The sequence below is a fragment of the Thunnus albacares genome, chromosome 1 (genome assembly GCF_914725855.1).
Source record: "Thunnus albacares chromosome 1, fThuAlb1.1, whole genome shotgun sequence".
Taxonomy (NCBI): Eukaryota; Metazoa; Chordata; class Actinopteri; order Scombriformes; family Scombridae; genus Thunnus; species Thunnus albacares.
The window spans coordinates 6861997-6934018 of NC_058106.1; the positions used below are offsets into that span (position 1 = coordinate 6861997).

General features: G+C 38.9%; 1 protein-coding gene across 1 annotated transcript; it reads right to left on the reverse strand.

Moving 5' to 3' along the window:
* Window positions 1-50054: 50054 nt before the first annotated feature.
* On the reverse strand, window positions 50055-51762 carry LOC122988212 (protein transport protein Sec24-like At3g07100). The gene is made up of 3 exons (XM_044360422.1): window positions 51566-51762; window positions 50519-50814; window positions 50055-50424 (listed from the first exon to the last, which is right to left on the reverse strand). Exons 1-3 carry the CDS (start codon window positions 51610-51612, stop codon window positions 50150-50152), a joined length of 618 nt encoding a protein of 205 aa, XP_044216357.1. The 5' UTR covers window positions 51613-51762; the 3' UTR covers window positions 50055-50149.
* Window positions 51763-72022: the final 20260 nt, after the last annotated feature.

The following is a 72022-nucleotide window of genomic DNA, read 5'->3' on the forward strand; positions in this document are numbered from 1 at the left end:
GAGCTACTGTGACTAAATGCATTGAAAAACACTTTGAGGATGAAGGATCAGCTAAAAGTCAAGCTAATGTTAGCTCTGACCACTGACTGCTGGACAACTCTAAAGAAACAAAAACTACATCACACCTTTTCTTAAAAATTAACTGGTTAGTTATCGGTTAATGGATCTCAGTCTGTTGAGAGCAAAATTAACCAAAATTGACATCCCTCTGTCTGTAACTGTACCAAAAACACATTGCATCATGCTCATAGAGATTAAATGTATGTAACAGAGTCAGGTCCACCTTCAAGTCCTTGGCCTTACTGTATATGACTAAAAATAACATTATGTGAAATCATCAAACAGATGCTGCAGTCCCATGATAATGTGACAGTATATATAGTATATAGAGGCCTTGAAAACTATTAAAACTTTGCTTTAAACAGCTGCATCTTGTTGAAACACAGTTCAAAACATTATTTTAGCTGCAACAGTACAGCTGCAAAATAACATTTGCCTGCTCAGCTGTTTCCCCCAAATGTTTTGGTACATATGTCTAAAAATGTATGACTGTAACATATAAATCCAGTACAAATGACAATGAATTTCACTTCTTCACAATCCCACAGATCCAAGACGGTGGCGGTGAAGCCAGTCAGGTGTTGTGATATCACACGCATATTTGACAAAGTCAGAGACACAGAGACACATCACTCTGCACTGTATGTGTGTTGTTAATATTCAGTGGAGGGACTCCTCTTTACCTGCCACTCACCCGCTAAACTTAAACCCCTTCATTTCCATGGTAACATACTCAAAAACATCCCTGTGGCCTTTGGGGAAAATATGGACCCAGGAATGGACCCTTCACATAAACTCATTCAGCCTCTGACTCATACACACACACACACACTGACACACACACACTCACACACACACACACATTCACTCAAACACACCCTGGGGACCCCAAGATGTACTTTTCGTGAGGGTATGTGTTATTGCAGAGCCTGCATTTGTGTGTTTTAGTGTGTGTGTGTTTGTGTGTGTGTGCTTGTGTGTACAATTCCTGCATTATTCATTAATCTCTTTGTTTTTACAGATCCTCCCATCAGACCACCAGTCTACCTGCATTAAGATAAGAGTAAGTCAGGCTCGCATACACATACATACACGACTCAGCAGGTATACATCTGGATCCCGATTTTATTAGACAATCCCTAATACTTGTGCATCGGTAAAGGCTCAGTAATTAATTTGCCTCAGGTGCGAGCACTGTATGCCTGTGGGAGGTACGTGTGCTGCCTGCTTGTCGTTCACTTCACTATCAGGTACATACATAGGAAGGTGTTTATTACTGATAAAACATGAGCGTTCCAAGTCACAATGGTGAAGCTTGTATGCCGTTCCCCTTTGTGCGCCACAGGTTAATGATTTAGTTTTGAGCTACTTTAATTTGAAGCGTCACACTGACAAAAGATGTCTGTGACAACAACATTTTATGCAAATCAGGTATAATATTTGTTAGTTGCAGCACAAGGCTATAACAGGCCATCCAAAGCAGACACGAGCCATTACCAGTAAATTAGGTTACCAATTAACCTCGGATGCTTCCATCCATCACTTTGCATTAGTGCATTCAATACCTGAGACTGCATTGGAAATAAGTTTGCATTTATAATCCTCAAGGTTTAGTGTCAGAAGGAACAAGTGGGATAGTTGTCCTGGACCTAAAACCTACAGGGCCGAAGCAGAGTGCATTATCAATCACAGAGCAATTATATTTATAAGTCATAAGTAGAGCCCAAATGTTACATTTCGCTATGGCTCCTGGGAAAACTAATATCTCAGTGACAGATGGTTCACCTCCACCTTTTGTGTACTTTGGCATGTACACATGTGCCCAAGTTCTTGTGAGAAATGGCTTCACATGAATAACATACAATCTAACAGCAACGGTCACAGCTGAGTGTTGTAGCCAATGCATCATATATGAGGCAGCTCAAAATGGTCACAAGATGCTGGCTTGTGAAAAAAAAAAAAGAAATCAATCAATCGGTCGAGGGAAAAAAAAACACAGTGTCGAAGTCAGTAGTATGCTCAGCCTTAGCTCTACCACTGTGCCCACTTTTGGAGTTTTTATTCCAAAAACTAAAAAGATTTTTGTGAGCAGTAAACTTAAAATGCTAGTTTTAATAAGTTCCTTGGCAAACTTATGATACTTTTCCGCCAATTAAATTAGAAGCAAGTGATTCTTCCTTTTATGCCAGTCATTTGCACAACACTTCTTTAACAGTCTAAGGCTGCATCACACAGTGTGTTGAGAATTTCACTTCACTGGCCTAATTTTCCCCAAGGAGGTCAAAATTATTTTGTTTTTTTATCTTATGTTATTATCATCTTTTAAGATTTGTGACTTCTTAATTCACAGGATGGTGCATTATCTCAAACTATTGTTTTCTGCTAGCACATGCTTCAAACAGTTCCATCTGTTAATTCTTCATTAAACATAACTGGGTGTAGACAGGAGCTCTCTCTGCAGGTTCAGTAATTACAGAAAAGGTGAAACCAGAAGATAAATAGATAGTGGCTACATTGAATTGCCTCATTTACATGTAAAACCTGCATAACTTACACCTGAGTTAAAGCAGCACGACTGTATTCTATTGCAATTCAATACAGAAATAGTCGGGTTATGCTGAGGTCATGTCCTCTGTATTTTGCCTGGGAAGTTTGGAGTTTTAGAGACCTGAGTTTGCAATCTACAATGAAAGCCACACTTTAGTGGTAAATTCATGTATTAGCAAAATGTCAACTTTTAAGGATCCCAGAAAAGCAGCCTATTTTGCCTGATGAAATTGCATTTTCAAGATAATCCAGAGGGTTTTGATAAAGTTTTATGAGCTTATAGGGGAGTATGTGAATAACCATCAACTTTGGTGATGCAAGGTTTTCACTGGACAGTGATGATATCATTTTTAGATTCAGTATCTTTAGTTTTACTGTCTTTCGAACTTATTAGGGTTAGGGTTTATTTCCAGTCAGAGAGTTCTTAAAAAATGGCATTCAGACCATCATACATGTAGGAGAACTTTGGGATAAATGTCTTAAAATAAATCAGATCAGTCACTAAGAATATTGTTGAACAATTCAAAAGAATAATTAAAACCTGAGGGAAACAATCTCTATTAGACTGTTTTCAGTATCTTGTCAAAACTGCAGCTACAGTTTGTGTGTGTTGCCAGGGAAATATTTCCCTGCAGAAAGTCTTGGCTACGGCCCTGCACATAATCCACTTAAAATTGTGGTAGCTTATGCATTTAAAGCTACTTATGGTGAAACTGAAATGTAACATTCTTAATCACAAGGGAAATCTCCCCTATAAGCGCTGGGTTAAAAGTGGATAAAACAGCACTGAATATCAAAGTTCTTATCTGCAAAATGTATCAATGTCCAATAACTAATTTCTTACCAAAGTAGGGAATTAATGATATAATCCAAATACATTATTCTGATTGTACTGGTAAACTACAGAGAGTGCCTGAATGATCTGCTCTCCTTGTCATACACTGTTTGCCCATCATCTGGTCTCCACAAGGAATAAATTAAAAAGTGTATGTTGTAATTCAAATGATCACATGTACCCACTAGAGGAATACATAGCAGAGTATGAGCTATGCACGCAGAAAAACCCCATGGTCTTGTTAAAACTATATGCCAGGTTTATCTTTTTATGACAGAGTAGGGCTGGAATCAAATCAATACACTATATTGATCCAAATTATTTTCTAATCTGAGTGTGTACACTGGCTAACACAGAGTCAGACCTGTTGGTCAACTAGTTCTCAGACCTAAAGCTACTTTGACCTTAAAATGATCTTAAAGAATTTAATCTTTGATTCAAATATGAATTGACATGGACATAATAAATAAATAAATTTGAATTGGCTGGAATCTGCAGCATGAATATAATTTGAAATAATCCATCCTTTCATCCTACCAGTTTAATTTGTTGCTTGTGTGTTTCTCCAATTTTTAATCAATCAGTTTTCTCTTAATTTCAATTTCATTATCAGTTATTGGTTTACCTGTAAGCAATGATGAACATAATACCCTTTCAAAACACTGGGTCCTGTACCTTACGCAAATCCCTATAACAGGCCAATTTATACAAGTAGCTATATAACACCAACAGTTTTAAAAAAAAAAAAAAAAAAAAAAAAAAGATTTATCCTTTATTGACCCTTTATGTAGCCCCTCAGTTCAACTCTGTGTGAAATAGGCCGTGCTAGCTCCTGTTTCCATAAGGCCACCCTTCCAAGGAACCCACCCTGTTCTGATTGGCCAGCTTCAAGAAGTTTCCTCTGGTTCTAAAGGCTATGTAAAAAAAGTGGTAGTATGACTTCACTTCTTTTTCTCATTCTTTACTCAAAATGTCAACTTCTGAAATACATCTGTACATGTTTGAGCCCAAATCCAATCTGAAATATGTGAGTGGACAATGCAAACAACCCATGGAGCAACCTTTGCAACAACCTTAGCAGCAAAGACTACAGAACGGATGGCCATGGGGAAGAAGAGGTAACTTTCCTAATGGAGCATTCAGAGCAGGCTGAAGCCCTGGGTTTTGACTTTTGTCAAGTTTTGGAAATCCCCTTTAAAAAAAGTGAAAATGTGAGGATCTTTTCTGAAATATCCCCCAACTCAATGTGAATTTTCCAAGCACAGATATATTATGATTATGATTATGATTATGATTATGATTATTAATATATGAAGTGATGTGAGTACTTTTTAATGTTTTTTTTTCCATGTGAGAAATAAGGACTCATATGCATATGCTAATCCATATGCACATGGATTAGTTTAAATTTATTGGACTTTTCACAATCTTCCACAGTTACAGTCCTCACACAGTCATCCACAAGGTGCACCTCTGAGTGCTTTTCAGCATGTTGCAAACATAGTTTCTCTGCAGACAAAACATCTGAAATTTCCTCTTTTGACATCAAGTCAGGCGTTCATCTTCCATTAATTTGTATTCAATTCCAACCCTCTGACAGCTTCTGTAATGGGCACCTCAAACCACACCTGCTGCAGCCTCCTCTCCATCCTAACAGATGTAAATACCATTATGTGGTCACATAGCAATTTTGCAGTTTGTCCCATTGCTGACGTATAAACCGGCTATGTGACAGTAGCACTGTGGATGCTCAGAGTACTTCTCCTCTTAAATACCTCATATTGCAATTAAATGTTGTAAAAGTAATGTGTAAAACTACACTATATTTTTTCATAATTTAAAAAAAAAAAATTGATGGTTACATTCAAATAAACCTCAGTATGGATAAATACAAAATAATTAGTTTCATCTTTGAGACATCCTTATTCTGATCAGTCCATCATCAGTTATTGATAGAGGTGTTCAACTCTGATGAAGGCTGCATGAGTGAAGCATGTTGGCCCCTGGCTAAAGGTGCTGTTAATGCATCATTCCAATCACAGTGAGCACATTGCGTTAGGATTCTGATTTAAAATGCAATTTGTGTTTGTGTTTCTGTCAGATAAGAATCATACTGCCACCCTAGGGTCAGGATTTCATACTATGATTATATACTGTATGATGGATAGCCTACTGCTGTATGCAGATTCCAGTAAGATGACAGAAGACAGAGAGGAAGAGAGAACGATAAATAACCTATTTTCTGAAGCGGAGACAGGAGACAAATGATAATAAATTGTGTGTTGATTAATTGATTGTAATTTTATGATGGGGTTTTGCTCAATGATTTATCATTCTTCAAGATTGTCACCATGTTCTTTGGCAAACAGATGCTGAAATATTTCATGCTGATGAAGCTCATTTGAATTTGAGAAAGAGAGAGGGAGAGAAGCCAAGGGTTATCCGACATCCGCAGTGTCTCTGATTTTTAAATAAACACAGATCAACAGATCAGCCAGATGAAACAAATGTGAAAAAGATTCAGTCACTGTGTGTGTATGTGTGTTTGTGTGTGTGCATGTGCGCAGAATGTGTGACTGTGTGTGTGTGTGTGTGTGTGTGTGTGTGTGTGCATTTTTGTTTCCACTTATCGTGCTTACTTGCGAACCAACTCTAAGCGCCTTCTGCTGAATCCCCATTTTCCTTTAATCTTCACTCGCAGTTTATGCTGAGATGAAGCATAATGCACATCAATCAGAAACACACACACACACCAATGCATATATCAAAGATAAAATTAATGATATCAAACAGAGTTATAAATATGTAGATTATGTTCTTACCCATTGCAGTCTGGAAACAAACACACGCCATGTTTGCAATCACAACAAAACACATTTTGACAACACCACAAACTTTGAGACAGAAATTGAAATCACAATGTTTTCAGCGCTACTTGAACTAGAGCAGGTTTCCTGGTTGAGGTCCAGTTAAGTCCATTCATGCAGGATTAAAAGTCTCTGTGATTTGCTTCCAGACTATTGCTTGTAAAACATCCTGTACTTAATGTAGATGGAAAATATTAGTCTCTGAGCTTGCAAAAAACAGTTTTGCTGTGAATTATCCTTAATCACATTATTGTTTTTATTATTTTTCAGCATTATGGATGCTACTGTATTGTTCTGAGTAGAGAAGGTCAAACGTTTACTTAGAAATCACATCATACGATATGAAAGCTTGGAGATATCCCTCATATGCATTGCATGGCGATACTGGAGCCTTTTGACTGGAGTGTATTTATAAAGTCTAACTCTCTCTCCTTCACTCCCTCTCTCTCTCTCTTTCTCTCTCTCTCTCTCTCACACACACACACACACACACACACACACACACACACACACACACACACATACATAATGCCTACTGCTCACAAGGACACAGCTCAGAGCAGCATCCATTGTAATATCCCAGAGAGCTCTCACCTTAAAATGGGCTTCATAATTTAAGTTTGTGGGTTCTTTAAACTGAGCTGGACCTTAAAAAAATTGGTGGGGGAACAGAGCTCATAAAATCTACCAGCTTCAACACAACAGAGGATATTAAAACAGTTATTGCAGTATCTCTTGTCTGTTGTATTCTTCCATATTTAAGGGCATCCTTGGACAAGTAGAGGGCTGCTGATGTGACAACAATGACAACAGTGGAAACACTGAAAATGATGAAGAAATGTGTTGGAGAAAGAGGAGTTACAATGCGTGTGCATGAGATTGAGAGAGAGCTTTATATGGCCATCCCATTGTGACTTGGAGTATTTTATGTTTGTGCACACAGTAAAAGTGTCTGCTGTAAAAGGTCACATGTTTACCCTGAAATTCTGCCAACGGCATTTGAGATAATTGACAAGCAGTTGAGCAAGGACCGTAACATTCTTGAACAACTTTCCTGGAGTGCATAGACGTCGACATTTAAACAAAAGTTCAAGGCAAAACTTTCAGGTAAACGTATTATCTTTTAATTAATTAAATTGAAATTTAGGTAATATTCTACTACAGACTGCCTCAGGGTAGCAAGCAAGCATGTGTTTCTGGGACAAAGTCCATTGCCGCGATGATGATTTTTTTATTAACATGAGCAAACTAAATGCTTGTAGCAAATGTGCTGCAATTATGGAATAATGCTCAAATATATAATGCATTTTAATAGAACATTTTCCAACCAGTAGATGTGTTTAAATCGGCATCAAAAACATGTGGTTATAGCAGGAATGTTGATAAATCAGTCTGTATGAATCTATACATTAATACAGATGATTCTGTATATCTGTTTTTCCACAGCTACATAATACTGTATAAAAATCTTCTTCAGTTCATTAAATCTCTGCAGCCATCTGAAGGCAGCAGGGCAGACATGTTGATAAATTAATATGGTGTCTGATGTATCAACAGAAACTAAAAGTAGACAGTTCTTAATGGTCAGTTCCAGTTATTCTTTTGTTTGAGTCAAGTCACTTTGTTAGTCAGTTTGTTGAAACAAGGCAGAATAAGACAAGACACAAATTCAGTAGAATTCTTCATACTAGTTAATTTATACTAGAAACAAGTAGTGCTGTCACAACCAGCTGACAGATGAACTCACTTGTTTTAAGCACTCAAAGACTTTGTAACTCAGTACACTCACACATACAGTACACTAATACAATGATGGATGTTTGAAGATGTCGGTTACATACACACACAAGGCAAATGTTTTTGTCTTGTATGTGTATGTGCGTGTGTATGTATGTCTTCCCCCAGGCTGACTGACAAGCTGATCCAAACTGAGAGGGCGTTCCATAAGCAGATGGTATTGGTAGCTCAGGCTTTGGCCTTCTGTGACTAAGTTTTGCCCGTACCTGGACCAATTAGTCTGTGCCACAAAATATTATCATGCCGTACAAATCTGCTCACAAATAACCCCAAATTCCGGTAAAAGTGACACATAAAGCTGCAGAGAGAGGTAGACACACACACACACACACACACACACAGGTGGCTTAGGGTCTGAGACAAGGGGACTTATAGATGGGGTAAACATGGGTGTGGAAAATATATAATGCCGCCCTTCCCCAGTTTGTTACCAACTTAATGTCAAATATCTCTTAATGCAGACAATTTTAGGCCTTTCAAAATATGTTCATTTAAATCGGCATCATTACTTTTCTTTCAACATGTTTTTCTTGTTGAATAAACATAATATCTAAGAGACGGGAATGAAGATGGCATTTAACCTTTATTGGTGCTTAATATAAACAAAAGAGAGGCTGTTCTCAAAATATGTAAAAATATTATTTCAACTGTTTCTGGTTTCAATATAAATATCTATACTGAATAATAAATACAGTATTTACACTTAAATATACACTAGTAAACTCTGACAACAGATTTCCTTTGAGATACTGTAAAGGAAGAGGATTGTTGAAGCAGTTTTTTCTCTGAGTTATGGATTATGCCGATATCGTTTATAGATATTGCTTCCGCCACACTTGGACCCTTATGTTCTGTTTACCATTCGGCTCTTAAGTTCATTAGTCAAGATAATTACAGTACTCACCACTACATATTATCTGATAAGGTTGATTGGTCCATATGCATAATAACCACTGGTATGTTTGCTGTTTATCCACATAGCTGTTACCATCTTATATCTTGTGTTTGATCTGGCTGGCTCGGAGTTTTCATGCTTCAGTGATTGCCTGATGCCTCATACTAAAACTGATCCAGGAAAGACTTGAGGCTTTCATGAGCAGCATATCAGTCTAACGTAATAATTAACAAACCCACCTATATATGTAACTTAGGGTGCTTTCACACATAACTTGTTTGGCTTGATTAAGACAAACTCTGGTGCATTTGCCCATTTAGTATGGTTTGTTTTGGATGGTGTGAAAGCTGTCGATCACACTCTGATGCAAACTGAACAACCACAGTCGTCTCGGTTTGGTTCCAAGCAGACTCTGGTACGTTTGGTTTGTGTTGTGTAAGCAAACGGATCAACCACATTTTATGATAATAAATATGTGATATTAGCAGGATTTCAAAAGCTAAACTACTATTAAATCCATCTGCTGATAGTGAACTGTTCAGGAAGTGATCTGAATAAGTGATGAGATTTTCCCTGACAAATCAGACAGTCAAAACCAGTTTAAACTGTGGTACATCGTGCTTGTATCCTACTCCTACTTTGGCAGTCCATTAAGCCTGTTAAAAAGTGTAACCCCACAGTAATCCTCCCTGTACTATTGCTGTACAAGATGCCTCTTTTTTGTCTCTACCTGTTAGTCATTATTTATAGCACGTGGGTTGATTTGCAGTCTAATAATACTAATGATGCTCAAAATCTGTTATTTTTGCATGAGCTCTTGAGGCAACAATACATAATTTTTTCCCTTGGTCCCAACTAAATTAACCAAACTACAGGTGTGAAAGCAGTTTTAGAGACCAGTCTTGATAATCACTGCAACTATTTAGCTGAAACCTTTTTTTTTTCATTCACACCTTTATTATTCTGTTTCTGTCAGTTTTTGTGTGTACTTTCCAGTGTAACTTTAGACAAAACAGTACTTGTTGCCTTTGAGCAAGGCATTTACATTACTCTTGCACTGTATGTACTGTATTATTTATGATGAATTTGTGTTTGTTCAAGCTGTTTTGTTTAATTCAGCAACATTTCCCACAGTGCCTTGTGGCTATCCCCAGAGAACAAGTCTAGAATTGCATTCAGTGAGAGGAAAAGTGGTTTGCTTCCCTCACCCGTATGTTCAAAACCCAATATGTCTTGTTCCTGAAATGTATCTTGGTCTATTAAGGAGAAATAGCTATCTTTGCCTTTTGTAGTTCTCCCTGTATAATTGAATATTGGTGCAGTAGTGACAAAGACCTTCTTTGGCACTGGACACAAATGCGATACAATGAGTGTGGGACAGATGGTAAGGTTAAAGAGGCTTTAATGAAGAGGAGTGGATGGGCTGGAGCTAAACAGGAGAAGGTCAGGCAGGCAGCAGGGGAGGACAGACTGGGAACCAGGACAGTGCTGAGTGTGTTGGACCTGCCAATGACTTAGCAGTTGTTGAAAAAATGAGGGAAAAGTGTTAATCAGTGCTAACGTTATCAAGTCAGGTTAACTAGCTTCCAGTTTTCAAGTGGAATACAAACATAACAGCACTATGAGCCCCCTCAAACATTCGATTAACGATTCAATCATTAAAGGTATACTATGCAGGATTACTTATGACCCACTAGAAGTGTGTGGCAGTGTATTTATCTACAGAGACTCTGCCCTCTGCCTGTATTTTCTTATTTTCTTATTATTTTGCTGTGTTCAGGAAGCTTCTGGGTGTCAACCTATGGGGAGTGGGTGTGTAGCCCCTTGCCAATAACAGCACGCAGGGTGTGAGGTCAGGACTCATAGCGTAGCGACCAGGTTACATCTCTGTCTCTGTCTCTCTCCTCCGCTCCACTCTGCCCTCTGTCTCTGTGTCATGGATGTATAAATAGAACAGGTTTGACTGTTTGACCGAGGGCGGGGCTGAGCTACACATACGCAGAGCAGAGAGGCCACAGTGGACAGGATGAAGTTCTGCATTCACACAAAATCTGAAAATGCGACACCTTCCTGCGGGGTTGTGCGGAGGTGTAGGCATGTTTATTTGTGCTTTAGAATGTAAACAATCAGAAAATAACATTTTGTTTATCTGATTCAAGGCTTTGCTCTCGCACTCTTTATTCACTCTCTAGCTCGCTCGACCACTGTTGCTCTCTCTCTCTCGCTCTGCTCTCAGCTCACTCTGGTGTTGACAAACACCAACCAATAAATCCTGCATAGTATGCCTTTAACAATGACCAATGCAATGTGGGCTTGTTGAAAAAGTGGTAGAAATGTCTTGTATTAATGTCCATAGGCAATACAGAACTATGACAGTGCATCTGCTAGAAATGATGACCAAAACAATGCTAATTCTACTGAAACTGTATCATCCTCTTTTGCATTATGGAGTAATCTGCATAATACTGTAGCTGTAGTATCCGCACAGCTTCCTTTCCTTGCACAAAAATTGACAAGAATTCAGCCTTTAGTTTGACTTTAACTATTTTGACAGACTGTCGCAAATGATTTAAATGGCTGTTTCTGAATGCCTATTAGGATATGCTTTTACAGTAAAAAAGAGGAATGATGTCTGTAAGTTACACAAAGGTAGACCAGTTTAGACCAACAATACAACAACCCATTCAATGAGCTTTTCTTTCTTTTCCTTTGGCTTAAGTGTCCACAAACAGGACTTTCTCTGGTATTAACAAACCTTTTATACTTTTTCTGACTAAATGCTGAGCTGGTGTAACTCAATTACAGGAAACAAAATGCATCTGTGTGTGTGTGGAAAATTTTGAAGATACACTTAAAATAAATAATGGGAAGACCTACGTGTGCATCAAGGTTATTTGGACTATAATTATCACCTAGAGGGAGAGAGATCACATATGTGTGCTGCAGATGATATTAAAATCACTGACCAGCACATTCAAATATTAAATTAATCTGATCTTTGAGAAATAAATCTAATCCAAATGGGGCTCAAGGCAGGATACTGATATGGCCAGAGGAACAGAGGCAGGCAACAGAAGAAACAAGCAGACAGTATTATAAATCAGAATTTCAGGCTGTCAGACTCACAGGTTAGAACAAGACAACTTGTAAAACTAACAATGGGTGGTCAGAGAAGCTATAACACTCTGAAGCTCTGAGAGGCAGCTGGGAAGTAATCAGAGAGATGCAGATGCAGCTGGGGTTGAGGCAATGCTGGGTTGACTCGGGAACTGTCAAGTGATGCAGACAGCATGACATGACCATCGCAGCTTTTGCTCTTTGATTCTAAGGAGTGACAATAAAACCTGATGTCTTTGTTATCTGCTCTGTAAATACTGCCCATGTTTGACCAAAAAAATCTGCATATATAAAAAAACAAAAAACAAAAAATGCAGTGACTAGTAACTGTTGGAGTGCATATGTTTTTAAACATAAAATCAAATTACCTATTTTTGAATGTTTGGGGTTTTTTTAGGCTTCAGAGGACTAGACACACTCTGTACAGACCAGGCCAGACTTTGTTTAAATGTCAGCTCTGTTTTTGTTTTTTTTAATTTAGTTAGGGTGTTGCTGTGTTTCTGTGTGTGTGTGTGTGAGCGAGAGAGACAGTGAGGTCATGAATCTAAATCTTTATGGCGCTGCTGTGTCTCAAGTATTTATTTTTAGATTTCTTTCCTCTTGTTTTGTTCTGACATGATTTATTAAGGAACAGGAACTGTCAGTCTCTCATCTCATCTTCTTTGTCTACAGTGCTGTTTCTATTTTTTCTTTCGTAACATTAAAAGGACATTTCCACAGTACTACAGTTGAACTTTTTTTTCCTCCTCATGTTTTATTGTCCAAGTGATCTTGTAACAGACTGCCAAAGGAGGTATGTTTATTATATGTGGTTGCTTGTTTTAGATCTTCCTCAGATCCCCACATACTGTATGAAAAATAATTCTTGATTTCTGAATTACATTTTGCCAACAGTATGTCACTGTGAGATATCAAGCTTTATGTTAATGTCATTTTAGCATTTCACCGAGGTGAACAATGCGAACAACTAAATAACTAAATAGATTGTTTGTTGGTGCATTCTTAAACAACTCATTTAACAGTTTTTACAGCTCTGTAACCCCAACTGTATGATTTACATTTAAGTAAACACCTACCCACAACTGTACAGTCCTCACTCCTCAACCTGATGCTGGCTCATTAAATCATATATAAATAGTATTTACTTACAACACAAACACACTTTGTCCCTGGATGATATACTGATCAGATGGAGGTTCAAAATATAAAATAGAATAATTCAATCACTTAGAATAACATTGTCCATTTATATTGTTCTGTAAAAAAAGAACATGATTTACAAAAAGAAAACAAAGACTATGATGTTACACACCTGCAATGCTAAAGTTAAGGTTTGGTTAGGTTTAGGCACAAAAACGACTTGGTAAAACTGCTCTGTCACAGTCCAGACATAATGTTTCAGAAAGCAATCGACATTGCACGTTCACATAAACTATCACAGCAGCAGTTAAGAACAATGCTTTGCCCCACTGCTAGCACAGCCACCCAGTCTGCTCATGCAGTTAGCAGAAAACTGTTCAAATCAGACCAAACGCGCCATGGGCACAAAACAACAAGCAGGACTGATGGTAAATGTGCCACATGGGGCAAGGAATGTGGAGCATGCTGGAGAGAGAATCATCCATGCTAACCACGTTTAACATGTACGGCAGGTATCAGTTCAAGATGCTCCCCTTAGGAATAATTTCTGCACAGGATGAGTTTCAGAGGAGAATGGATGAGACCTGTGAGGGGCTCGTGGAAGAATAATTTTCTGCGTAAATAGTCATGGCAGTGTCACCACAGGGACAGGCAGTGTCATCACAGGGACAGTGTACAGGCTGGTTAATCATTAAAGCTCATGGAAAGGTCAGCGCTCATATTGTTTGATTATTTGCCAATGAGCTCTTACGATATCTGAATTATTTGCCTGTAACTTTTGATTAGTAAAGGCCATAGGCCCTATTTTTCTTTTTAGTTTTAGGGAAGTGTAAGACACCATTGACTCTAAACTGAATCATATTTGGATCATTGCCAAAATGTCAAGGTCACTAATGACGTCATTGTAGGAGGAGCTTTACTTGAAGTGAGACTTATTCATATGGAACAGTATTGACTATATAGTTACAGCTGACTGCTATAGCAGGTACTTTGAGGTAGAGAAAATCACCAGCCTCACATCCTTAACAGTCATCCAAAAGCTGTAGGACATGTTTGGCAATGGGCTGGCTGAAAAGACACCCTCATGGACAAAGCACACGCACAGAGGACAGACCCCTACCTCAGCTTACTGGAATACAGAAACACACAAGTGGATGGTTTCGAGTTGCCAGTGCAACTGTTGATGAGCAAGCATCTGCGCTCAATCCTCCCAATCACTGAAAAGCAGCTGCAACCAGAACTTGCCAGTAGTAGTATAACTAGGTAAATTTGATGATCCCGAATAGAGTGAGACACACAAAGACGCATAAGTTTGAATACGGCTTTATTTTCCGCCCTGGGTCCTGTCACATGCAAATACAATGAACAACAAGCAAACTGAGCTGGGATCTTTTATACCTTGCCATGTCTTCAACATACGTTTTCCATTATCAGTGGACTTCTCCTTAGTATGTTGAATTACAATATGGACCTGTCAATATGTCAGACTTCTTGGCTCCTTTCCTATCAAGCTACTGAATTTACACATAAGGGCCCCACACTCGATGTTATTGCACATTTGTCTTTATGACACATGAACATGGTGACTCAACTAAAGGTTTCTTACATTCCTTAAGATGCATGCAACAACAAGAAAATACCTAATATCAGGTAGCACAGTCCACAACAGGAGAGAACTGTGCCAAAAACAGCAAAAACAATACTATGACAGGGAATGCCAAAACACTGCCTGCACTACCTGTGGGAGCCACTGTTCGCTTCCAGCTTCCAACCGGGACATGGAAACTTGCAACGATTGTCGAACCAGCAGGTACCCAGAGATCATACAACGTCCTCATAGACCTACAAACTTGTGAAGGTGGTGCAGGTCAGGAAGACCCAACAAATGGCCACAAGCTGGAGCCTGAGGACACTGAGCCTAAGGCTTTGCAATAGAGCACTGCAGATCAGACAGGTCCCAAAGAGCCATTAAACTGTACCACCACAAGATCAGGCCACATAGTAATCCAATAGCTATATTAGACCTGTGAGGTTTGAAATGAAAAGACACACAAAAAATGTTGATGTGAAAACATCATGCAACACTGACGGTATGCCATGTGATCTTGCTCAAGTTGTGAAATGTCGTCTTAAACTGTGAAATGTTCGTTCTGTCTCATAGGGACCAAGAAATGCTCTAGTTGAGTTCCGTCAGAGCAATGTAGATGTTATACTTCATATTGTTAAGGTTATAATGCGAAAGTGTTAACTTGACACTAACATAACAGCCCTCATATTTCCCTCAGTGATACAGTGCCTATGCACATTTGGTAGATATAGTTGCCTTGCGAATTGAATTTTCTTTGAAATGTCTGAAATCCATATTGTATGTAATTTGAGTTGGCGGCTATACCGATATTTTTTTGTTTTTAAAAGAAAGGGAATGTAATATCTTGAGTATGGTTTGGATTAGCAGATTGACCATTGTTGATGATATATCAAGTTGTGCCGTAGAGTGAGGCAGTGTAAGAAAATCAAGATGGCCGCGCGCAACAAAATAGGTCCGCATCATCCGTTTATTTAGACAAAGTACTGTCAATAGAACAGAAATATTACATCACCCACTTTGTCACAGTTTGTCAGACATGTTCATGAATTATGGGTTTTTTTGTTTGTTTTTTAGCAATCTTTGTAATGCCAATCATACTGCAGGGACATGAATTACTTTTGTGAGATAGATCAACATCTCTAATGTTTGATGATGATGATGATGATGATGATGACTGAAATATCACTGCCTATGACAGTTTACAGGTACATGAGATGAATGATAATATAGCCACAGCCTGGTAATCGTCATACACAATGACAGATGAAATTGCACTGCTTCTTTTGCTGTTCATTTCATGGAAAGACTGGTGGACCAGGCAAAAGTATTGGTATACAAACATGTGATTACAAGTGTGCACAAATAGTGGGTTTTATACGAATATTTGTTTCATACAAATATTTTAAAAATTATTTGTTTTCGGGATAAAAAAAAAAACGTCAAATACCAACATGCAGGTGGTTATATCACTATCTCAGTCTCTCTCCACTGCTCCGCTGTTACATCTATCAGCAGGTCTCAACAAGGGGAGTCACATCCACCTGCTACATTACACACATTTCCTAATTTGGGCATCATTCCTGGAGTTGGGGGTGTTCCCCAGAGATAGAGCTGACCTACTGACACAAGTGAAGTGATCCCAAGGGACTCTCCATAACCTCTTGCTCCCCTTCTTTCCACAAAGTTAGGTTGTAAAAAATAGGCAATAAATGAAAAGTACAAAGCAATTATCACTTCTGAAGTTCTTCCCTACACAGACGTAACATGCTGTGCTGTCTCTGTGTTATGGGTGTATAAATAGGTAGAGGTCTGTCTGCAATAAGGCGATGAGTAAAGTTTTAGCTCAGTAGTCAGTGCAGTCATTTATGATCTGGGAGGTAGGTAAGTAGTTTATTCATGAACACTTATTCTAACACTTTAATTTTCTAAAATTAGAGGTGTAATAAAAACAAAAACAGGATTTTTAAGCCTCTTTCCACTTTTATTCAAATACAAATACAAATAATTTTGCTGTCTCAACAAATTCAGATACCAATACAAATACTGGGCCCTCTGCACATCCCTAGTGTCTACATCCATTTATGGCTAACTGTGGGGGTGGAAATCAAGTTTGTAGCCTAGATGGGGGCATAGTTCCACAATGAGTGAGATTTATAAAACAGTTGGTAAATACTTAGTCTGCGTAAAGCAATAACGAATATGTGTTCTGAGTGTTTCACAAAACAGAAAAATGTGTTATTAACCATCCAGCCAAATTTGAATGATTAAAAAAATCAGCGAGGATATAAAATTAGGTTTCAAAATTGTGGAAAAACAAGCAGTATCTTGAGCTCTGAAACACTGGGGACGTGTCTGCCGAAGGAGCTGAAACCACACCCCAGATGAGCAGTCTCTGAGCCTCTGAACTTAGCAAAGCTCATGCTGAACTCCCTTAACAAAATATACAATTTAAAATAGGCAACGTTAGGAGCCACTGTTTAATTCAGCACATATTTTGTAGGTAAATGTTGACTTACTTCAGTAAAAATGTAACTTTTTTCAATTTTTCAAGTTTGGTGTGAATGTTACTCACTTTGCTGAAAAGCGCTGACGAGGGGCTGGATGTAGCAGCCATGGGAGTACGTCTGCAGTGATGCCGAAGGCACCGGAGTAGTGTCTGCAATGCAGCTCAAGGCAGTGAGGGTGAGACTGGACAGAGCGTGGGCACAGGTGCGGCTCCCACAGCAGTGCTGGACCAGCAGTTGGACATGGATATATCCTCTGGATGGAAAGGAGCTTTATCACCAACTCTACCCATCAATGGATGCTTCAGCTGGGTTTGAAATAACTTCTTGAGCGCTATCTTTGACAGAAAACGGCCCCAGTCATCAGTAACAGCTAATACCATGACACTGGCAGCTATTAACCCAGCTCCACCGGCCAGGAGAGAGCATAAACACATGGGGGAAGAGAGGAGGGCTAAGGGCTAAGCTAAGGCTAACTCCTCATTGGCTATTCCCACCCAGCATTTTCCTTGTCATTGTATGGTCTCTGGCGAACAACATGGATAAACTACGACTACGGATTCCAACTCATAAAAGGATTATGGACTGCAATGTCATGATTTTTATGGAAACATGGCTTAACAGCAGTGTCCTCAATATCGCTATTGAGCTACTGGCTTGTCAAGGCAGATACAACAGCTAATGTCTCTTTTATCTGCCCAGAGAATTTACATCTACTGTTGTGACTGCAGTATACATCAGGATGCTAATGCTAAGCTTGCAATGAAAGAATTGCTTGCTGCCATTAGCAAACAACAGACTACACACCCAGCTGATGCTAAGGCACACTAGTTCTTACATAGTGTTAGGGGAGGAGTCATGCTAGTAACCCCTTTATGTCATTGAGCCACCATTTCAGATCCAAAACATCATGAACACAGAAATGGTGAAAAACGGTCTAACTCCACAATGCACTACTACATAATTCACAGTCTTTTCACATGTTTTCAGCAATTATTTTCTAACATGTATAACGTGTTTCAAAATAAATCCCTGATTTTCCTTTACACGGACTAAGTTATGTCATGTTTGAAAGCAGATTTTTTAAGAAGAGGTCTTTTTTCTTTCTGTAGAGGGTGATGTCACTAAACAATATGCAAAAGCCAAAGAAGCTTCACTTATAAATCTACATTAAACATAGTTAACCCACAGTCCATGATTAGCCTTACTGTTTAAAGCAAGCATTAGCTCCAAGATATTTAACGCAATGTGATGAAATCCATAATGAAACAGTGAAATAATGAATACTGATCAGTATTCATAATACTGACCATCAAACATAAATATAACCTGTGTATACTGTGCACTAATGAACTGATTAATGACAACCAATTAAGGACAAATTGTTCAACCATAGTTCCATGCTAACATGCAAACCAACAACAACTGCTGAGTAAATTACCTCCATGATGATAACAAACAATTTACAAAATGTTCATTCATGCATGAATAAAGAAAGAAAGATGTAGAGGGAAAGAATGTTGCGTAAATGACCCTTTGACCTCGGTGTAGAGGGGGCAAAAAAAGAGAGAAATTCTTGTAAGGGATCACTGAAGAACATTTGAATTCACTGTAGAATTTAATTAGTCAATTCAAACAGTGTGTGTTCGTGCCTAGTAAGTCTCTAATTTCAATAAAAGGCACAATCCATTTTCTTAGCTCTCTTTTTTATCTCATGTAAAAGAAAGGCCTGTTCAAGAAATTTCCCTCCCTCCAGCTTATGAAGATCTTTAAGCGAAATCCTCTTTAGATCCTCCTTTATTCCTGTGATCTTAGTTCAATCAGTTTTGTAAATTTGAACATTTCTATCCCAAGGCTATGAACTCAGACGCATGAGGCATTTCTATGTAGTGTCATTAAAAGACAAAACCTGGAGGTGCTTCATTAAACGAGGAATTGTGAGCTGAATGTGTGCTCTCACACAAATCGGGGAAAATATGCTTTTAGCTGTCATACGCCTCAACAGCAAAGGCAGTTATTAAACATATAATTGATCATGACATGCTCTCTCTTTCTTATGTTTTGTCCTTATTGAACCACCCTATTTATTGTTACCGTTTGTGGTATTTTGATTTTTTGTGAATGAAAATATTAAGAACTGGTTAAGTTGTAAATGTAGAAACTCCAGGAGATAGGGATGTCTTATGCAAAGAGATTTATTGGCAAACACAAACTTGATCGATCAAGGAGACAGCAGTTACATATCAAAGTGCTGATGCTGACACAGTGAAATGCCACATCAAGTCTGAGGGAAAAGAGTTGAACCACTCTTAGTTATTCAGGCAGCACCCAGGAAACCTTTTCCCTAGTCACAACATTGCTATAAAATTGTTTACTTTAGTGTTGTCTCTATGGCAGCAATAATAAAGCCAGGTCGGCTCAACCAGGAAGAAGACAGCTGCCTGTACCTCACTGTCTGCATGTCTAAGGGACATTATACAACACGTAGTTCCAACCAAGCAATCTGATTGGTCAACTAGACATTTAGAATGTTGTCAAATCAGCATGACAACACACCTAGCTGTGCTCAAATGAAAAATGCCTCATAACTAAAAATATTACTCCGCCATTCATTAGACCTACATTAGACCTTTGAGTTGTCTTTCTTTTACGTTTGTGAAACTGGAGTGAACTGAACTGATTAGGGGTTGTGGGGAAAACAAAACAGACCCTTTACTGAGTGGATTGAACTCTGAGACTGTGGGACGAGTTACACATGCACACTGTCCCACACACACAAAACCTGAACCCTTCTTCACTCTTCGTCGTTACCTGGCACTCCCATACACAGCAGAACTTTCCATTTCCCCTTCAGTTGAGAGTATATTTTAGCTTCCACTCCGGAATCCTCCATCAGCTGTGATGGTGCTATGGTGCTACTAGCTTAAAAATGTCTGTGAAGTTTGCAGACATAATAGCTAAATCTGTCCATGGAAAAATTATTTTTTTCAGCAGATATCTTAGTTACAACGAGATTGAGCTAGTAAAGCTTTTTTGTGTTTATATGTGTAGTATTCAGTTTGGGAAATGCCACAATCTCCAGAAAGCATTAGCTGGAGTTGGCTGGCTGAGTCAGCAGGGACTAGAAATTGTCTCTGTTGCTAGGTCGTTAGTAAGGGTCGACCTACTTGCTGGAGTAGTTAACTAGGTTTTATTACATAGGATTCTACTGACGTGAGTGATTGTTTTCCAGGTATTAGTCATACCCCATGTATTTCCATGGAAATGGAGATAACACAAACGAAAAGTTTCACAATATGAATACATTTTATTTATACCTTTTATTTTGTTGGTAAATGTTGTATAATTGCAACATTATACGAGAGGGTGTGCTTCATTGTGCGTCATTGTTGGTACGACATTGATGTGGTCAGGAACGAGGTGTTTGCACCGAGTTCCGTAAGCATCACTGAAGTTATACAACAAACTTGGCAAACTTGTTTTTTTCTGTTGTCATTTTCAGCCGTAACTGTAACGTTTGAAGATATATAGTTAAACACAGTGTTCTGACCTTTCTGACGTTTCTGTTGGCTTTATTTTATGTACTGTGTTGCTTTGCCAGTGTCTTTCATTTGTTTTGTTTTGTTGCGGGGTTCTGTGGTGAAAACACGGAGCGGAGTTCTGAGTGTCTTTCTTTTATATTCGTGAAACTGGATTGAGCTGAACTGATTAGGGGTTGTGACTGTGGGACAAGTTACACACGCACGAACACTCACATTTTTGTTTTATCTTTGCTTACGGAACTTGGCGCAAGTGCCTTGTTCCTGACCGCGTCACTGTTGTGCCAACAATGACGGTAAAGCACACCCTCTCGTGTAATATTGCTTAATTTCATACATGGCACATATATGAAAATAGAAGTATTTCATATATGACACATACATGAAAATTCTTTCACAATTCCCTCCTCTTTGATCCAAAAAGATCAACAAAAATTACATCACATCATTATTGACCTATTATCCTTCAGAGTTGGAGTGACATACATCTGCCTTAATCAATCAAACATCATTTGTCAAACATGTGAATCAAAATATACAATGATTAATATGAGTAGATAATATAACAAGTAAGAATTAAAAATGTAATGTAGAATTAATAAAGTAATGTAATAACGTGATGGATGTAGTGTAGTGAAGTGTAATATACTGAATTTCAAATTTATAACCCTTAGACATGCTAACACCAATCCACACACATCTAATCAGAGACATAAATATATTTTCTTAATGAACTAAATCAAAATAGAAGAAAATAAGTCTTAATAAAACACCATAGAAATAAAATTAAACATCTCAACTCACTCATTTTGCGTGACTCTGAGAATAGCCAATTAAAGCTAATGGTATTCACATAAATCCAAAATGTGGCAGTGAATGATCAGTCAAAATAATCATAGAAAAATGTATGTTCACGTATCATATATGATTCAAAGGTACTTAATGATTCTAGTGATTCTAGTGATTGGAATATGGAGTGAAATAAGTACTTAAGAAACAAAATGTTATTCATGTAAGTACATACTACTATGCATATGAATTGAAAATGTTTTTGAATACCTTATTGTATTAGAGTGAATTGAATACTTACACAAAAACAAACAATATGCATTCCTAGGACAAATTGCAGTCTAGTAAAACATATGACTAATTAAATGATTATTGCATTTGCAACCAATTTAACTATAATAATAACTATAGGAATAATTCATTATCAAACCCAATAGAAAACATATATATGGCAAAATTCAAAATTATGTTCTGCATGATATTTACCTCTTATTTCACAGATGTAAGAATACACTTCACCATCCACCTATTTCCCCCCCAATATGTCATGGTTTTTTGAACATTTTCATCTTCATTAATCATTTCATCAAAAATATTACCCGGTGGAACCCTATCTTCAAACCCTCAGAGGTCATCATAAATCAAATCCAAACCATTATCACCATTGCGTACCATCTGCTGAGTGGCTTGAATAGCAGTAGTGGCCGATTGAGCATGTTGAATTGGCGGCAGAGCTTGTCGGTGAGAGAGATCGCTCTGGCTGGCTGTTCAGCTTAGTGAATCAGTGCACGAGAAGAGAAATGGAACTGACGAAAGAAAGCAAATGACAAAGTCAAGAGGGCACACACAGAAGGCTAATTTTTCATCTGCATCTCATCTGAACTTTTGCGAATATTTTCACAACGCCATGGCCATCTGGAACAAAGACACTGAAGACCAGCTGATCGCAATGATTCAGGAGAGGCCAGCTCTGTAGACATCACAGAAAAACATTATGCCAACCAAGTGGTGAAAAGAGAACTCTGGTGTGAGATTGAAAATAAGCTTGTTATATCAGGTAAGATTTTCTTTTTGGCCATTGAGCTCTTTAGCAGGAACTGTTCGTAACTGTTTGCTAGCGCGTGCGCACGCACGATGAATAAGTTCTTTCTGTTTACCAAATGCATATAGACATGAGCTGGACATGCTAACTAGGCACAATGCTTATATAGACATGAGATGGACATGCTAACTAGGCACAATTCTTAAAATGTGGCTTTGTTTTTCAGAAAGAGCTCAGGAAGAGGTGGGAATCTCTGCGAACCCAGTATACCCAGTACAAGAAACTTGCACCTTCAGGAAGTGTTGGAGCACAGAAGACTGGCAGGCAGCAGTGCATACTGACCTGGCTGCAGTTTTTGGAGCCCTACACAAAAAAGAATGTAATCTCCTCCAACCTAACTATCGTGGTAACTGAACTCTTTTATGTGTTGAGTAAAAAGAAAGCATTGCTTCTTTGTTCTGTCATTTACATTTAACATCTGCTAAATTACAAAAATATACATTAGCGACCGGCTAACCTGCCTTCACCAGGCTAACTGACAGCTGACATTTACTGAACCAAAATAGTTTGCATGTCGGCTCCACAGGAAGAAATCATCAGTGTTTGTACTTATTGATTCATTGGTTTTATTTCCTCGCCCCTGTAGCAAGTGAATCTGCCTTTAATGAAACTGGGGCTAACCGGTGCTTCCTCCTCAGGCTCCACTTCACTCAGCTGCCCAACAGAACCGCTGCTTCTTCTAACTTTAACCTGAATAACAAACCGAGGCTAGCTGGGAGGCTAGCGGAGCGTTAGCAGCAGCATGACTGGAGGGAAGGACAGCCAGTTAGCCTCCAGTAGGACAGCTAGCCCCAGCTCTCTGTTTGGATCCAACCAGAGCACCAAGCCCAGTCATTTCCTCTCACACAGGTGCAGAACGTACGTGCTAGTTGGCCGTCAGATGTAGTCTTTGTAGTGTGCTCAAATGCAACTGACACAGGGCAACATGACAAGGGCGACGTGAGGCGACGCAACAGCTGGCTTTCGTTGCCTCTAGTTCTTTGATGTTGGTTTGGTGTGTCACTTCTTTAAGAGAGATTTGATTGACACAACACCACCACCCCATTTTTGGAGCCTATTCAACTCCTTTCTGTTAGTATTAGTTTGGTTAGTCAACATACTCAGTCAGATATTCATCAGTCTAAAGCAGAGTGGTTTTGTGGGGTGTCAAAGGTACTCCCCATTAGTAATTCATGATGATGTGATTTGTACATCTCATTGTATCAGACTTGTCAGTTAAAAGTTAACTATGACCTCTTCCCATTTTGTTATTCTGCAGTCACTCCGAGTCTCTAGTCTCCCTGATATGACATTCATTGGTTTTATTTATTTATCCATTTATTCATTTCCTCTGCTTATATGTCTTTATCTTTACCCTACGGTATCTTTCGTGTCCTTCAATATTGTACCCTCTTCCAATGGGAATGCCTTATCACACCGTCTCCCCCCAGGATCTCACAAGCTGTCTCTTCTCACCCCAACAGTAGAGCTGTCCTTGGGGGAGGTAGACCTCTGGATCTTGAGTGATTTTGAACCTTCACCAGCTGCATGCAGATTCAACTTATGTAGAAGGTGGACGAAGGACAGTATGAGTTAGGATCCCAGAAATGAACCCAGATTGTCGAGGCAATTTTGCAATACCACTCTGACAAAGAGGACAAAGATCTCTTCACAATATTGTCACACTTTACTTTCAGAACATCTTGGACTCAATTTCATCTGTTTAAAATTTAAAATTGCCATTTTTGAGCTGTTGTCATCATTGTTTTGAGCAATCTCTCTTTTATAGTACACTGAAATCCTAGCACTGGTACAAAACTCTGAGTTATTCTTTGCCACAGAAGCTGTCTCTGTTTATTCCCTGTGAAATTTATTTCCTTTGTTGGTCATACTTCCCTGCACTATCCTCTCTCCTGGTTTACCGACCTGTCAACTAGAACTCAATCGAAATAAAACAGGAAGAAAGATTTGAAGTTTAAAAAGTGCAAGTTTAAGGACATGACCAAAAGGAATGCAAATTGGAAAGAGACATCTCATTTATGTTGGGATTTTTTGAAGGAATTAAGAGAAATTTAAAACATTTAGTCAATTTACATTTTCAGCCAATTACCATTCAGTTAATTATTCCATTTCATTCTCCTAACCCTTCCAAAAACAACTAAAATGGAGAAGGAAAACAATACCATCATTCAAAGAAATAAAAGTTTTATTCCTTTAATAAACTATCCACTACCATATATGGAGACTTATTATAGTATTTTTCATTTACCTATATTTCTTTTGAGCAACTTTTTTGTTATTTTGTGTCCAAACCATTGGTTTATACCCCCTTTTCCTAATGTGTGGGCCTAGCAACATGTACCAGCACATGGAGGACAGACTGAGGAAAGAAATACAACTAAATGTACACAAATCAGACTAGAGGGTCATGAGGAGGTACACTGACGTACCATGGAGGAAGAGGAAATCCGGAATCAGTCAATGTATTTCCACGTGTCACAGGATCAAATAATTGCACCTTTATCTTTGGCTAGAATACACACTCTTGTAAGTGTGTACAGTTTAGCTGCTTGTGCTGAGGTACCATTAGGTGGCACTCAAGCCTCTATCACTACACAGTCATCCACTATGGCATAGCTAGCAAGGTGTTTGTTATCAGATGATCTGCAACAAATCTTTGCTCGTCTCCATAATAGCGAGGCAATCATGTTCACTTTCTGCCTCAATCAATGGAGAGTGGCTGTATCTAAGGAGGGTGAGCACTTTAAACATATGTGGGAACTGGAAAGAATGATAGTCTCATATCCTGAGCGACATGTTGCTGTCATATGCTGTGTAGCAGTGCATCTTACAGAATCAAAATGAAACCCCAAAGTCTGATTTACATTTTCTATTACCCTGTCATTTGCAAGTGCCTTAATTATTTCAAGTATTAATTGTAAAAAAAAAAAAAAAACTCCACAAAATTTCAACTGAGGACCATGCACCATGCAGTCCTGACCTAGTACAATGGGAGAAGATCTCTTAATCATGGTGGCAAGTGAAGCCACTTATCTAAAGCAACCTGGAATGCCAAGGACCACAGGTGAAAGCCAAGACAAGTTATCCACAACAGGTTGGCAATGAGACCCATATTTCTGCACCAGGATACCTGTAGCACTGCCTTCCCTCTCATGTACATGTATGTGAATCAGCTGAAGAGTGTATGTTTCAGTTCATGGAAAACTTTGTAGATATCCTCAGTCCATCACACAGTTGGAAGAGCAGATTGGACTGTGGCTGCCTGCAAAACTGAGTCCATAGCAGTGTACTCATAAATCCATTGCCTGCAGTAGTTTGTCATCCCCAAAACTGGGAACGCCTCTTTCTTAGTCCTGGGAGGAGGCATGTTGTTCAAAAGATTCACTGTCTCTGGTGAGAGGAGGTGCTGTCCATTTTTTATAACATGCACCAAGTATGTCACTTTAGGTAGACAAAACTGCAGCTTCACCAACAAGTAGGGATGTGCAGAGGACACAGTATTTGTATTTATATCTGTATTTGTTGAGGCAGCAAAATTATTTGTATTCGAATAAAAGTGGAAAGAGGCTTGAAAATCCTGTTTTTGTGTTTATTATGCTTTTAATTTTAGAAAATTAAAGTGTTAAAATAAGTGTTTATGAATAAACTACCTTATGAAGGAGGTCTTCACATCGGGTCTCGAAGTGGGGTCTCCCAGATCATAGACCACCGCCCTGACTACTGAGCTAAAACTTTACTCATTGCCTCATTGCAGACAGACCTCTACCTATTTATAAACCCATAGCACAGGGACAGCACACCGTATAACGTGTAGGGAAGAACTTCAAAGAGGATTATTGCTTTGCACTTTTCATTAATAACCTATTTTTTACAACTTAACTTTGCTGAAAGGGAAGGGGAACAACAGGTTACACTTCGCGTGTCTCTGGGTTTTGTCTCAACCCCTGTGTTCCGCCACTGCACTGTGTGTGTGTCATCCATCCCACAGTTTCTTACTATTTTACCCATTACTGGTGTCACAATTATATAACTTCTACAATGTATATTTCTTACATTATATATTTCATAATCTTATGACTTCAGCCAATTCAACAGCTTTATTTTAACAAGTTAGGAGAGCTCTCCATGTGTTCTCCCCACCTCCTTTTTTCTTTCCTCCAAGACAAGTGCACATCTGCTGCTGCACTTTGACTTTGACTGACTTTATTCTCTTTGGAGGTTTACCATCTTTTGGTGAATTGTTCATTGATTCAGAGTTTCTCTGCCATGGACTGATTGTTTACTTATTTTGCCACATTTACAGTACACATTAGACATATAACATGCAGATTAAACATGCAAACACACATAGATACAATACCAATAAATCTTGTTGCTGCATCCAAAACTCTATTCTTACTCCTTTTTTACTTCAGTGGTGGCAATTTGAGACCTAATAAGCAAAAACATAGAAAGTATTTGCCTTGTGTACACAATCTATAAATGGGTGCATAGGTCTCTGAAGCTATAAGCATAACAGAACCTCCCTTTTCCCAACGGACAGACTCACCACCGGTCTTGGTTAACCTAAATAAGCCTCTTTCAGCTTACCCCAGAACGTCTTCCCATGGGTTTAACCTCACTGTGGGTCTTATTTGTGTCAGGCACAACACGACGTTACCCCGGAAAAAAAGGCCTTTAATGGTGTTGTAGGGGTTCAAAAACACACACCACAGTCTTTTCTTTTTTCTCATATCCACCAACCACTGACCTCAGCATCTATGAAAATACATTGAATTAAACCATATTTGTCTCACTTGATTCCTCTCTTTTCTGTCAGCTCTTCAAACTTATCAATTTTGATTTGAACATCTGCTGAGAGGTTGTATGCCACATTCATCCTGATTGTCCTGGCTGAACTCTCACAGAATTCAACCAGGACAGTGTTCCCAGACACTGAACCCTGACCTTATTCAGACCTTAGATGCCCACAGCCAAATTGCAGAAAATATCAAACTGCAGAAATAACCACGTCAGGAGCACCACAGTCCTTTTTGATCTTGTCAAACACAGACTTGACAAGGCAAAATAAAAGAAACTTTGCACTTGCCAGTGGTTGTTCTCTTGGGATCCTTCCGACAACGCCAATTTGTGACTAAAAATATTGAGAACTGGTTAACTCGTAAATGCGGAAACTCCAGGAGACATGGATGTCTTAAGCAAAGAGATTTATTGATCCACACAAACTTAATCGATCAAGGAGACAGCAGTTACATATCAAAGTGCTGGTGTTGACACAATGAAATGCCACATCAAGTCTGAAAGAGTCAAACTACTTTCGGTTATTCAGGCAGTGCCCAGGCACCCCTGTCCCTAGTCCTGATATCACTATAAAATTGTTTACTTTAGCGCTGTTTCTATGGCAACAATCGTAAAGCCAGGTCAGCTTGGCTGGAAAGAAGACAGCTGTCTGTCCCTCACTGTCTGCTTGTTTAAGGAGCATTTCATACATGGTACATACATAAAAATAGGTAAATTTCATATATGACACATGAAAATTCCCTCACAGTTTACGATTGTTTGATATATAGATTGAGTTATTTCATTCTCACTCTATTATTCAGTCTGATTGGGGGTGAAATTTTGTTTTGCCCTTGTCTATCAATAGTCACTGATGTATCAGTCAACACTGAAGCACCGAAGTCACTTAAATATCTGAAATACTCAGACATTAAAATGATTCATATGTCTGGAACCAGCCTATGTTTACTAAACACTGCTTTTTCCCCCCTTTTTTTTCTTCCAATATTCATGAACTTTGGGGGAGCACTAGATCCATGTTTCAAGGACTTCCAGGGGGTCTGAACACAACAGCTCATTTTCAACACTGCAAACATAGCAATTAATAAAGCAGGACATGTTCAGATAAGCACCGTCAGGAGTGGGTGTCAATATGGACTAAAATGATGCTTCACAAGGGCAAACATGCACAGGAGGTGCTCGGAGATGTTCACGTGGCTGTTTCTTTTATACTTGTATGTAGTACATTTACATTTGTTTTTGTCTCTCTTTTCAGACCTGCCTCTTGACAGGAATTAAATCAACTTGTTTGAAGCACAGGTCCTCATACACGTTGTTGAGTTTTGGATTTACAGAGACATTTACGTGTATCTTCTGAAAAGCGGAATTTCATCTACACAGTTGATTCAACTGCAGAATATCCAATGTGTTGTCTGCTATATTATGCATTTGTCCATGTAAACCTAAGATAAGTTTCACAGTAATGACTGGGTAGTGTAGGTATTTTCAAAATGATGTCTCCAGTAATGAGTTATTTTTCCACAAAGTAGAAGGATAGTACAACTAAATAATGCAAGCTACATTTGATTTTCACTTGAAAAAAAGGTTCAGAAATGATTGCACTGCATTCCAGAGGCTGTTCTCCAGGTTTCACCTCTGTCTTCAGATTCAGTAAAGAATCATTCAGCAGGATGGTTTGATGGTACGAAGCAGAGAAAGAGCAGGGCTGGTTAAAGGATAGGTTCACAATTTTTCAAGTCTGTCTTAAAACAACAGTCAAGTGACCATATGAACAGTGAAAGAGATTTTCCAAGCTATAATCATTCCTCCTGTTCATACTGACTATTATATGTTCCCCTTCAAATGTCCACACAGTCATTTTGTACAAAAATTTTTCAGCAGTCTGAGTTAGTCATATCAAGTGGATATCTACCACATTTACAGTCTTTTTAGCATCAAATTCCTTTTTTTGTGTTTCCCTGGACAGTGTTTCCCTGTTTAGCTGCAGTGGAAGTATAGTAAGAAAAAGAGGGACTTTAGAACTAAAAAGACTGTAACATTGAAAGATATCTACTAGATTTGACTCATTTGGATGACTGAAGCTTCATATTAGCCTAAGATAAACTTTTAAATACATTTATGCACAGAAGGAGGACTGTGGATTTTGGCCCCCATCATTTACATTGTGAGTGCATTATGATGGGATCTACTAATGGTCAGTATGAACAGGAAGAATGATTAAGGCAAGAAAAACCTATTTCAATGTTCATTTGGGCACCTGACTATTGTTTTAAGACATACTTGAAAAATTGTGCACCTGTCCTTTAAGGTTTGTAAAACACAATGGAAACACAAGGCAGAACCTGTAGAACCAAAGCCTTACAGGCTTAGAAGTTCCATTTATGGGCATCTCCTGGTTATGGGTTATTAGTTTCCTGTAGACCATATGTTACTTGACAGTGTAGTTTTAAGAGAAATACAGCAAGAGTTAACAATAAAGCAAGCTAGACACACATTATTAGATTTGTATTTCTCAAGTACAGTGGTTAGGTTTATTTGTGAGACCATTACGCATTAGATACAACCACAGGACTGAGGTCATAATTAAAATTCATATGTGGGTAAGGTCACTGAGTAGTTAAAATATTGACGTTATGAGGAGGATAATTAGATTTTTTTTTTTTTTTTTATCAAGGTGTGGTATGATACAAAATATTTTATTAATGAATGAATGCCACCATACATATAGGACAGACAACAGGTAGGACAATAGGAAAAAAGGATACACATCTCAAGGCAGTACAAAATAAGGGGAGAGAACAGCACCATAATGAAGAGTGTAAACATCAGTGTGACTGTACTAATATATGCTAGTGGTCATATATGATATCAACATTGACATATTAATGGACACCAACATTAGTCATCAACATCAGATCATTGTCGTCATCAACAGTGACAGTCAACAACAATGTTCTTCACCGCAGCAGGTACAAAACACCTCCTGAATCTCTCCGAAGAGAACCTGGGCATAACAAGCCTGACACTAAAAGAGCTCTTCAGCTCACTAAAAACATAAATCCTCATTTTGCATAACACTCTTGAGCATCCTACCCATCTACGCTCCATGATCACTTCTAGTGAGTCAGGGGTCAAGCCAATAATGAATCCTGCCCTTCTGATCAGTTTATTAATCTTGTTCCTGTCCTCTGAGCTTAAGCCGCAACCCCAACAGACAACAGCATAAAAACACTTGCTAAAATGCTTTGATAAAACACTTGCAGGAGTGACCTGCTGACATCAAAAGACCGGAGCTTTGTGAGGAAAAACAGCCTGGACTGGGCCCTTTTAAAGATGCCATTGGTGTTCTCTTTCCAGTCCAGCCTATTATCCACGAGGACACTGAGGTACTTATAAGAGGAAACCACCTCAGTGGCCTCATCTTTAATCAGGACAGGGGTCATCACAGCCTTTTTTCTTTTTATGAAAAGCTCCTTGGTCTCACTTATATTCAAAATTAAGTGGTTTTCATCACACCATTTGACAAAGCCATCTACCTCTTGTTGGTGAGCTGGGTGGTTGTCTTTGAGGATGTAGCCAACGAGTAAGGAATCATCAGAAAAGTTGTGCGGTGGCAACTAGATGCCAGACTCAGCCTGCAAACAGAGGTATATAAAGTGAATAAAATTGGGACAAAACAGTGCCTTGAGGCGCGCCTGTGTTGGTAATAATGGTATTGGATACCTCACCTCCAAACCTCACATACTGGGGTCTAGATATGAGGTAGCCCATAACCCATGCAACAGTGGTATTGTTTATGTTAAAATCAAAAAGCTTATTGGCTAAAATATGTGACTGAATTGTGTTAAAAGCATTAGAGAAATAAAAAAAGAGATTCTTGCAGATACATTAACTGACTCTAAGTGGCTATAGACTCTGTGAAGCATATAGAGTAGAGCATCATCCACTCCAACACCCTTCCTATATGCAAACTGGAGTGGATCTTGGTATGCAGAAACCTGCCTACTGAAATGCCCAAGTACAACTCTTTTGAAGTACTTCATGAGCTGAGAGGTGAGAGCTATAGGCCTAAGGTCTTTAAGCCCCCAAGCATTTGTTTTTTTTGGGAACAAGCACAATGCATGAGGTTTTCCATCTCACAGGGATCTTGGACTGGGAGACAGATAGAGAGAAAATGAACTAGAGCACAGAACTGAGTTGGTCTGCACACACCTTAAGGGCATGTGGCAAGACTCCATCTGGGTCAGATGCCTTATTTGCCCTGAGCCACCTCAGCTGGGAGCAGACGTAATCAGAGATGACCGTTATCTGTCAAAAAGCAAATATGTAATTTTCTATTTTCTGCTCCATTTTTCTATTTGAAATTTACACAATGTCCCCAGTTGCCCTGTACAAGAATATTTCACACTTTGTTGTTATTTTTTTCTTTCCACAGCTTTCTTTCCACAATCAATATACAGCCTACCTGGAGTGGGAATGAGATTATTTTGTAATATGTAAGTATGTTCGAATTTAGAGCAGTATAAAACAACACTCATTAAAACTATTAGGACTGCTGCTGTCCCAGCATTACATTTTGCAAAATGTCAGTTGTGCACATGCTAATTCCTTATTCAAAGCCGACCCCACAGGACGTCAATATAGCTGCCAGTTTCTTCCTGCCAAATCCTAGTTTGCACATAATTACCTATGCATGATTAGTACACGTGCAATGTTCCTGCTGTGCAATCTCCATCCAATGCCAGTGGTTGGTGTGTATCATCCAATTGTTTTACATGGGGGTGTAGCATGTAATCAGAGGCATGACAGTCTGAATTGATGAATTTAGCATATTGAAATCCAAAGCCATCTACAAACATAAACACACAGTTTTTGATTCTAAATGTCTTATGTGATTTAAAGAAGTTAATTCATACACAGTCTTTCATCTTTCATCAGTGATCTGCAGTTTGATTTAAGTCTGTACTGCTTCTGTGCTGCAACTCTAAGTGGAGTTAAAAAAAAAGGTCAATGTTGCTATAAAGTAGAGATGTGCAGAGAGCTCAGTATTTGTATTTATATTTCAATGAGGCAGGAAAATTATTTATATTTGTATTTGTATTTCAATGATAATGGAAATAGGTGTAAAAATCCAGTTCTTGTTTTTATTACACTTTTGATTTTAGGATATTAAAGTGTTAAAAGTGTTTATGATTAAACTATCTTATAGCCTCCCAGATCATAGACAACTGTGCTGACAACTGAGCTAAAACCAAGTGCATCACAAATGTGCACACAGACCTCTACTTATTAATACACCCATAACACAGAGACAGCACAGCATGTAACATGTAGAGAAGAACTTCAAAGGTTATTCTTGCTTTGCACTTTTCATTTATTGCCTGTTTTTTACAATCGAACTTTGTGGAAAGGAGAAGTGGAACAACAGGTTATGGAGAGTCCCTTGTAAGCTCTTTAGTTTTCAGCAGTTTCAGTCTTTCAGTTGCTCAGCTTTATCTCTGGGGAACACCCCCAACTCCGGGAGTGATGTCCAAATAAGGAAATGTGCGTCATGTAGCAGGTGGATGTGACTCCCCTTGTTGAGACCTCCTGATAGATAGACGTAAACAGCAGAGCAGAGGAGAGAGACTGAGATAGTATTGTAACCAACCTGCCCAATCTGACATGATTATTTCTTTACAACTAAGTATTTGTAAAAAAAACAAAAAAAAACAACACTATTTGTGCTTTGCCGAATAATGTATTTGTATTCGGGCACACCCCTACTATAAAGTAGTTTCTTAACCTTGTGTGTGTGTGTGTGACCGCTTAACCCTTAAAGATTCAATAAATTAATAGATGCTCTTTCTCTCCTTCTCTGTCTTATTTGTTGATTTCCCCAGTGAGTGATTATAGGCAGATGAAGAGGATGCGGATCACCAGTCACCTTCTCTGAAGACGATTACCAGCTTAACCGCCCTATAACTGCATTCTCAGTATTGATCAATAGCGAGTGCTGTACCATCTTGCATGATTTGAAATACAGGTAGCATGTGTATTTGTGTGGACAGAAAGAAAAGACAGAGGTGGTGAATAAAACAAGTTAACACACAATGTGAAAGGTGACAGGAGGGAGATTTTTGGTTGTTTATGTCAATCTGTGTATTAGTGTGTTTGTGAGAGTTGCACTGGATGTAATTTGCTGCAGCATTGCAGTGGTGTGGTGGGGAGGTGCTCTGAGAGCAGCCATCTCACCTTACTCATTAGAGGGAGCAATGAATCGCTGACTATAGATCATTGTCAGGGGGCCACTCCACTCTGCCCACTGCATCAGTGTGCATTTTGGGCATGTGTATTGACATGGATGTTTGTGTTTGTGTGCCGGCGTGTATGAGCATTTGTCAGAGTATGAGTATGTGTGTGTAATAATCTTGTTAATGTATTTGTGTCTGTGTATATATACATGATTGTATTTGAGGAGTTATACAAACACATACACACACACACACATATATATACACATACATACATACATACATACATACACACACACACACACACACACACACACACACACATATATATATATATATATATATATATATATATATATATATATATATATATATATATATATATATATATATATATATATATATATATATATATATATGTATGTATATATATATGTATACATATATACATCACCAGATCTACAGCAACGACATCGGAATGTCATTTGGACTAGATAAGTGTAGTTGGATGGTATCGAAGAGAGGGAAGATGATCAGAACCAAGGGGGTTGAACTACCAGAAGGAACCATTGCAGATGTTCAGGATAGTGACAAATACCTTGGGATCCCGCAGGCAAATGGGAACCATGAGGAGGCCGCAAGGAAGTCAGCCACAGCCAAATACCTACACAGAGTAAGGCAGGTCCTGAAAAGTCGGCTGAATGGGAAGAACAAGAGACGAGCCATCAACACGTACGCCCTGCCAGTCATCAGATACCCCACTGGTATAGTAAGCTGGCCAAAGGAGGAGATAGAGGCCACTGATATCAAGACAAGGAAGCTCCTCACAATGCATGGAGGGTTTCATCCAAAGTCCAGTACCCTGAGACTGTACCCTAAGCGGAACAAGGGAGGCCGAGGACTGGTGAGCATCAGAGCCACTGTCCAGGACGAAACAACCAAGATCCAGGATTACATCAGGAAGATGGCCCCCAAAGATGAGTTGCTTAGTGAATACCTCAGGCATGTACCACCGACAGATAGAAGAAGTGGCTGATATCAAGAAATCCTACTAGCTGGAAAAGGCTGGACTGAAAGACAGCACAGAAGCACTAATCATGGTAGCACAAGAACAGGCACTTAGTACAAGATCAATAGAGGCGGGGATATACCACCAAACAGGACCCCAGGTGCAGGCTGTGCAAAGATGCTCCTGAGACAGTTCAGTACATAATAGCAGGGTGTAAGATGCAGACAGGAACAGCATACATGGAACGCCATAACCAAGTGGCTGGCATAGTGTACAGGAACATCTGCACTGAGTATGGGCTGGAAGTCCCAAGGTCACAATCGAAGACACCTTCTAAGGTGGTTGAGAATGACCAAGCCAAGATCCTGTGGGACTTCCAGATTCAGACTTACAAGCTTGTGATGGCGAACTAACCGGACATCATGTTGATTGACAAACAACAGAAGAAGGCAGTAGTGATAGACGTAGCAATCCCAAGTGACATCAACATCAGGAAGAAGGAACACAAGAAGCTCAAAAAAAAAACCAAGGGCTGAAAGAGTGAGAAAAGATGTGGGGAGTAAAGGCAACAGTGGTGCCAGTGGTAATCGGAGCACTGGGGGCTGTAACCCACAAGCTGGGAGAGTGGCTCCAGCAGATTCTGGGTACAACTCTGAGGTCTCTGTCCAGAAGAACGCAGTCCTAGGAACAGCTAAGATAGTGCGCAGAACCCTCAAACTCCCAGGCTTCTGGTAGGGGACCTGACCTTGAAGAAGACACACCACCACCACCCCCCATGGGAGGGGGGTGAGAGGGGGATTAAGAGTATATATATATATATATATATATATATATATATGTTAAAGCTTAATGTTAAAGCAAATTCAACTGACAAAAAATAAAGAGACGTCCAGCTTGGAATCAGAACAAAGACAGGTTGTTGTGGGAGGAGGAGGGGGTGAAATCATGACAGAATGAATGGAAGGAGAAGGTCCTCAGAAGATCTTCTCTCTTCTACCAGTGAGTCCAGTGGTTTAAAAAACTATAGGCGCGTGTTGTGAAGTGTGTTTAGAAACTCTGCTGTGAGGCTGAATTCACTTAGCAGTGAATGAGGCCAACAATGCTCATGCTGCTCAGGAGAGATTACCAACCCATTTAAACTTAGGCTTGTTATGTTGTGACATTTTGGTGAAATTAATCAGCTTTTGCTTCAGCAACATTCTTATTTTTGTTCATTAAGTTTGTATTAGAAAATGGTTGTGATGCGCTCTGATGCAGATATCAAGTGAACCCTTTTCTGTCAAGAGTATGTAATTAACATGTTTGTATTTTTGTATTAAAGCATGGGTTGTTAAGCTTTATATTAATATGAGGGGTTCTCTTGTCACATAGTGGTATTGGCATTTGTACCCTGTAAAAGTATATGTTTCCAACCATGTTTAAAGTCCCGTCCCCCTGTGGAAACTGACTGCCCCAATTTGTTCTGGCACCCAGGAACAGTGCAGTGCTGTGAGGTGAATTTTGGCGTAGTGGCCACACTCGGTATTGCAGGATCACATGAGGCACACAGTCCCAAAAATAGTTTTTCCCATTCAATCATTACAAAAGAGACAGCTGTTAAATGATGAAAACATTTTTCTGAGCATCACAAACAACCCAAAATGACTCTTTGTTTGATCAGAATTTGGTCCATTCATTTTGGGACGTTTTTAAAATTTGGGAAGTGCCAAATGACGACTTGGTCAATGGAGGTCTCTAACGTGCATGCTCTCAACCACCCTGGCTGGAGAGGGACTCCAGTGCATACACTCTATGGACTCAAAAATTCTGGATCCTTTAAGTTTTGGGGGCGTATGCAAGCAGTGCTTTGAACTAAGTGCTTAGCATACCAACATGCTCACACTGACAAGGCTAACATGCTGATGTTTAGCAGGTATATTGTTAGCCATGTTCACCATCTTAGTTTTGCATGTTAACATGCTTACATTTGCTTACACAAAGTACAGCTTAGGCTGATGGGAATGTAATTAGTTTTGCAGATATTTAGTAATAAACTAATATAATGGACACATTAAAATTTTGACCTTATGATGGTGCTAGAGGAAATATTAATAAGTAGATACCCAAGTTATTACAATTTGTCTTGAGAGGGAACCAAATTTCATGTGACTCCATACATTTCACTCAAAACCACAAAAGTCAGTCTCATAGTGGTGCTACAGAAAAGGTAAAAAAACAAAAAAAAAACATGGAATGGATGTCTGTACAAAATTTTGTGTTAATCCATCAAGGTAATAAGAGTGTCTTTACAAATTTCATGGCAATCACTCCAATAGTTGTTGAGATATTCAGTATGGTTCATATGGTTCGACCTGTCTGCCACTGATAGCTCTTTTTAAGTATACAGCATAGCTCTGGCATAACTCTGTCTCATTTGGATTGGGGTTAGTGTCAACTAGATTAATTCACATTCAGACTGAAGGTGCATTCAGATTCAATACAAAGTGGGCTGTCATCTTGCTTTGTTCCTGTTATTTTAACCACTGGAGTGTTTTTTCAGCCTCTTTCTATTCAGCTCAAACAACCAAAGTAGAACCTATACTGGCATTAGCTGTAAGTAGCAATCAACAAGCTAGGAACTTGCGTGTAATGATGAATTGTCCTTCTCACAAAACATTGCATTACCACCAGCAGCAGCTGCTCCTGTAGATTCCTTTTGTAAAACATCAGGAGGATTCACCCTATGCTCACTTGGGAGCAGGTCCAGGCACTTGTCATCTCCTGTGAGGAGCTTGTGCATCTGCCATCAGATCTTTGTAACTAATTCCAGAATGCAGCTACCTGCCTGGTGTTCAACCTCCCTAAGTTCTCCCACACCACTTCACTTCTCAATTCAAAACAGCTACCTGTTGCAGCTCATAACCACTTCCAGACTGTGGTGCTAGCCATCAAAGGTGAAGGGGACTGCTCATTCCTACCAAGGTATGATCAAACCTTACATTCCAGTGTGATCATTGTGTGCTTCTGCTTAGGGACCCTTCAGTTGCTCGTCATTGTGTTCTCTGTTCTGGCCCCACAATGGAAGAATGAACTACCATGATGTCAGGAAAACCCACCCTATGCTACTTCTTACTATACTTTGCACTTGCTCCTCAGCTCTCTGAACACAATGTAGCTCTTGTTCATATTGAGTTTGAATGCACTTATTTTAAATTGCTGTGGACAAAACTGTCTGCCATTTGAATGTAATTTAGTAAGAGTGCATGTGTTTGAAAGCTCAGATTGTGACTGGTCTTAAGGAACCAGGAACTTTTGTTCTCTCTGTTACTTTCTTGTAAATTCTTCTTTGTGATAACACTGTAACAGAAAATGCAGCTCATTAATTAATTTCAATGAGACTGCTTCATTAACATAGCAGGGGTGCTACTGCAGAGTGCTCAAAAGCAGTCCAGACTCCACTGCTACTCAAATATGTCCAAGAGCACACAGTAGAATACCTTCTGGTATACCTTGTAGTGTTTTGCTAATCTACTGTTTACCATAATCATCAAGATGGAGGAGAAAATTATCACTGCCCAGAGTTGTACAACTCTCACAGAGAGCATAAACCACCATGCAGAAATTGGACACTGTGTACATACCAACACAACTGCTGTCCTTCAGGGACAAGGCTTTCCCCCCATGTCCCTCAAAGTGCCCATGTATGTGTCTGTCACTGCATATGTATGCACATTGCATTGTGTGTATTTTTGGGTGTGTGCGCACATCCCTGAGCATACAAGCACACAAAATTTGGAACCCAATAACCCAGAATGTTATGATGATGATGTGATTTAATTCATGATCTCCAAAAGCTTCTTTTGAGGGCAATCATCATTTCAGCGTCAGCTTCAAAGCTTCTAATAGGTCCTCTCCCTTCAATTCGTGGATTTCACACACATCTCATGAAATGACGGTTTGGAGAGACATGGAGCTGGAATCAAAGGCATGGATCAATTATCCACAGTTACTACAAGAACACAGCTTCAAAGGATACATATCAGATCACAATCTCTGAGGGTTATGCTTTCTCCACCTCCTCTCAGATTTTGCAAACACACATACACCAACAGAGAGTACACAGAGAAAACACATATAAGCAAGAGGTGTGAAAACATCTAATTTTTTACTTCCTCGTGTTTGATATCACTAATGTCATCAGAGAAGGCGTACTTATTTGATTGATTAATCACGCTGATGAATATTGTCGTTCAGAACTGCAGACGAAGAATTAAAAGTGGTTCATTAGTTTGTGGAGCTGACCCACTTACGGAGGAAGAGAGGGAAAGAAACTGAAAGTGAGAGAAAGAGGATGCTGCTATGTTGAAGCACCCTTGAAACCAAATTAATGAACATTGAGGAAGTGAAGACACTGTCACACATAACAGATGCAAAACCATGGAGGAAAGGAAGGTGTACTCCTGAAGGTCATGGAAATGTGAACTTATTCAAAGAAACAACCTAAAAAACACCCCAACAACAACAAAATGAAAGAAAAGACATGAATGAGGCCTGAGTAGTGAGGCATCGAACTCTGGCTCTCGCTGCAATGCTCCGGTTTCAGAGGGGAATAAACGAGGTTGAGAAAAGTGGGCCTCCAGATGTGACTCCTTGTTCTTACGCCCCCCTTGGCATCATCTTCTGACGGCTGGAATGTGTTCAATTATATTCATAAATATAGGATCGTCTCACAGCTGACAAATATAGACTGGATTTGTATTATTTAAATGCAACCTGGGAGGAAAATTACAGCGTGAATATGCAAATGGCTTAAGAAGATTAAAAAGATCAGCAAAAAGTAGGAGTGTATATGTGGCATGGCAAGGCTTCACGGTGATGGAGAGGAGAAGAGAAGACAGGGGAGGAAAGAGGAGTGAAACAGTGAGGTAAAAAGAGAGGGAATGAAAGAAAATGAATGCAGGTGAGACAAAAAAAGAAAGAGAAAGAGAAGAGATCGGAGAGGAAAGGAGATTATGAGAGATGGGAGGAGAGGTGGGATCAAGGGAAAGGAGACAAAGTAGTTTGAGAGAAGATTGGGATAGAACAAGAAAGGATGAATGGAGTTGAACCAGGATGGAGGGAGGAGATAAAGAAGGGCAGAGGTGTTATCTGTACAGAGGAGTAAGAGCATTATGTGGAAGGAATGATACATGCAATGCAGCTGCAAAGCTCTTTTCTTAAAGAGCAGAGTGGGCCAGGCATAAAGACTGATGCTGATCTTTATTGTCCTTCACTTGGACGTCAACCACATCACTTTCTTATTCAGCCTTTCTTCGTCACATGTAACCACAGTGTAATCACAGTAAAATGAAATCCCGTCAGCTCCTTCAATTTGTGCGAGAAAACAGCCCAAATAAGTAACAATAGGCAATAATCAACAAATTAGCAAAAATACATGTGCATGATTGGAGGTGGGCAGTCCTAGGCAGCAACCCCCTTCAGGATTTTAGTGGCCCAAGGGTTCAGCTCCTCCTGAGCCCCTCAATGTTGGCCCAGTGCTTACGGCACCTCCTCTTGACCACAGCATGGAGAAAAGGCCGCTATCTGGGTGGTTGGGATCCCTGGAAGATCCATGTGGCCGGGTCCACAGCCAGTGTTTAATCCCTTCATTTTTACCTCAGTGTTTCCTCCGATGTTGAGATGGATGTAGAGACGGTCTTGCTTGTCTATGGGATCGGTATTGCAGCTGGTGTTTATCCTCTCCACCTATTCCTCAGTGTTTAGTCCAATGTTTACATTGAAAGCCTCAACCAGCCAGGTAGGGGAGTCGGCAAGAGCAGAGCCTCCAAAGTGATAGTTGACCATCTCCCTCTCCATGTGATCCGTGTGCAATACTGTGCAATATTATTCACAAAATGTTCACAAAAGTCCACAAATTTATCTGAGCTGATGGAGAGGTGAGTCCAGGGTGTGTAGAGAGGCTTTGATTTGAAAAATATATGCAAAGATGATATTTTCTCTTCTTTTCTTGCTGATCAATGCTATTATCTCTTCTTTAGAGTCCTTTCTGAAAATTATTTGAAGGTTATTTTGCAAAATGTCCCATTTTTTTAGGTCCAAGTTTGAGATGTCTTCAGGAACTCATTTTTGGTGCAGCCACTCCTCTGGAACTCTTTTTTTTATGTGCCTCTGCACATAAGCTGGTTCACTCTGCTATCCCAGTTAAGTACAATTAATCTCATACTGTCATTCCCAGAATAAAAAATAAGAGGAAAAAAAGAAAAAGGGTGTTTTGAAAAATCCACTGAATAAATCATAGTATGAGCAAGGCGCCTTCCTCTCTTCCATTGTTTTATGTTTTTGAAATGAATTTCCTAAAAAGAAAAGCATTTCTTACAACTATTTCTAACTCTTTTACAGCTAATAGATAAGTTGCCATGGTGACGATTAATGAAATTCCTCCCTATCTTCTCTAAGTGTGGCTCCTCATTACCATGGTAATAAACATAGCGGTGTCGTCTGGTCGTTATCACGGAGACAGATCGGCAGGCGCGATATCTATTCTTTTCCAAAAAAGGGTTGGTGGTGATGGTAGGGGCGGGGTAGGAATAGGGTCGACTGAAGAAAAGAGGATATACGGCGAGACAAAGGCTGTGGGGAGATGAAGCCAAAGTTATGTTAGAAAAGAGACGGGCTATGATGTTCAAACTGGGGCGTTCAAGGCTTTAAACAATTGCTCTTGCTATCCAGATGTCATTCCATTGAGTCGTCTCACTTCAGGTTCTTCAATCTGCGTTTTTTTGGAGCTGTATAAAAGTAAAAAAATAAAGTGTGTGATATTAAATTTGCATTAAATATTAAAAGAGTCCCCAGAAGAGATCCATTTTTAAAGTGAAAGAATTGCTGTTTTACTGTGTTGCTCCAATCCTCTAACCATGTTTGTAACACAGAGATACATCTTCCAAGCTCCCTGTTGGTTCAGTTGACCTCTATGGGCTGATTACAGTATATTATTTATGTACAAACAATCGGATTTAAAAATTAGTTCATTTCAGTTAATTATTGTATAAGTCCCCTTTTTCTTTCTGAAGGCTACATTGCACATATTTCAGTGTGCTGCTAGAAGACAGTCTGTTTAAATAAGGCACAGACCCTCTTGAAAAGCAAAGATCAAACAAACAAACCCCTTTTTCAAGAAGCCTTTTGTCAATACATTACAGGCCAAACTCTAGAGAGGCTTTTCTTTCTTTTTTTTGTAATTCTCATAATAAATCAATGTGTTGCTTCTTTTAATATTGTCTCAGAAGACTAAATTACCCACAGTGTATAAACATCAAGAGAAAATACATCTATCCAGCAAATGATAACCCTTATATAACTCTCACAGATATATGAAACAGAGCAGGACTAAAGCTCTTGAAGCCTGCCATGTGATTCATAAGAGTTTTTGAACATAAAGAAATCTGTGGGGGGAGGCTGATAGTATTGTTTATAAATACCAAAGGTTCAATATGCAGGCAGGTGCTGAGGTTTCTGGCTTTCAAAAATCAAATTTCACAACCCCCTCCAAGTGCATGGGAACATCCACTTCTAATTCCCTCTCTCCACCTAATAGTATTTTTTGGGCAAGCAGATGATTGATTGCAGATGGTGCAATGAGCGATCAAGGGGTAGTCAAAATATATTTCAGCAACAAAAGCTAAAAAAACTTGTTTTCAAGCCAAAAACAGCAAATGACAAGAAGTATTTTGTGTTATGATGAATTATCTCTTCAACAGATATTTCTGTGGGATTTGAGTTCTAATTAGTTGGCTTATTTGTCTCTATTGGCAAGCTGTGACTGTATTATTTGTGTCAATTACAGCTGTAGCTCAAGGAGAAAAGAGCTGCATGTGTGTGCATAGGGCGTGTATGATCAAGGCTGTTGTCTCTGATTAAAGTTGATAGAGGTCATAGACTATATAAAGACACAGAGAAACAGACAAAATACATTTCAGTTTTAATCTTGTGTCCCTGGGTTAATCTTTCTGTTATCTCTTCGTCAAACATTTACTTTGACAATGAGTTTTCATATATTCCTCTCTTTTCTTTGACTTTAAAACATTAAATATTTTGATGACATTCTGAACTGTATACATAAATGTATGCAGTCAATTGTGATTTGGGGTGACTAGCTAACCCCATCCATCATACAATAAACCACAATTCATCATTAGCTTGTTTGGATGTCAGTTGTTAAAAATGTGAGTGAGGTTCATCTCTTTCTTGTTCCTCTCCTCCTGATCTAACAACACAAATTAGGGCAGTATGAGGCTAACAGTCCTCCATACTTTCTGCAGGTCCTCTATTGTGAGCTGAAGTAAAACTGGAGCTTCCACTTTGTTCAAGAAGTGACAAACTGCATTCAAAATCACACTGAAGTGTAATAATGCCTTGGAACCTAAGTTCACTTAACTAGTTGGGTTGTTCACTCCATATATGTAGATAAAGGTCTGGTCACAACAGCATTTAAAACAATGAAATTACACTGTGAAATCGATCCTGGAATTTCCATGATTACTACCTTCGCTCGTGGAGTGAAGTAAATCTGCGTGAATTTTTCACTTCCACTTCGGTGAACTTCTATATGCAAATTTGCGCTGACCTTTGAGTAGTCAGAGAGAAGGACTCTTCAGCTCTCCGGTGGCTCAAAGGTCAACAATAGAGGAAGCTATCGTAGCTTATTAGCTGTGTTGCACTGTCCACTTTTATTTAACCTCTTCTGTCAGAATATAAAGTCCTCCATAAAAGAAATATGGTTTGTGGACAATTATGACATAGGAGTTGATGGTACAAATATGCCTTTTGAATAAACTGTCTGAATTTTTTGTCCTGTTAGCCACCAAACTAAATAGCTTGCTAAATGCTGCAGCTTCACTGTGAGGACTGGATTTCTGGGGTGTGGTGTGCAGTTCCTGGGCTAACCTAGCTGCTGGTCATCAAATCAAATATGAAATCAAATATGCATTAGGCTGGCTGCTTGTTAAACCAAAATGTCTTGTTTTGTATTTCTACATATTCATACACATCGTACTGTATTGTAACTACTTTAGCTGTTAATTAGTTAATTAATTACTTTTTTCATAGAGTAATAAAGTGTAATGTAATGAGTAGTTGTTTAAATTTCCAAAGTGCCTTGTCTAACACTGGTAGTAGATGCTAATTTATCTTATATGGATAGTAAGTCAATCACATCCTTCTCATAACTATACCCTGCCGATATATTCCATTTTACCTGTAACATTTCACATTACGGAAGACCCTCTTACTTTACTTACTTTAATGGCATTTGATAACATAGATAAGCCCTAACTCATCTTCCTGGCATGTCCTACAGTGTGTTCCTTTGCTTTCTTTCACGTACATAAAACCTTTTATGACTTTGATTGACAGCCTAAAAAAACAAAAAGAAAACCACCCCAAACGACTCCAATTTTTAAAAAACTGTAGAGGCAAAGGTCGCACCACACTTATAAGATGTAATAAACCCTGTACTTTGTATCCAATTAGACGAAAACTAGAAATAATATGTTCTTTATTAGACAGTAAACAAACACAGTTATACCCTAATTAGGCGCCATATACCTAAATTATGCTGTAATTAGAAACTGCATATTAGACCCAAAATCTAGGCCTATATTTAGACACTATTATACCAAATACTCTAATTAGAAACCAAATAGGAGATCATAGACTATTAGACACCATTTTATAAGATCATAGTCTAATTAGAAATCAAATACAATGCCATATCAGATCCAAAAAAATGTTACAGTTAGACGCTATTCTACCCTTACTACCAAATTATGCTGGAATTAGACATCACATTTAATGCAACCAACATGGACCTATGATAGCCTAATTAGACAACATAGGCTGTAATTAGACAAATATAATGCCATATTATATCGGGCATAGCCTTTATAATAGTCAGAAAAAACAGAGACCCTAGAGGACAATACATTTATTTGGCCTTATTTAACCTAGTTTCACTTTCTTACAGGGTTATTTGTTGCTGATTAGAAGAAACTGTACGGTAAACTAAATTCAAACCACATTAGGTCACATCCGGTTGCTACGTCACACTTCCCTCGTAGCCTGGATGTTCTCTGGAGTCCCGTGGAGTTTGTAGGTAGTAATAGATAGCCTAATACATGTTTCCTTGACGCACTACTCCCCTACTAGTTAAGACATCAGACCATTTACAGACCCCAGTAACATTAGAAGCTGTTAGACCCTTTCTAGACTTTCTTAGAGGGTAATCTGCGAAACATTACAAAAGAACTGTACTGTAAACTAAAGAAAAGACATACCTACACCTTCTTTGGCTGGCCCTGTGCACTGTACTCTACTAACAAATGCTAACCTCAGTATAGAAGTTGCCAGGACATTGCAAATTTTATTTGAATAAACAGCACAGAAAAGGATGATCATCAAAAGTACAGCTCTTGTGGATGATCTAACAATTTGAATTCATAACTCTTGTAATTCCATCTGATGCACGTTGCTCCCATTTCCACCGAGGTGCTAAAGCAGGCTAATGCCAATGCTAACTCCAGGAGCTGCTGAAAGTCCTTGTCTGAACTCTGTGAGGAAAACAGAGGCTCTTAATCACTGAACTCTTCATCAACATGAGTGTTATATAACGTGAAGGCCAACATAAAGGCAAACTTACCCAACAGCGTTATCTCTGCACCGTTTCTGTCCTCTTGGTCCTGTTGCGAGCAGCATGTACATTCTCAGTTCTCAACTCTTGTGAGGTGTATTCAGGGGGAGATGAGGTGTGTCTCCCTAACATGAATTGTGAATTGTTAACATGAACAGCATATGCGGTTTCTAATTACAGCATAATATAGGTGTATGGTGTATAATTACGGTATAACTGTGTTTACTGTCTAATAAAGAACATATTATTTCTAGTTTTTGTCTAATTTGGACTAATTATGTCTTATTAGTGTGCCGTAAAATAAGGTGCGACCAAGGCAAGAAATGTTTATGACTTCAGGAAAATAGATGGAGGGGAAATAAAAAGTTGATCTGCTATTGTCTGCAGAAAAAAAGAAGCCGAGGCGCCATACAGGGCTTAAACTATCCCAATGAGGCTAATGTTTAGGTCTGTGGAACATCTGAGAAAAAAACTGCCTTGTGATGTTCTGGGTTTAATCTGTTAATGAAGGGTATGATTATGCAACATCGTCAGGTAGAAAATGAACCAGTTTCTAATCCCACCCATCAAAGCCTCCTCATTGAGAGAATCAGTGGAACTGTTTGGGGGAGAACATTGTGGGTGAAGGAGCCAATTGCATTTTCCACCCCCTCACTCCTCCCAAGAGAGCGTGCTCCAACTTTCATTCACTAGAACTTCCCCCCCTTTAAATGTTATTGCATTTACAAATCCATTAAATATGTCCTAATTTTTATCTTTTAAATCAGTAATTGGAGATGCCAGCTCTACACAGTGGCTTCTGCAGCAGCAGCTAGTCAATATAATTGCAATGTACGCATGACTTGAGTATAATACCAATTAGCTGTGTTACCTCCTTGAAGAGCAAACTGTGTCCAAATAAACACATCTTAATTATGCCCGCAGAGAATAGGAGTTGGAGAACACACAATTAAAGTGGCTAATTAATTCAGTGTTTTATCATCACAGTTTTTCTTTTTTTTTTTACCCTTCTTTTTCTATATGCCAAGAATCATGCAACTAAAAGATTAATAACTGTTCGTCCTCTCCACAGGACTGTGGGTCAGCCTTTATAGTTCACTGTCCTGGCAGTCATTAGCCTCTGTGGGCTTAAGAAAAGGGGACCATTGAAAAAGACAGAACGTGCCACTCTCACTGAGTTTCTCTGTCCTGACCAAGCCAGTCAGACCACTTGGCTTTCGTGTTCCATCAGGCTTTAGGAACTCTCTACCCATAAATCCTTTCAAACATGACAAAGTTTCAGGTTGTTCAAATTAAATTTTAGAGCTTTTATCTCCTTCCTTGCCTTATATTACTTCATACCACCACTACTGGGTTTGAGGAGTCTTTAAAAAACTGTTCATATCTTCTTCTTCTTCTTCTTCTTTAAACTTATCCACTGTAGTCTAGCCCTACGCAAAACTTCATCTGAATTAGCCTTGGGCACCAGTGCATGCTGGGGACTTATGACAAGGTATTAGAGTGGTCTCATGAGGAATATCACTTGTAATCATTTTATCCTACCAGAGTTACTTTAGAATATTTTAAAGAAACTTATCCTCTATATCTAGCAATTGAACAATATATCAGATTGGTTAATATTAAACACAACTCTGATATACTTGATTTGATCATTATGAGATTAATGTGATTGTACAGTAACCAAAGTAAGTGAGATAATAACCATGCATTTCTTAGCAGGAAAAGTCTCTGTCTGCGACTACAAATGTCTGTGAATAGGCTTACATCAGATCACATAGACAATTCACAGTGGACTGAGGCTCAACCAGTGCAACAAAAATGCAGGTTCAAAGTGTCAGTCCCCAGAGTGTCAGCTGTGCTCTTGACATTAGGTTGTGTGGAAAAGTGGATCACATAGTGAGTCAATGAGTCTCCATGGCTTTGTGAAATAGCATAATGAAAAAGCTTGCATCAGAGAGTGACTGTATACTTACTCCCTGATGCAAGCTCTTGTAGTACTGTGTTTCAAGCCAACAATGCAAGGACAATGTAAGGAAGTACCACAGACCAAGGAAGGGTTCCTCTTTATCCATTTTTGTGTGATTTATTTTGTTCTTGATTTATTATTCATGTAAAACTGTTTCCTGAAATGACTCTCCCTTACTGATAATTATTAATCTTACTAATCACTCAAGACTCTTGCATGCCCATTTAAGTCTTGAATTCAATAGTAGTTCTGGCTGTGAGGAGAAAGACCCCACTTCGTCAGCGATCTCAAGCTACCTGTCAAAAAACTACAGACTACCCCTTCCTTGGCAAAGGAAAAATAATTAGAGCCTATACAGCAGCATGGCTACGGAAGACTCTTGACGGACTGCTCCGGCATGCAAGATGTGGGTCATATGACCAACAGGAATAGCCGAGCTACTGAGCTTCCCCACTGGCAATGCTAAACTTCTTACAATAAAATATCCTGTTTCTCCACTTTACACTTTACTAAACATTTTACTTCCTCTACAATAGTTCCTGCAAAAAAGTCCCTGCTCCATAGGCTGTAGGTTGCAATGCTTAAATTCACGGCTGCTGAGGGACGGATATTTCTCGTAATGAATGAACATTTCTTTATCACTGATATTTCTTTGAGTTCAATTCATACCGGGTCTGAACTGTTGTGTACTGCCTCATGGAAATAGCCATATGCTTGCACTCTAGCTCTCTTCTTTTCCTGCCAACTCTGCTTTTATGTGTTACCAAACTACATGTTTACCTTAGTTGTACGTGCTCGCTGCTGAGTTCAGCCAGTTCTAGTACAAACCTGTACCTGACTTGACTGCTAATACTGATACCAGCTCTTGTACATACTAACTGCTGCTTGTTTGCTGAAGAATACCGAAGACACCACTTAAAGACTTCAGGGCTCACCAGATTTGTTCATGTACCATTTAGTCAGAAAGACTCAGTATTTAGCCTGTTAGCATGTGGATACTGTGCCTTCTGCCTGCTGGAGTTTGGTGAGACTCACTGTTACAATGTGGTTGATAGTTATACAACTTTTAGTGCCTGTAAGTGTTAGCCTAATAATTGTTTCACTTTTGATTCAAAGTTCAGTTCATTCTTATTTCTGCTTCTGTCATGACAAACATAACATTAGTAGATGTATTTACTGTCAAAATAGTAACACACCTGTTGTTGCACACCTGTTGTTGTGCAAGTCGTTGTGACACATGGTTGTGCACCTCATAAATTTTGAGACTAGGTACCCACTGTGCACGCAGGGCTTTTCATTTGAGGATGATACTATATTTAGAGGTCCAGACTCAGTACTTAGGCAACAGAATACCCCCAACAAACATGCCCATGCAGGCCTACTGTGGGTAGGTGTGGTTTAATGTGGGGCAATGTGGGCAGGGCAAACCCACACTAATCCCACGTGGGCCCCTTGTGGGTTAGCCCATGTGGGGCCCACAGCAATTTTGCCCTTTTGGGCCCCCATGAGGGTTTTCTGTGGGCAACCCACTGTGGGCATAACAAAAACGCCATACATTCAACAGCTCATCACACTTCAATAGCCCCTCCCATACTTAACCCCAGTAAGCACATATACATTGCTGTGACATATTGGTGATGTAATCAAAATGTGTCAGGAGATGTTAGTATTTTTGATTCATTGTTGCCAAGATGTCGCTGCTTGATGTTTCAGCGACATCTAGCTGCTCTCTCCACCACTTAAATAAATAACGGCAGGGGCAGGCTGATATTTACATCGTCCTGATGTCTGTTATACCTCCTGCAGATGATGCAGTAATACCTCCTGCAGATGCCAGTACAACCTTTAACCTCTGACCTTAGTAAGTGCCCATGCAACAAAAAACAGAGGATAAGGATTCTGTTAATAGTCACATGAAATTACTTGAAATAGCTTTACTTAATAATTACTTAAAATGCTTAGATAATAACATATATACTTCATTACATAATTATTTATCTCACATATAGATAATTACTTAGATAATTAGTCTACTGTGGTACTATATGACTATATAACGTTCAACATCTCACTTTTCAACATTAAATAAACTATAGATTGCGTTTCCTTTTCATTCTACACTGTACACAACTGGGTATTCAATTATAACCTAGTTTGCAATTGGATCAACATATGACAATACTCATTGAATCAGTAATTTACATATTCCACATTTTCAATGCATTGTTCAAGTTTTGATTATATGTATTGCAAGTTATGCACTTGCTGTGCATAACTTGCAATACTACTATCCCTATACCATATACACAAAAATAAACACCTCTAAATAACTCAGTGGTAAAGCTTTAATGTGATCAAATGAACCTCCCTGGAAAAAGAGATTATGGCATCTTCCTGAATAAATATGAGGGAAAGCAGCTGTTACAATTTATCTTTTATAGATGGAAAGACGTTCTTTCACAGACAGACTTCAAAACTGTTCTGATCTGTAGTGCAGGAGAGGGATGTTCCACATTGTATGGCAGAAAAAAAACTGTATAAGATGCCAGAATGAAAAACAAAAACACAAACCATTTTTTTAGACTATATTTATAGATATTTTTTTTTAATTCAGAGAGGGAGGAACTGCTCAGGCGACAACAGTAAAACATTAAATTGTAACAAAACAAACAAAAAGAAGTTCCACTCCAGGCAATTATTAAAGGCCCCATTTTATGCAAAAATGGGCTGTGGGAAAATATACTACAACAGCTAAATCCTGACTTGTTTCCCCTGTGAATGCCTGAATGTTGTTAAAACAAAATTTTAAACTGTTGCTGGGCATGGGGGGCATGCCTCCTAGTATCGACGACAAAGGCTGTAGCAGAGGTCCAGATAAGTTAGCAGCTAGCATAGAGGGATCTGGAGGAGGGAAGGCTGAGGGTCCACCAATGGGCACAGGCTGAGGCTGGAATGGCTGATGAGGAAGGAAACCTCGAAAAAGACACAAATAAGTACCATCATAAGTACATCAGATCAAATAAGCTTGACGTAATTGAAAGTAGAATACAAATAGTCAGCATCAAACCTGGAGCAGGAGCAGGATGTTGGGGGTAGGAAGGCCTTGTGGCATGGCGGGTCACACTGGGCAGCAGTACATGAGAAGAAGGTGGCAGGCCGGGCCTGGTGTTGGAGTAGCTTGAGGGTTGAAAACTGACAGCACTGGAGGCTGTTGTTGTGCAGCCACCTGTGAAAGACCGAAAGGGTGGTACTGAAGAACAGCTGACCTCAGTGGAGAGTTTAGGGACCTCTCTTGATCTCCTCAGCCATGACAAGTGCTGGATCTCACGCAAGTTTCTGGAACTCCAGGTATGAAGATCACTCCTGCAGAGAGGGAGGGAGAAAGCATTGGTTTTAGGCTTTTATGTATCACTGTAACAAATTAGGTAGGTCATACATACTCTGTAATAATAGAATAGGTGCCTGGTAGTTAAAAAAATAACTACAGTAAGTAATTTGTATGACTTCCATGACTTCAGATCTTGTTCCCCTGTACCTACATATATGTATTGGTAAATACTGTACTGGTACACCATTAGTACAGAAGATTACACCGTAACCACGGAGTAATTACACTGTACATTACATATTCTAAAGCGTTACCGATATTCCTTTACTGCATTCATTGTTTCATATTTTTTGACATACATGAATTACTCTCAATAGTAGTTTTGATGCATCTACACAGGCACAGTCTACAGAGCCCACAAACAACTTGCCAAATTACAGTAGTAAATGCTATGCTTACTACTGTGATAGTACAGTGGGCTTTTACATATAACATGTTATAACAGTACATAATAAGTCAGCTGGAATATGTCATAGAAGAGGTGGCTGTTATCAAGCAGCTATTGTTATCATTAACAAATTGCACCTCTTCAGTTGCCGTCCTGCCAGACGGCATACATTTGCCACTGGGCAACTTGCAGGACCTCAAAATGGCTTAAGGAGGAGGCCTGCTACAATGAAATGGTATATTTTGGTTTCCTCAAATACCATATTCTATGATCACAAGTTTATTACATTTTCCATTACAGTTTGTTGCAGTTTTCTGAATACACTAATATATTACTACCTCAATTTAGGCAAAATATCTGGTCGTCCAAACCCATCACAAGACATATCCTTGTCAGCATGCTAACCAGCCCAGGGGCCCAACAGTTGTGCTGGCGGGGCTCTGTCCAGAAGCTGGCCTTTGTGGATGGATGGATGGATGGCCTTTATTTTTGCAGGGGAAATCAATTGAGAAACCACATTTACAATGGTGCCCTGCAAATACACAACCAAAACCATCATATAACAAAAAATGTAAAATAAACAATCCTATACAAAGCATAAATACAAGACAAACACAAGACAAATGACTTGCAAATTACAAAAAAAAAAAAAAAACTACAAAGCAATAGTCAGTAAACTAAGTACATTACAAAGGGAAAAAGCAGTCACAATTAAGAAAAACAAGAGCATTCATTATATAAAACATCGTTCAACAGAATCTTAAAATTCTCAAGGGACAAAAAATGTCTAATTTAAGGGAGTCCTGAAGCTTATTTCACCAATGAGAAGCATAGTATGCAGTTTTTGCCAGTTCTGTGTTCATATATAGGATATCCACGGTAATGCATTCTTGTGAACAAGTGTGGTGTCCCAAATTTAAAAGTGTCCCAAAGTGTTAAAAGTGATGATAAATAAAATGGTAGCTTATTTAGGATTGCTTTATAAATAAAAAAAAGAGTGTTGTTTCCTTCGATTGGTAAGTGATGTCCACCCTACCTTCTCATAAAGGATACAACGATGGGTTCTAAAACTGTCACCTGTAATAAATCTAAGAGAACTGTGATACGCAGCATCAAGGGGTTTGAAGGTATGGGCAGCAGCATGCATGTAAATTATATCATTTATCAGTGCTTGACTATAAGCACTGATAAAAATGTTGCCTGTACAATTTGCAATCTACTGCTAAAAGAGAGGCACTGCTTATTTCTAAAAAAAGAAACCCAATTTAAATTTAAGCTTTTTAGTCAGTTCCTCAACATGAGTTTTAAAAGTTAATTTTTCATCTAATGCCGGGATCAGACTACAAGGTATTTTTGTATTTCACAATGGTCACCATGTCATATTAGGCAATCATAGTGCCGACCGATCTTCGCTCATGACCTTGTGGCTCCAGTTCTTCTCATTGACCACCCCCTCAGAAGTGACAGTATAGGCATTCAGTTTACATTCAAACGTCACATAGCCCTAGGGCAGTTGACATAGCCTTCTATCAAATGTCAAAGTTGTGTCATTGGATATCAAAAATGAGCTGAACGCAAAATGCCATGCAACCACACAATCATATTAAGTGGAGTGCACACATAAGCATGGCAATTTTAAGGTCCTATGAAACTTATAACATGTTTACTCCAGGCCCAGCCCCAGGATGAAGTGACTGAGGGGGCTGTTAAAAACTGCGAGGGAGCTTTTTTTTTCATAAAATAAAATGCATTGATTTATGAAACATTTATTAATCAGAGCACTCGCATAACAATATAGTACTAGCAGAGCTAAATATTTTTTGAATTTATTAGCGATTCTCTGTCAGGTGCACGCAACAACAGTGGCATTATCCATTGTTCTAAAACAGAGTTAGTGACATGTATCAGTCAACAATTTTGTTGTTTTGTTTTTGCTATTTTTCTATAGATACATAAAGCTTAAACAGAGGGGGCAAAAAATACAACTGAAGGAACTAAGCCCAAGCTTACCAAGGATTTGCATGACTGTCACATAGCCCATTGTTTTAACCAAAAGTCACTGAAGTAATCTTGGTGAAATATTTAACACATTGAGTTTCCAAATAGTGCAAAAGATTTGTTTGATTTTTATTATTCTATAGGACAATGACAGGAGGGGTTTCTGTGATCTTCTCAGGATGGATGTGGAAGATTTCATTTATCTTCTTGGAAAGGTGGAGCCACTCATAGGCAAGAGGGACACAAAAATGAGGAGGGCCATCAGTGCCAGACAGCAGCTGTCAGTCACACTACAATTCCTTGCTACTGGTAAAGAGAATAGATTCAGAACATTGTGGTTGTTTCAAATAAAATGTTGTATTATGTCAGATACATAATAATTTGTTCATCTCTATAGGAGAGTCATTCAGGTGTCAGAGGTTCCAGCACTGGATTGGCCGAACTACTATAATGAAGACCTGTGAAGCCCTGTATGACGTCTTAAAGGAAGACTATTTGAAGGTATGACATTTGCCGTAACACTCATAATACCAGAAGTGGCAATTTCCTCACTGCCTAGGCGCCATTGATGGAAAGCACATATACATCCATCCTCCTGCTAATTCTGGAAGTACCTACCATAATTACAAATCCAGATTTTCTGTGGTTCTCATGGCAGTAGTTGAAACTACAGGTTTATCTATGCCAATGTTGGTACACAGGGAACAGTGTCAGACGCAGGGCTGTTTGGCCAGTCAGACCTCCGTACTGCCATGGATAGAGATCTACTGGATGTTCCCTGTCCAGAGCCACTGCAAGATGCCATCATAAATATGCTATATGTGTTTATTGGCGACAAAGCATTTCCTCTCCGGACTGACTTGGTCAAACCATACCCCTACCAGAACCAGGACCATGGACAGCAAATATTTAATTATCGCCTGTCGAGGGAAAGGTGTACAGTCGAAAACGCGTTTGGAATTTTGGCAAACAGATGCGCTTTTCTGACCAACATTGCACTTGAGCCTGACAAAGTGACAACGATCACACTTGCTGCTCTCACTATTGACAACTTTCTCAGAGACAAGGCATCAGAGGCCTACCTGCCCCTAGCCTATGTGGATATGGAGGATGAGAACCACAGAATCATCCTTGGAGCATGGCGAAGGGATGGAGAACTTGCTTCTGTGGCAGCAAGCAGGGCATGGAATGCCACAACAACGGCAAAACAGCGAGACCAGTTGAAGGCATACCTTCTGTCACCTGCTGGATCTGTTCCCTGGCAGGAAAATATGATCTAGTCATGGACATTCCTTCCGACACCTGCTTTATGTGTTCCCTGGGATGAAAATGATTTATTCATGGACATTCAAAGTAGTTTTGTTTTTTTTGAATGAGCACCTTCTTGCAGAATGCTAAATAGTTAAAATTAATATATTTCTGATGTGTTGAAAGCAAAGAAAGGACCAGAGACTATTCTGAAAAGTTTAAGTGTAAACTTTTATTGACATTAAATGTCACTGAACATGTCAAGTGTTTACTTCCCTTGAGTCATTGAAACAATATGTTAATGATTTTCACACAAGGAAACATAAATACAATGTTATATAAAGATGACCAGCTTTGTCATAACACAGCTTGTAAACATAAATGTAAATGCAATGTAAACATAAACTGGCTTTCAAGGCTCAATATGGCTGCTACCTGAATTGAACAACATTTTAACATTTCACAGTGTACAGTCTAGCACCACAGAAGAGAAGAAACTGTTTTCACAGACTTTCTAGCATGTCTTTATCCTGGTCATATGGCTCATGTAGTGCAGCCGCCAAGTAGCTCACTGGAGCAGGTGTTATGTGGCTGGGTAAATTTTGATAGTAAGATGGCTGAATATTATGACCTGTGTGCCCCTGCTAAGGTGTTTGGTGAATGTACATTGGCTGTGTTGCGCTTCGGGGGACTGTATGTGATGAGGCTCTCTGCTCAGCATCTTGGTCACTGGATCCTTGATTTGCTTTCTTTAACTTAAAAATGTTTCATCAACATCCTGACTAGCACCTAGCAGTGTTTGAGACACATTTTTTAAAAATGGCAACCTTCTCCATTTCATTATCATCAGATCCCCTGCCCTTTGACTTTTGTTTGGTCTTATGTGCCCTATCTGTTTTTTTAGCTGCCACCGGACTTGGATGTGATGATGCACTTTCAGGTGAGTTCAGCTGAGTTGATGGAATAGATGCACTGGACTCCTGGACCAAAGTTGGAGGTGGCAAGGTAGAGGTAGAAGACTCAGACACATCATCCTCTGTCTCCTGGTCATCACTGCCCTCCTCTACAGCATCTGTGCTGACAGGTTGCCTATGATCTACCTAGAATAAAGAATACCATTTGAAATATAAGGCAGAGAAGGGAACAATACATCTGTGCTATTTGAAAAAAATATTAGTCAACATTTGTTTTGCAAAAAGAAAAAGTGTGGTTGGCAAGCGTTAAGTACGAATAATTTAAACACCAGTTTTGCATGAAGCATGGAAAAACTAATGCTTCTTGAGCAAGCCACCACCCTCTGTTCTTAACCTTATTACCTGATTTGTGACTCTTTGAACATGTTTCCTGTACTATTATTTTACTACATGACTAGCCTAATAGTCAATTATGAATAACTGTCAAGCTTATCAAAAAAACAAGGCATACTTACATGCGATACTACCAAAATTGCATCAGTCATTTTGAGATTAAAAAGCACACTTCCAGCTTGTTTTATGTAATGGCCTATAACATTAATTGTTTTACAAATCGTAACCACATAGGACCAAGCTGTTGTATGAGACTACATTCAGTGTGGTCTGAGAAGCATTGTGGGCCACAAATGGTTGCAGAAAAACAAAGTTCTTCACTATTCATTTCTGCCTGGGTGTAAGTTCTTTGTCACCATTTCCATTTGCTTTTGGATGGCAGCTTTGGTTTGGATCTCTCCAACTGCAATGTATTTTTGAAAAATTAGATAATCATCTCAGTACATCAAAACATTTATGTCTCTATATAGCTAACCATCCATTCTCCCATCTTCTAGAAATATTGGAAATTTAAGGGCTATCTGAAACCAAATGCAATGAGGCTGTCATTTCAAAATGTATGCCAATTAATGCAGTCATTTTGCCCCGAAAATCAATTGAGTAGCATCCAGACACAACTATAAAACGTTTCCAATTTCCACAGTTCTACTAGGCACAGACTTGGCTGTATTAATTGCATCAAATAGTCATCAGTATATCTGGAAATTAACCACATGACGCTGTTACGGCTACTGCTACTGGGGAATCATAATCTAGCATAGCTAACTAGCAAGTTACTCACCGTGTTGCTGAAGTGCCTTCACTATTTCTCTCCAACATTTTTTTTTGACTCTGTCACGGTAGTTCCTTGAGGAAACATCAAAAAGGTAGGGGTATTGTTATATCTTCTATTATTATTGAACTTTTCCTCTGTTTCGTTGCTCCACTTGACAGCAGCATCCCTCTTCCTCTTCGCCATGTTTACATATGTGCGTCAGAGCACTCTTTCATCCTATTCGTCAATGTCAAGGAACACGTCGTAGGAGATGTCAAACTAGGCAGGAAAATACAAAAAATTCTGACATGCTAGACTTTTGGTCGTGGTGTCGTGGGGCGTCCCAGACGCCACATCACTTTTCTTCAATCATGTCACACTACACATCCATTCGTCGTTCCTGATGCTCATAATCGAGCCCGATGCTGGAATATTGTCGGCCACGACAAAATCGTGTCAAAATCGGGCTGAATTCATGTAGTCTGATCCGGGCATAACCAGATACCGAGGTACTTATGACATAGGACTTCTTTAATTTGAGTCCTAGATATTGTACTAATGGTAAAACTTAGAGGATTTGTCATTTGGGATCTGGTGAAGAGCATGTAATTAGTCTAGTAAAAGCTTAAGTTTAATCAGGACTGTTTGAATTGCCAAAAAAAATCTGCTTTTAAATTGACAAAGCTTTGTCAATAGAGGGTGCCAATGAGTAAATTACTGTGTCATCAGCATAATAATGAATAGAACTGTTTCTACTCAATGAGCCCTGGTCATTTGTGAACAGAATAGGACCTAGTATTGAGCCCTGAGGCACCCCTTTTGTAATTTCAAGGAAACCAGATTGATGACCATCTGCTACTATTGCCTGAGCTCTGCCAGTAAGATAACTGTGAAACCAGTTACATGAATTTGTGTCGAAACCAACTGATCTAAGTCTATTCAAAAGAAGAGTATGGTCCACTGTGTCAATTGCTTTGGACAAATCAATGAACAGGGCAATACAACACTCCTTATTATCCAGAGAACAGATTATATCATTTACCACCTTGAACACTGCTGTCAAAGTGCTATGTCCAGGTCTGAAACCTGATGGGGGTTAAAAATGCGATGCTCAGATAGAAAGAGACGCAATTGATTATTAAGCTATTATAGGTGCAACCAGTAGTAGGAGTCTTGTATTCAGGAGGTCTGCTCCAATAGCCTTTTTTGGGTCAATTGAGGCTAGGGCATCAAAAACCTCCTCAACAGAGAACTGTCGAAGGGAAAATCTTTCCCCAAAGGGAGTATTCAGGGGTGCAAGAGCTCTGTCTACAGACAGATTTTCGTCATAAGTGATATTTGTTCCATCATAGGCTGTTCTTTTTTACTACTAACACACACAAAAAAAGATTTTATGCTTATTTCTTGCTTCAAATTACACGTAAAAAAAATTACACAAAGAATAAGATTCTTAGATAGGCTTTTTGCTTTGTACTTGATTAAACGCAAGGGAAAGAGATGCTAGTTGTTTCAGACATCAACAGTTGTTCCAACTACCTGTGGTTGGATATGTATCAAAATATACGTCTATCTTTTCCAAAGTAATCAAAGGTAAAATGGCAATTTTATTTAATGTGTACTTATTTCTCTGAAGGGATGGGTACTGAAAAACCCTGTATTAAACGGGCCCTGGGGCTAAATTATTAAAGACCATAGTATTGATAAGCACCGATGTTACCAGTTCTTTTATTGGTACTTTTTAATGTTTTAGTGTAATTTATTTTCACGCTTCAGCCTCTCTTCTGCTCTGTGTCAGGTCTGAGCTCCTTATACACACAGAATGAAGTCAGCGAACAGCAGAGCAGAGAGGCCGCGGTGGAGATAGAGTTTTACTCGAATTGACAACAACTACGCTGTCACTATAGATGCAATAAAACCTTCATGATTAAAAAGGTAATACTTTATCAATACAACAACAAGAATGAATATATAGAAAAGCAATTTTTCATTCTACTCTGTCGGCTGTCTCTCGTCCACCACACAAGCACAGCGCGCTAGCTCGGGTAGTAATGAACTGTCTGCATGTAGTCTAACTGTTTAGCTGAGCTTTAGTTTGCCATGTATCTTACAATTTGGGAAATTCTTGCAAATGTAGCTGCTGGCTGAGATAAACCAGCCCCTCCTCTCTACCAGCATTACCAGTAGGCAGTAAATCACATCAGCAGCAGAGGGAGGAGGACAGAGGACAGGAGGAATGTCTGTGTTCTTCATTCTTTCTAAATGCCACTCAGTATTTTGAAGTCAGAAATTTTATTCAATTTATTGACATTTTAGATTTGTTTCCAGTGAGATATTACTGAGTTTATATAGTGACTTTGCTGTTGTAAACATTACTGTTGCTGCTCTAGAACCAATATTAAGTTATTTGTAAAAATAAATAAATTCTAATCCTGTTCCGTTTGTTCTTTTTTAAAATAATACATTTTTTAAAAAGCAATTACTTAGCAATGAAAAAGAACCAATAGCATAAGAGTATCGAAAAAGAACCGAACCAATGGAGTATCAATAAGAGTATTAGTAGTGATAAAATCCTAACAATACCCATCGCTAGGGTGATGTCAGGTAATTTGGGACATCAGGTATAATGGGACATATACGCTTTGAGGCACTCTGCTCTTTAAATATTAGCAGCCAATCACTGAAAAGATCTTTGAATTGTTGCTACAATACTACTTAACATAAAACATTCATTGTAATTGGTCTGCGGTACCCAGGAAGTGTGTGGCAAAACCGTCAAGGTCATCAGGTCAGGCAAATCGCTCGATAAGTGCTGTGACATATTGAATTTTACTTTTGCATAATAAGGGTGCTAAACCAAAAACAGACCATTTAACAATTTGCAGAACTGTATTATGATGAAGCGTTTTAGGAAGTCTTTTAATTATAATAGACATATTTGCCAAATACACATTGTTTATTTGTGAATAAGCGTTTGAAGCACTGTCCATTTTATGAAACAGAGTTTCAGTAAAGTATGAAACAGAGTTTCATAAAATGGGACAAGAATTTCAGCTAAATTGGGACAGTTGTTTAAGTGTTTATATTTGCAATAAGATTGTGTTTTATAGGCTTTTTCTTGTATTATTTTGACCATGTTACACATTTTGCCTCACACATATACACAATACACTAAGCTAATGTACATATGCCTAGGCTAATGTACATTAGCCATGTCACACATTAGCCATGTCACACATTTTGCCTTGCAGAGATACACAATACGCTAGGCTAATGTACATTACCCTAGGCTAATGTACATTAGCCATGTCTCACATTAGCCATGTCACACATTTTGCCTCACACAGATACACAATATGTTAGGCTAATGTACTTTAGCCTAGGCTAATGTACATAATGTAGACACAGAACATTTTGACTATGTTTCTTCAAAAGCAAACAAGAAGCCAACGACAACCAAGAAGCCAACAAAGGCTGAGCAATCAGCCAGCCAAGCAGAAAGCCAAACCTGCAGCAGCTACCCCTGTAAGGTCTGTAGGAAAATGTATGGGGACAAAAGTGACCCAAGGTGACAGAGGAGTGGATTGGCTGTCAACAGTGCCATTGCTGGTTCTACAAGAGCTGTGGGGAAGACTATGGCATAATGGAAGACGAGGGGTTTGTCTGCAAAGACTGTGTATAATTTCACAGTAGCAGTAAGCTACGCACAGTAGGCCTATGAATGGTTTCATAACCAGTATTCTGGCTTGTTTCACTGGGCCGTTCAGCTCTTTTAAGTTTTAACAATTAAAATTAAAACCCAACTAACAGAGTAGGATGAAATATGATGAATATGAAATATGAAACATTTAAGAGGTTATGTCAAGGTTTAAGGTTAAATCATTTTTCCTGTAAATTCTTCACAATGAAAATCTCCTGTTATTTAGTCATTTAAAAGCTTTTAATATTAAGCAGTAAAACAGGAAATGTTGGATTTTCATCAGCAGTAACTTAACACGACTCTGATATGGCTGCCCTTCGGCAGGCTTCTGGAAAGCTGGCCAATGAGAGCAGAGTGGGCTCATCGTGAGGGGGGCCTTAAAGAGACAGGAGCTAAGACTGTCTGTTAAGAGACAGAGGCTGAACTTATACTGGCCAGTTTAAGATCAATAAGAAGTTTTTTGAATTGTGAATCACGACAAACTACTCTACAGGAATGCCAGTATAAAAATATAGAGCTGGAAATGAGCATAATAGGTCCCCTTTAAAGTAAGTGAAGTCCATGGAGAAGTTTATAGCAGGACTGTAAGCTATTATGTTTACTGTAAATGGTATTTATGTTTAAATGTGAATGACTATGGTAAAACATTGGAAACTGTGATTTTAAATTTAATCCTGAGTACTTTATCAGTTAGTGAATCAACTCAGAGGGGAGTGCATGTTTTCTCTCAGACAAAGGATTTTCTGTTCACATGGGGGAATGTGCAACCTAAAACATGCCTATGCCTGAGGCCAGAGACAACCGTATCAACTCTGTTTTGTCTTCTCCATCTAATAGTTCAACCCAGTGGTGATTTGGTGAATCACCTGAAGAAAACCATTACCATAAGTCTCGCACCTCACAGATCCTGCAATGCCAACAAGCAGAAAACATCCTCTGGGAAGCCACAGCTAAACAGCTGATCTCTCAGCTACAACACTGACTCACTCACCATCCTGGACGCAGCAGACAGCCTGCTGAGTCATCACTGGTTCTTCTGTGGACAAAGCTACCACCAAGTAGGATAAGCAAACCTCTCCTGCTCTTCATCTGCTTCTGTGATTAAAGCGCTGGTGTTGCCTAAATTGAAACTCTCCAGTTAAATTCTTAGAGAAGGTGATTAGTCAAATTGCTTCAATTACTTTTCCAGTAATTTACTTTATCATCCCCACATTTCATCATTGTTCATCCATCATTTCTAATTTAAATCAATTGCATTCATTCTGGTTTATTATCCATTTATCTGTTTGCATTGCTACCTAATTTATTCATTTGTTAACCAATTTAGTTAAATAAATATGCATTCATTAGTATGTCATTGTCTGTGGCTTCAATTTAAAACAGAGAACTAAATCACTGTATTGATACATGCTACTTCAGATGTGAGATTGATCAAATTGTTTTCTGTGTCTCCTGGCACAAGTAAAAATAAAGGGAGGTGATACCCTGGTTATTATGACGTGAATTGATAAATAAAAGTAGGTACAATCCCCTACACATATGAGGGTTATCATGTTGTTAGAACATAAATATGGAACTGTTTGCATATAAAGTTGTATTTCACTCATTTACTCCCTTACAGCTCTCTCCATTCAGTCATGATCTCATTTTGTTCGCACTCTTTCTCTCTCTCTTTCTGCCAACAACAAAGCCTAACTTTGTTTTTAACATTAATAAACAACACCTGGAACTATCCTCCAGGAACTCAAATTAATCTCATGTTCCTCCAGTCAAAATGCAGGTTTAGTTCCTGAGTTCCTCAAAGGATTGTTGGTGCTGCGGGAAACTTCCAGAGGCGGAAGTACCCTAACAGCAGGGAAAACACAAGTGTATACTTTGCACTTGGACAATCATTCTTTTGTTTTCTTTTGTTTTTTTACATTTACATTTCAATTGTTGTTTTCTTTCTCACTTAGATGATGTGGCAAAAAGCAGCCGGGCCACAGCACCCATAGTGGAAGCTTTGATTAAAACGTAGCTCTGCAATGCTAGAGACCGAAAATAAGAGTTTATGAATAAACTATCTTATGAAGGAGATCCCCACATTGGGTCTCGCACCCAAGTCTCCCAGATCATAGATGACTGCGTTGACTACTGAGCTAAAATGAGTGCATCGCCATCAAGCAGACAGACCTCAACATATTTATAAACCCATAACACAGACACAGCACTGCGTGTAAAGTGTAGAGAAGCACTTCAAAAGTGATTATTGCATTGCAGTTTTCATTTATTGCCTATTTTTTACAACCTAACTTTGTGGAAAGGAGAAGTGAAACAACAGGTTATGGTGAGTCCCTTGAGAGCACTTTGTTTGTGTCAGTAGTTCAGCTTTATCTCTGTGGAACACCCCCAACTCCAGGAGTGATGTCCAAATAAAGAAATGTGCGTCATGGTAGGCTGGTCATCCAGGTAGGTGGATGTGACTCCCCTGGTTGAGACCTGCTGATATACGTAACAGCGGAGGAGAGAGACTGAGATAGCAATATATCTGACCTGTGCGCTGGTATTTAACATGTTTTTTTGATTCAGACTTCAAGAATGGACATTCTTTATGGAAACAAATGACTCAGCAAATATCTCACCAACCAAGGGCAGCAATTATGACTAACAGCATAATCTCACAAAACTTCACACTCCACAGAGGCTCCAGACAAGGATGTCCACTCTCACCTTCATTATTTGCGCCTTTTATCAAGCCATTAGCAACAGCAGCATGCCAAAAACAAACATTTTGCAGGCATCTGAACCAATAAGATAATACATAAAATCAGCCTATATACAGATGATGTACTCCTATTCCTACAAAATCCAAACACATCAATCAAAGAATTTATCAAAACCATCAGTATGTACTGCGATATCTCTGATTATACAATACTGGAATAAATCCATCATCCTAACAATACATTCAGATAGCTCTCATGCTACACCACAAACCTCCAACTTACCACTCACTATTGGCAACATCACACATTCAGGTATAAAATTCTCCCCCAAGGTGTCCGAGTTGTATACCTTAACTTCACTCCACTACTTAAAATAATACACGTTGACTTAAATCAATGGATGACATTGCCATTTTCCATTATAGGACATATTGCCAAAATAAACATGATGGTATTCTCAAGAATGAATTACTTATTCAGAATGATCCCAACCCAATTTCATTCGAAATGTTTGGGATGCATTGGGTATGTCAACACACAGGACACATAATAATACTGGACACACTTACAACAACAACAACACTAATAACTAATAACAACACTACTAATCACTTATAACAACAACAATAATAACACTAACAACAACAACAACAACTGGACACTGGACACACTAATAACAACATTTTATTGGAAAAACAAAACCCCCAGAATAAAACTAATCACATTACTGTACAACAATCAAAACATTAAAGAGGCCTACAAGCACCAAACTTCCAACACTGCTTCAATCAATTACAATACTTTATCAAATGGATCCATGCAACCATCACCACCACCCATGGCTTGATATAGAACAAACCAAATGCCAATACATGGCAATCACAAACCTACCTTTCCTCAGTGACACAATCAAACACCACATCTGCTTCAAAATCATTGCAATCACCACAACTCTGACAGCTTGGTGGAAAGTCAATAAAATAAAAAACACTACAATATCACCTACCACACAAACACCCACCATAATTCAAACTTCACTGCAAATAAATCACCTCTAATAGGCACCAAATGCACCTTGTTAATATTCCAACAGCTTGTTGACATATGTCATTGAGAAACAATAATACTTAAAATACATCCAATTAAAATATTCAATCAAGGCAAAAATAGACACTCTAGCACACACCTTGGACAACCACCACTATTGGACAGCATCAATAAAATTGCTAAATCAAACAAACCACTCTCAAAACTGTATAAACTCATCCAGGAATATTAACATAAGGCTAATACAATACAAAATCATTCACAGGACATGCATCACACAGCATAGAATGTGCATAATGGGATTGTCCAGATCAGACATATGCACTCATTGTTCACTCAGCACAACTGATGACTACCTCCATGCACTCTGGCTCTGTCCACCAATACAACACTTCTGTGAAGAAGTAATGACCACACTATCTCTTTTCCTTGGCTGTAGCATTCCATTATCCCCTTCTGTATGCATACTCAGTGATCTGGATATATGCAACACATGTTCAAAACAAATCATAATACCCCTACTTGTAGCCATAAGAAAACAATATAACTAAACTGGAAAAGTAGGAAAAAAATTAACATCTCACAATGGCTGGATCTCCTAACACAGCAGATACAAATGGAACAAAAATTAGCTTTACAAACAAACAAACAAAAAACAACTTGAACAGTTCAATAAAATGTATTCAACAATTCTCAGATCTCCTCTGCTGCCGGTGACCTAATGCCACAGCACAAGTATAAGTGTATATGTAAGCATGTAATCAGGGATGGGAAAAGGGGAAAAAAGGAAAACAGAAAAGGAAAAAGAATATATATATATATATATATATATATATATATGTGTGTGTGTGTGTATGTGGAAATGTGTATGTATGTAACCCATCCTGCAAAACTCACCTGAAATGCATCGAAACCCAAACAGATCACACCCTCCATTCGTTTATTTTTATCTTTTAATTTTTTTTGTTTTAGTTGTTTTTTCTTCTTTTCTTCACATGCTGTCCCATTACTTATCTGTGTCCATTTATGTTTTGTAAACCAATATCATCTCCTGTTGCTACTGTATTTGTTATTGTGACTATACTATCTGTATATGTATGCACTAAATGGTGAATGAAAAATAAATAAATAAATAAATAAAAAGTACTCTACAATTAAGTCCGTTTGTCACATGACCCTTGCCTTGCATGTCATAGAGGTGCAATTGTGTAACATGACATGAGCGTATTTGTCTGTAAGGTCCACCTATCTAATTTTCATATTAAGATCAAATCAAAATGCAGGCAGAATTAAAAAAACTGAAATGCTAATTTATACACATGTAAATGCAAAAGCCTGAAGTCAGATATCACTATCCAGATAATCTCCAGATACAGATCACATGTTAATACCAAGTGTAGATGGGGTCAAGGAGACAAGGAGTTTTCTAGTTACCTAACTAAACTCTGAATGGCAATGCGCAACACTGAGAAATGATTCTTATGAAAACATAAGACTTAATTATTTAGTTACCATAGCCACGAGAGATGGCAAGAATCTCAGATAAGATATTCAGGGTACATTCTAATATTGCTCATGAGCATGACTGGTGAATAGTAAATGGACTGAATTTATATAGCACTTCCTAGTCTCATGTCAACATTCACCCATTTACACACGCATTTCATACACTGATGGCAGAGGCTGCCATGCAAGGTGCCAACCTGTTCATCAGGAGCAATGTAGTGCTTTACAATGTTTGTAATGTTCATCCCCCATTCACTAACACACACGCACCGATGGCACAGCCTTCGGGACCAAGTTGGAGTTCAGTATCTTGCCCGAGGACACTCGACATGTGGACTGAAGGAGCCGAGGTTTGAACCATTGACCTTCTGATTAGTGGACAACCCACTCTACCTTCTGAGCCACAGGCGCAGCAATATGTAAGAAAGAGAGATATTAGGGAAGGTCATATCATACATCAACTCCCACTAACAATAACTACAGTACCTAAAGGAACTTCACAGTAGGCTTTTCAGTTGTATGTAACTGATGTGTAAGATTGTAGAGATCAATATTAATACTTGATCATGGGACTGATCATCCTCTAATCAGTGATGTGAATAATCTGTGTGATCAAACCTGGATGTTTGTTGTTGTCTGTGTTGCCCTTTCCTCCTCTGAGCAGACTGCCTCTGTGTGGTTGGCCATGGATGCAGCATCACCAACAACTCAGCAGCCAGGCAGCCAGGCTGAGAGAGTGGGAGCCTTTATTGATATGCTAATGCTGTTGTTCATTAGCTGTCTTTAATTAGCAAAATGTGCTGCTGTGGGTTTCTGGCTAACTGCAGCCACCAATACCAGACCACTTATCAACCGACAAGATACACACACCATTCCCAAACAACCGGGGACAAAGGCAGAGAAAGCGCCATCATGAGGAAATGTTGATAAAGACTGGAGAAAGATTGAGAGGATTTAGATGAAGAGAGGGCAGAGGAATATTTGAAAATTGGACAACAGCCTATGTTTTAAGAATGAGGAGGGGGTAGAAAGAAAAGTGAATCCTTTTGCTAGGGGATGATGGTGTTTGCTCTCTCCTACATCAATCAAGAAACCCATTCACATCCTTGGCACAGTTTGATCTGTTGCAGTTCAACTTTATTATTTTGCATATTAACAAGGGACTATAGTAATTTATTTCAGAAACCAGTGGCTCTTGACCACATGCAATCAAAACAGTGATGAGTCCACCTTTAACGAGACAGGGAAATCAGCTGCATTGGCTGAAAACCTGCAGCCTGGTGGGTATGGATGAGGTTGGGAAGTATGCACTCCAACAGAGTTTTGTATTTTGCACTGATTTATGACCTTTCCTTGCACTCTATTGAGTTATTGAGCGCCTGTCTAGTCTTATCAACCAATGTTTGTAAATGTAAATGAGTGCAAAGGAGTGATAAAATGTGCCAGGTGCTACAAACACAGGGGCACCCGTGACATAGGCCACACAGGCGGTCACCAAGGGCAACAAATGATGGGGAGAGACAAAAGAATGGGTTTTCCAAAGCCTTACTGGTCGGTCAGTTTTGGGCCAACAACCACCAAGTTTCATGGGCTACCTCAGGCCATGCCACCAAACACTCATTGAATGGGGCCTTCACTTGCCTTTTTTGTCTGGAGGACTTTGTCTGGGCTAGAGGTACCATCATTGCTGTTTATTTCTGGATGAGTTCATTTTTGAAGTTCTAGGATTGGAGGCACTGTTGCACTTTTTGGGGGGCTCCAATCTAAAATCTCATTTAGGGCACCAACACTGTCAGAGCTGGCCCTGTACAAACATGGGGGCTGAAAGTTGGTGAGGTGAGGTGTACGTTTTCACATATGCCCTCAGTTTGACCCCAGTCAGAATCTGAGGACAGTCCAGTGCTGCTGCTGCTGCAATGTATCACATTGGTGAATCTGATAGTCAAGGCAGGCAATTTGACCTCCATTTTAACAGTACAAATGTTGGGTATTGCAATAACTCAAATTAGTTTCAGTTGTACAACACTTTCTAACACCAAGGCATCACTACAGTACAAGAACAAATTCTCACCTAAAGTACAAGTGTACTGACAGTCATGAATGGAAAAGATATCGTGACCCATATATATACATACCCACATGTTACATGTTTCCCCTTTTCTTTTGTTATATGTTACATGTCTCCCTTGTCCTTCCTAATCCCTCCACACACATACTCCTGGCTCTCAATCACACAACACTCATGCATGTACAGATGGGTGATAAATTAAAGGAAAAACTGGTACAAGCCTGAATGCTTGACCCCTACAGTGAGGTGATCCAGTGGCTCTGTTATTCTTTGGGGGGCATTTTGCTGGCATGGTTTGGGTCCCCTTGTCCCCTTAGAGGGAAGGGTCACTGCAAATCAATACAAAGTTGTTCTGAGCGATCACCTATCCTATGAGGAAACATCTCTATTCTGATGCGAGTGGTCTCTTCCATGAATGATGTTCATCCCTCAGAAGAGTTCCAGAGACTTGTAGAATCAATGCCAAGGCTGAGGAACACCATTCTTCAAAAAGATATTCCCTCATTTGGTGTTTTGATGATGGTGGTGGAGAGTGCTGTCTAACATGTCAGTCTAAAATCTCCCATAAGTGTTCAATTGGGTTGGATTGTCATCCTGGAATAGACCACTCCCATCAGGATAGAAATGTTTCATCACAGGGGACAAGTGGACCCAAACCATGCCAGCAAAATGCCCCCCAGCAGTTCCCCTCATTCATTGTAGGGGTCAAGCACTCAGACCTGTTCCAGTTTTGCCTTTAATTTATTTGTGTGTGTGTGTATATATATATATATATATATATATATATATATATATATATGTATGTATGTATATATATATATATATATATATATATATATATATATATATATATATATATATATATATATATATATATATATATATATTCTACCCTGGACCCCAAACTGATCTCTTTGCCAAGTGGGTGTCTTTTAGCAGGACATTACCCAAAACTTAAACACTGTGACAAAAATTAAACAGACCTCTTGAGAGGCCATTTCTGACCAATAACTAAATTATGGCTTTAACTGACAGCATAAATGACCTTTGAGGTCATTTGAACAAGGAGAACCAGATAACAACAACAACAACAACACCCCTCTCTTATCTAAACAGACCAAAAGTCATAAACTCCCACTCACATTCCTGGAATTTCCAATATGTTAGCCTCAAGTCACACACTTCGAGTCACTATTTCTCAACCATTTTCTATTATTTTATTATCATTTATAGGCCTTATTATTCTTTTATTTATAATCTTATGCATTGTCATGTATCCTCAAGACGTTTAGCTATTAATATATGTCTTAGTATATCCTAAGAAGCTGTGGTTGTAGTTTTTTTGTAGGTTATAAGACTGATTCATTGATTAAATTGAATAAGGGTTAGTGCTTCCTCCTGGCACTGACAAATACTAACCAAAGAGGGAGGTGGTGCCCAGACAAGGTTATGTTTTATATTAATAAAAGTATTATGTTACAACAGACTCAAGAGGCACAGTTGTAAAATCATCTCAATTCCCCCACATCTCCCTTGCCAATTATAATTCAAGACAAAGAGAAGTCGCCATCCTGATTAATAATAAAATTCAATTTATCCATAACACTACAATCTCAAATTCAGAAGGGCAATTTGACATTATTAATATCTCTATTCACAACAATCTGTTTACAATTGCTTATCTATATGGCCCCAAAAAAGATGACCCATCCTTCTTTCACAAACTCTTCTCCATACACAACAACCTCCCCAGCTCAGAATTAGTCATAAGAAGTGACTTTAACTCTGTGCTAGACCCATTAATAGATAGATCAAGTACTGCAGGAAATAATAGATCTTGGCAATCCACTGTAATACATATGGAGGACTATGGCCTTGCTGATAATTGGAGGTTAAACCACCAAAATGAAAGAGAATACTCCTACTTTTCTTATATTCATCATTCATCCTCCAGAATTAATTTTTTTAACTAGCAATTCCCTCCACTCAGCTATTTCTGAAACACAAATTCATTTGAACAGTATAAGCGATCACACACCAGTTTCATTTAAGCTCAACAGAAAACTCCAAGAGAAATCAACTAGATGAAGGTTTAATACATCTATGCTAAAGAAACAAGGTTTTGACAGTTTCTTAAAGATTGGGTATCCTTCATGGAAATAAATGATTCTCCAAATACTTCTTCAATTTCTCAGGGAAACTGGCAAAGCTGTATTAAGGGGCAGGGTCATTTCATACTCATCCTATGAAAAGAAGAAAGACAGAATTGCAACTTAAATTGGAAAGAAAAACAAAATAACTTGAAAACACATATGCCACCAATCCCACAGAGAAAGTATGCTGAGATTTAAGAAAATATAAACTGGAACTGAATGATCTCATAAACAAAAAGATCCATTTTCTTATAGAAAGGCTCAGACACACCAGATTTCAATATAATAACAAATCAAGTAAAATACCTGGCAAATCAAATTAAACAAAACATACCTCACTCACACCTCTCTCTCCTGCAGCTAAACACACACATGCTCAGCCCAGCTGTTACTGTGGCTGTTTTTTCTTTAGACTCTGGAGACAAGGGAATCTGCCAGTAGCACTTGTTCAAATCCAGTGTTGTAAAAAAAAAAAAAACGAGCAGTGGCCAACCGGTCCAGGACCTCATCGACCCGGGGCATCGGGTAGTTATCAAATTGTGAAATATTATACACCTTGTGATAGTCCACACAGAACCAGATAGACACATCCTTCTTGACCACAAGAAGGATGGGGATACATCAGGCACTGTTGGACTCTTCTATTACTCCTATCTCCAGCATGGCTTTCAATTCCTCCTGAACCACTTTTCTTTTGTGTTCAGGTAACCAATAAACCAATAGGGCCGTGAACACATCGTCAAGCACAGGCAAGACTCAATGTGGTACTGTATGAGATTTGTGTGTCCTGACAGGGGGGGAGAACACATCAGAGAGAAATATGCTCCACCTCTCTCCATGCTTTGAGGAAGTTGAGGTGGTAAATCTGTGTTGCCCCTCCCCTTTCAGAACGCACAACCTTATAGTTGACATCGTGTCTGTATTTGTTGAGGCAGCACAATTATTTGTATTTGTATTCAAATAAAAGTGGAAAAAGGCTTAAAAATCCTGTTTTTGTTTTATTTTATTTTATTTTATTTTAGAAAATTAAAGTGTTACAATAAGTGTTCATGAATAAACTACCCTATCATAGACAACTGCGCTGACTACTGAGCTAAAACTTTACTCATCACCTCATTGCAGACAGACCTCTACCTATTTATACAATCATAACACAGAGACAGCATATCGTGTAACGTGTAGGGTAGAACTTCAAAGGTGATTATTGCTTTGCACTATTCATTTATTGCCTATTTTTTACAACCTAATTTTGTGGAAAGCCACCATGCACCTATGGTTGCCTTGCTTCTTCTGGCACATGCGGCTGGTCTCTGGAGTCACTCAGTCCCACAAAATAATAGTTTCAGGCTTCACCAAATAATATCTGACATACAGCGTGCCGTCTCTCTATGGTGTGCAGCAGTCATCTGAGGTCTAGCATGCTACTGCATTTGGAAGGAAGAGTACAATTAGTCAATGAGCACAAGCTGTGCCAGTCAACTCACCTGGCACTGCTCTCATGAGCCCTCTCCACACCTCTCTCTCCTGCAGCAGAAAACCAACCACACCCACCTCCACAACAGAGTTAATTGTAAATTCTTATTCGCAACCTTACAAAAATTCAGGTTTGGAGAGTCATTCATTAATTGGATAAGGATGCTATACACATCACCAATGGCCATCGTCACTACCAACAGCTTGATTTCACAAAATTTCACTCTACACAACGGGACCAGGCAAGGATGTCCACTCTCTCCATCCCTCTTTGCTATATCCATTGAACCTCTAGCAGCTGCAATACAGCAAAATGGCAACATCAAAGGTATTCAGACATCCACTACAGAACACAAAAGTATTCTGTACACAGATGATGTGTTTTTACTTCTTCAGGACCTGCACTCATCCCTGCAAGAATGTTTTATGGTTATAAAATCTTTCTCAGGACTCTCTAGTTACTCAGTGACATGGTCAAAATCCACCATCTTACCACTCTGTATGGATAAAAGGGATGTGGCATCCCTGACATCACCTCCAAACAGGCAATATTAAATATTTAGTGATTCATATATCCTTCAAGCTGTCAGAGCTGTTCCATCTAAATTTTACACCACTACCCAAATCTATACAAGATGACTTGAACTGCTGGACCAACCTACTTATTTCCCTTTCTGGTAGAATAGCAACAATTAAAAATGTCAGTCCTACCAAAAATCAACTATTTATTTTCAATTATCCCTATTTTTCCCAACACTTCCTGGTTTAAATCCCTAAACTCATCTATCTCAAAATTTTACAAGAAAAACAAAACTCCATGGACAAAACTCTCAACTTTT

Bases quoted from the DNA above. Each gene is read 5' to 3' on its own strand.
- LOC122988212 (XM_044360422.1), bottom strand. From the start codon at position 51,612: ATGTCTTGTGATGGGTTTGGACGACCAGATATTTTGCCTAAATTGAG. The intron at 50,815-51,565 runs GTAGTAATATAT...CCCTCTCTGCAG, and splicing joins GATATTTTGCCTAAATTGAG to GAGTGATCTTCATACCTGGA. The intron at 50,425-50,518 runs GTTTGATGCTGA...GTCTTTTTCGAG, and splicing joins ACATCCTGCTCCTGCTCCAG to GTTTCCTTCCTCATCAGCCA.